A 71,890-nucleotide genomic window follows, 5' to 3' on the forward strand; every position below is an offset into this window, starting at 1 on the left:
TTCTTCTCAAGGGTGGCCTCAGGTTTTCAAGGTGTCAAAGGCAACTGAAATGAACCAGGGAGTACCCTTATATAGAGTGGAGGAGGTCACATAGCCGTTGGAAGTTTTCTGCAGAGAAACCGTGACCACCGGAAGAACCGACGGTATAGAAAATATAGGCATCGGTTCAACCGGTCTCTCTGTGTCAAAGAAGTAGCCGTTGAAGTTCTGACACAGTATCCACGCTTGCGTCATTGCACCGGTGCAAGCTCCGTAGGGGCATCGGTTCAACCGGTGCTGAAGAGGTTCGCTGATCAACTCAAACAAGCGTTCTGGAACAAAGTACATCCAATGCACCGGTGCTTTGATTCTGAACCGTCGGTTCAACCGGTGCTGAAGAGAAGTTGGAGTCCACCAAACATGCTCTCTGGAACAAAGGACTTTCATTGCACCGGTGCTTTGATTCTGAACCGTCGGTTCAACCGGTGCTGAAGAGAGGTTGAAATCCATCAAAACATGCTCTCTGGAACAAAGGGCTTTCATTGCACCGGTGCTTATCTTCTTGACCATCGGTTCAACCGGTGCTTTACTTGATGTCTGCCTTCATCCAGAGAAGATAGACCGACAGGGCATCGGTCCTTCCGCCATGCATCGGATGCTCCGATGCTAGTGCACCGGTTCAACCGGTGCTACTGATTTTCTTTGTTTTCAGCTGTTTTGACTTGGATTCGAATGTGACTTTCATTGTTTCTTCTTCCAAGAGTTGTGTTGACTAAAATTGACCATCTTTTGCTGTTTTTGAGTGAGTGTGTAATATTTCTAGGGCCAACTCAAGTTTGATCAAGCTACTAACTCATGAACCCCTCTTAATAGTGCGATCGCTACAAAACTATAAAACCTATACTAACCTAAGTGTCCTTCTCAACCTTGTGACACTTAGGACTAGAAAGATCCTTAGCCTTGACAAAATATAAGTTAAAAGCCGAGATCGCCTTTTTGAATGACCGAAATTGAGGGGCCTCTTTTGACATATGACCAAATGAGCGATAATGATTTATTAAGCTGCACAAACTCATTAGTCACAATAATGGTTGTCATTAATCACCGAAACATACCTTGAGGGCCTAGATGCTTACAGAGCTCTTGGGCGAGTCGGTTAGGGTCGAGGAGGGACGGAAGGGATAGCTCCGCGGCGAGCTAGGTGGGGGCGGCGGCCATGGCGGGGCGGAGACGCCGTTCTGGCACTGGGGCGGCGTGGCTCGGCTTTGTGAGGGGAGGAGAGTGGAGAGGAGGGTGGAGCGCCTCTTGGCGAAGCAAATGGGGAGGGGAAGAGCTCGGCAGGAGGGGGGCGTAGTAGTAGAGTGAGCTCGGCGCGTGCGCGTCCTCGCGGTGGCGATCTCGCCGCGCAGGAGTAAAGGCCGGGTTAGGGCAGCAAAGAGGAGGGTCGGGGTGCCGCAGCGTGGTGGCAGCAGCGGGCGGCGTGGCATTGAATGCCGTCCGCGGGCGTGTGCCATGGCGTGCGCGTTTGTCGCCTACGGCGGCGTCGCGGAGCGCCATCGAGCCGAGCAGAGGCGCAGCGAGGACGGTCCGGGGTGTGCGCACTCGAGTGCGTGTTGATGGCACGCCCTCGGCAAGGCAGCAGCGCGGCGGCAGCAGGCGCAGCGAGCGCGCGCGTGCACGCTCGAGTGCTCAGCGCGCTTAGGGAAGACAGGGATAGCGAGGGAGAGAGAGAGAGGGAGAGAGAAGAGAGAGAGAAAGAGAGAAGTCAACGTGTTGACTTGTGTTTTTCTCAAAATTTTCCATGGAAACTCGAAAAATTTTGAACACGAAAGTTGTTCAAAATTCAATTTCCTACAACTTTCCTTACAGGCAAAAATTTGTTTGAGCCATGATTTGAAAGTTAAAAATTTGAATTCAAGTTTAAATGAAAACCCCCTAAACCCACTGTTTTTCGGGGTTTGCTCCAAATTTCATTTTGTAACTTGAAAAACTTTGAATACGAAAGTTGCTTGTCTTGCAAAACTCTACAACTTTTGTTTTGGGCAAAAGTTCATTTGAGCGAAGGTGTGAGAGTTGACTTTTTGGTCTATTTGAACGGATCCCTGGCTTTTAAGTAATTGAAAAATTGGGGGTTTAACGTGTCATTTTATGTTAATTGCATGTTTAAATAGTGCTAAACACCGGAGATGTTACAGCCTACCCCCCTTAAAAAGAATCTCGTCCCCAGATTTAGATAAGCAAGCTAAGCGAGGAAAAAGGGGGTGTACCTCCAGTTGTATTTAGAAAACCGGGGAAATTTTGATTTAGGTAGCTTTCAGTTTCCCAGGTAGCTTCCTCTTCGGTATGGTGACTCCATTGAATTTTGTACATTTTAACTGCTTTTCTTCGAGTGACCCTTTCCTTTTGATCAAGAACCTTGATAGGATACTTGACATAAGAGAGATCTGGTTCTACCAATATTTCTGTCTGTTCAACAATCTCGGTGGGAACTCGGACACATTTCTTGAGTTGAGAGACATGCAAAACATCATGTACTACTGCAAGTCGAGGAGGAAGTCGCACTCTATAGGCTACGGGTCCACAAATCTCCATGATTTCATAAGGTCCAACATATCGGGGAGCTAATTTGCCCTTTACTCCGAATCTCTGCACACCCTTGGTTGGCGAGACTCGAAGATAGACATGATCACCCACTTCAAATTGCAAAGGGTCTCTCCTTTTATCAAAATAACTCTTTTGTCTAGATTGGGCGGCTTTTAGATTCTCTTGTATTACCCTTACTTTCTCTTATGCCTCTGTTACGAGATCGGGTCCGAAGACCACTCGTTCTCCGATTTGCGACCAGCTCAAAGGGGTACGACACCGTCGACCATATAAGGCCTCAAATGGTGACATTTTCAAACTCTCTTGGTAACTATTGTTGTACGAGAACTCCGCTAAAGCTAGACATTTGTCCCAACTCTTGTTATAATGAATGACACAAGCTCTCAACATGTCTTCCAGGATTTGGTTCACCCTCTCAGTTTGTCCATCAGTTTGTGGGTGATAAGCTGAGCTTCAAATCAATTTTGTCCCAAGAGATGCTTGCAACTGTTCCCAAAAGCGTGCAACGAACTATGTTCCACGATAAAAAATGATTGTCTTGGGTACCCCATGCAAGGAAACAATGCGGTCGAGATAGATCTCAGCATACTTTTTGGCAGTGTAAGTAGTATGTACCGGAATGAAATGTGCCGTCTTGGTGAGTCTATCCACGATAACCCAAATGGAATCGTGCTTCTGGGATGTGTTGGGAAATCCAACAATGAAGTCCATACTTATGTCTTCCCATTTCCACGATGGGATAGGCAGAGGTTGAAGCAAACCGGCTACTCTCAAGTGGCTGGCTTTTACTCTCTGACAGGTGTCACATTCTGAGACATATTTACCAATTTCCCTTTTCATCCTAGTCCACCAGAAATTTTGCCTAAGATCTTGATACATCTTGGTACTGCTCGGGTGAATAGAAAATTTGGAAAGATGTGCCTCGTCGAGAATTTGCTTCCGAAGATCATGATTTTTCGGAATAACTAAACGACTTTCAAACCATAGGACTCCGTTATGGTCTTGACGAAAACACTTATACTTCCTTTCTCCTTGAGAGAGTTTTTGTTTAATGATCCCAACACCTTTATCATGTAATTGGGTCATAATGATTTGATCGTGAAGAGCTGGTTCAACTGAGATGTGATTCAAAGTGCCTTGGGGAATCATTTCCAACTGGAGCTTCCTCATCTCATGACAGAGGGTTTCAGAATAGGATTCCACGGATAGGCAATGGCAATGAGCTTTGCGACTTAGTGCATCTGCTACAACATTAGCCTTTCCTGGGTGATAGTGCACCTCAAGATCATAATATTTGATTAATTCTAGCCACCGTCTTTGTCTCATATTTAGGTCAGCTTGAGTAAAGATATATTTGAGACTTTTGTGATCGGTGTATATATTGCAATGAGTACCCATAAGATAATGCCTCCATATCTTTAAGGCATGAATGACAGCTTCTAACTCAAGGTAGTGAGTAGGATAATTCTGCTCGTGGGGTGGAAGAGCTCGTGATGCATAAGCAATAACTCTATTGTCTTGCATGAGCACACAACCAAGACCAGTACCCGACGCGTCACAATACACGTCAAAGGACTTGGTATTATCAGGTTGAGCTAAGACAGGTGCTGTAGTCAACTGCTCCCTTAGGGTGTGGAAAGCCTTTTCACATTTTTCATCCCACACAAATTTTACTCCTTTCTTCAACAGTTCAGTCATCGGCTTAGCAATTCTGGAGAAATCCGGAATGAATCGGCGATAATATCTAGCTAAACCAAGAAAAATGCGAATTTGATGAACGGAGGTGGGAGGTTTCCAGTCCATCACCTCTTGCACTTTGCTAGGATCCACCGCTATGCCTTCGCTAGAAATAGTGTGGCCCAAGAATTTCACACTATCTAGCCACAATTCACACTTGGAAAATTTAGCATAGAGCTGATGGTCCCGAAGACGTTGGAGAACAATGCGTAGGTGCGTAGCATGGTCTTCCTCATTCTTGGAATAAATAAGAATGTCATCAATGAAAACCACGACGAACTTGTCAAGCTTAGGCATGAATACCGAGTTCATGAGGTACATGAAATAGGCAGGTGCATTTGTGAGACCAAAAGACATGACTAAATATTCATAGAGTCCATATCGCGTGGAGAAGGCAGTTTTAGGAATATCACATGGACGAATCTTGATCTGATGATAGCCAGAGCGAAGATCAATCTTTGAGAAAACTCGAGCTCCCGCTAGTTGATCAAAGAGAACATCAATGCGGGGAAGTGGATATTTGTTTTTAATTGTCACCGCATTGAGAGGTCGGTAGTCCACACACAACCTCAAACTATCATCCTTTTTCTTTACAAAGAGGGCTGGACAACCCCAAGGTGATGCACTAGGGCGAATGAAACCTTTGTCTAGAAGTTCTTGAAGTTGAATCTTTAACTCGGCCAACTCCTACCACCGGGATTTCTTCTACTTTGGATCCACTCATGGCAAATGCACAAGAATTCATGCACTCTTGAAATGGCAAATAGAGAGTAGTGTTTCCATGGGTTGGGGAATTGATTTCAACAGCTCGAGAAGGAATGCCTAAGACAACTCCATGTCGATTCATCCAATCCATTCCCAAAATCAGATCTATGCCTCCAAGTGCCAAAAGGATTAGTTCAGTTTTGATAGTTTTGCTACCCAATTTAATCAGAACGTTTCTCATGATTTGATTTGCAGCAACTTTTCCACCCGGTGTTGATATCATATAAGACCCTTTGGTGTGACAGAAATCCAAACCCACTTTTGCACCAAATTTTGCATTAATGAAGCTATGTGATGCACCAGAATCAAATAATATAACTGCAGGCTTGTTGTGGATAGAAAATGTACCCGTCATCACTGGTGCGCCCTTGGGAAGTTCTGCAAGAGTGGTGAAATTAATGCGCCCTTGCCTGACCTGAATAGTCTGCTTTCTGCCCTTGTTCTTGTTGTTCTGATTAAAGCCTTGGCCCTGGTTTTGTCGCTTGGGTTGCGGGCACTCACGGGCGAAATGAGTTGAGCTCCCACAATTGAAGCAACGATTTCCCTCACTTGGTCGAGCTGGCTGTGGAGCAGTTGGCCTTAGGCCAGTTAACTGAGGAATAGGGAAACGTGCAACGCCCTGCTGCAGGGGAGGCCTGATAACCCAACGCCCTTGTTGAGGGGCTTTCTGAGGAATCTGGGGTGCAACATTCTGCCCTATGCGATACCTCTGTGGCTGCGCACTAGAGGGTCCAGCTGGCACTTTCCTCTTTTTCTCAGCACGGTGAGCCATGATACAGTCCTCTTGAGTGAGTGCTAGATTTACCAGCTCATTGTATGTGTCGACCTTAATGGGGTTTAGACGTTCTTTGAGCTTGGTATTTAAGCCTCTACGAAAACGATCACTCTTCTTAGCATCTGTATCAGCATGATAGCCCGCGTACTGACAGAGATTGTTGAAAGCTTGGGCATATTGGAGAACTGTACGTGTCCCTTGAGTAAGAGCCAGGAACTCATTTAGCTTTCTTTCCATGAGTCCTTCTGGAATATGGTGACCCTTGAATGCAGTCTTGAATTCATCCCAAGTGACAATGTGGTCAGCTGGGAGCATGCCAAGATAGCTATCCCACCAAAGACGCCCCGAACCACGAAGCTGTTGCGCGGCAAAGCGAGCCTTGTTTTGGTCTGAGCATGGCACCAGAAGTAGTGAAAACTTGGACTCGATTGTGCGAATCCAAGCCTCCGCATCCAGTGGCTCTTCTGTCTTGTTGAACAGAGGGGTTCAGTTGCCAAGAATTCTGGGTAACCGGCAGCTTGAGGTTGATGAACATTGTGCCCACCCTGTCGCTGCTGTTGTTGTTGTTGTCCCTATACGAGTTGACGTAGTAACTCGGTTTGGGCGGCCAGATATTCCGCGAAGTTGGGTGGCGGTGGTGGCGGCTGCTGCGATCCGCTACCAGTCGCGTTCCCGAAACCCTCAGGGTTGCCACGTGTCACTCCCACCATCTGGAACGGCAAATTCTTTCATTAGTATGGTGATATATGACTTCCCCAATATACCGAAGGGTAAGCGTGGAAAAGTAGAACTGGAATGAGTATGATAACAACAGGGACAGCAACACTGTTCGTTACAAGAAAATCCATAACTTGCACTCTGTTCATCGAAATGCGCCCGAATTTTGAAAGCAGATAGATAATTTATCATACTACAACTTTGGTATTCAACTCCAAAGATAAATAGATAGTTGAGATGGTCAAAAAATGCAATTTTTGCCTCTCTGTCCAGTCTGTTTTTCAGCAGACCGTGGTACAATGTTCGGGCCATAACTATTGACATACAAGTCTAATGATGCTGAAATTTTGTGAGCACCCAGGTCATGAAATTCACAACAACTTTGGTATTCAACACACAGCCCAGAAATGCAAGGAAAAATAGATAAAAATTTAGACAAGTTTCTGCAGTGATAGATTCAACTGCAAGCAAACCATTACAACCATCCATCAAGTTCTTAGCCAAGGCCTAAGCGATTAAGGTACTTTTACATATGAGTGGCACTCATTACAAAAGCAAGGTACTCAACTCTTAGTTAGCCTATTACATCACTGTCCAAAAGTTAGGCTACCCTATAGAGGAGTATGCGCAAAGGACTACTTAAGACATCATCTAAAAGTCGTCGAGGTTGTTGACTGACGACTCGCTCCTCACTGGTGAGTGAGCTCCCGGAAGTGGTGGCAGGGGCATTCTAGACGTAGTGTCAAGTCCTGAGATACCCTGAACCTCTTGGGGCTCCTCCTCCATGGCCTCGGGCTGGGCCTGCTGATCCTCCAACATCTAAAATTTCTCAAAATTTACAGGAACATTCCTAAGGTTCTTAGACACAACTTTTCTAGTCAACCCAAGAGCTAGATCAGAGCCTAAGAAGGTCTTATCCTTAAAGTTTTCCTCTGCTGTCTGCCCCGAATTTTCAGTGACCAGAGGGCTAGTAAAATGAGTGCCGAGGATAAACTACTAAGCCTAAAATTACCAAATTTTGACAGCAGCTTGGTGAGTAAATTTGGCACAAGTTTTGTGTGGAACATATCTGCAGAAAACATCTCTAGGAAAGCCTAAAAATTCGTGCAACCCAAGTGCTCAAAGCTGACAGAAAAACAGGGTGTCCAAGTTTCTAGTGCACCCCGCTGTATACTAGTCGAAAAATTCCCAATTTTAAACGACAGCTAGTAGACCAGTTTTGGAGCAAAATTCTCCACTGGCACTTCTACAGATAAAGTCATATACTATGTCAAATAAATTCCTCTCCCAGGATATAGCAGAAAAGGACAGATTTCTAGATAAACCTTAATCGAGAGAAAAAGAACCGTGCTTATGTGCAAACCTTAACATTCCCGACTAACCCACATCTATTTTCATTGGCTTTCAAGTTATGATCAAGATGCATGCACGACCTATTCGTCCTCACAAGGAAAACAATTGCCAAATAGCTTTGGACTTACGGGGTTAGCACCGGTGGCATGGCACAATTTACGTCTCTCCCTATATATATAATTCTAACCGAGTTCTAACCGTTCTTAACTTACGTAATCGTGGTTATTGTACCTGCAGAAAATGGACAGATATATATTCATTGAACCTTTCATGCCAGCACACATGAAAGTGTCCCCATACATTACCGCTCACTATAGAAGCGGCATCCATGCGTCCAACACTGCATGGACAGTGCTCATACGCTACCGAGGCGACGTATTCACGGTTTCTTTTACTCCCAATATAATCGACCGATGGTCGGTATATTGGCAGCAGCTCAAGTAGGCCACTGCTTGAGCGCAGCGTTCGGTTCGCATCACCGACGGGAAGGTCAGACTCCCTCAGCTGACTGAGTATACTTTACTCCCAATATAGCCAACTGATAGTTGGTATATTGGCTGCACCTCAAGTAAGCCACTGCTTGAGGACAGCGTTCGGCTCGCATCACCGATGGGAAGGTCAAACTCTCTCAGTTGACTGAGGATCATTACCGTCTTACCTTAGCGTAGGTGCGTCGTTACATAATGTAAAGTACTGAATTTAAAGTACAGAAAAAATGTGCTGGAAGTCAGTCATAAATAAACCATAAGTAATTAGCCACCTAGATGTATCCCCATAATTTTCCCTAGGGCTTTACGTACTACGCACGATCCTTAACGAACCAACGCATTTTCCAAACACGATTATGTGGCCAAGTTTTAAGGAAAACTTTTGAAATCTAGTCGCACTCTCGGGTGTGCGCTTTGTTCGGCTCTGATACCAGTTGTGGCAGCACCGCCCAAATTAATCCGGCTCAAGTGCGCTAACCATCACCCTAAAGGTAATCCCGGCTAACACGCACTTCAAACGGAGTAATTCAGCATGGCTGTCGGGTAAAGTCCCGAAGAATCCACCTGAGCATCGATCGAACTCAAAGCTTACATGTAACCCACATGAAGATGAGTCCAGAGAGTACAATATTTCACAAATACATTACATTACAGAGTCTTAACTTAATTATTACAAACCAAGTTCAAAATCTCAGAAAGGTACTTGAAGTTCAAATTGAAAGTAGTTCAGAGTTCAACTGCAGCGGAAATAAAGCGAGATCTAAACGACGATACATGATGTCATGATGAAGCCCGTACATGACACCACTCGGCATTGTCATCGTTGGCCGGAGTCGAATCCCACTCCACCGACCAACCAGGGGGTAAAGTACACGGCCAAGTAAAGCTAGCTATCTGATCTTCAAACACATCACCTGAAACAAAGTTGAGCCACAAGCAAGGCTGAGTATACTAATACTCAGCAAGGCTTACCCGACTAGGATATACTTAGCCCTCTAACTAGACATGCAAGGCTTTTGGCTTGAGGGGTTTGTTTTTGCCGAAAAGCAATAAAGAGTAAGTCCTTATTTTCAGATTTTAGCTTTCAAGTTCTAGTTCGATTAACCATTCTACATTAGCATCTATCCAATAGCAAACATGGTGAAAAACAATTATTTTACATCATTCAACCATATTCCTCATAATCAATGTTTCACTTCTTACTCTATGTGGCAAAAGGGTTAAGCAGTCCCAATATCCATGAGAGGCGGACGATTCGAATCAAATTTGTTAACCTGGCCAGGCAGACCTAAACACACGCATGGGAACCGAGTCCCCACGCAACATTTCCCCTTTCTTTCCGGCTTGTGGATCAGGGTCACCCCCTTCGACTACAAGAGCCCCACGCCACGATCGACGCCGGGTCGTGACCACGCTTCCACCCGCATGTGGCCGCATGAGAAACAACGTTCAAAGAGGGTGAGGGAAAAGTCCACTCCCCGGGCCGATCAGGTACTTAAGCTTACCGATTACCATATTTCTCGGCATGTGGTTAGTACGTTCAAACGCTTAACCACCACTACCACACACCACGGCCTTATCCATTTTCACTAAACAGACGGGGTATCACAAGTACAACAACCCCGCCCGTAAACCTTATATTGCAGTGTGTAGTAAACATCCAACTCCTATAATTATCGCGAGTGACAGGAAATCACTCGACTTCTACCGAACCATTAGCATAGCCAACTAGCGACCTACACATACTAGTGTTCAAGCATAGGTACCTAGGATCATGCAACTAAGGTTCCAAACAATTCCTACAAACTTAAATGCACAAGTAGATAGGAATATAAGTAGTTGCATAAATTTAAATTAGGTAGGACATGCTCCGGGGCTTGCCTTCCTGAGCGGAGCTAGCCTTGGGCTCTTCTGAACTTTGGTTCAGGTCTTCAGCAATTTCAGTTAGATTAACTTGAGCTTCATGCTGCTCACTCTCGGACTCCGGCATCAGCTCGTACGTACCGTCGGCGAGAGTAGTCAAATCTATATGAAATGCATATGCATGAGTTGTGGTGATGGTAACAAACTTAATTTAAATCATTATAGAGTAGTAAAATATTTTCTTTACATCTCCTTGGGCAATCATTTAGAGAATATTATCTAGATTAACTATTTCTTATTAAGTGAGGGTTTTGTTATTTTTAGAAAGGTAATTTTCAAGTGCAAGCATGGAAAATTCCAAACAGCTGATGGGTATAGCTTCTGAAGATGAAATTTTTATGGAGAGTCAATTACTTAAGTACAAACCTGCCATAAAATTTTCAGCTATTTTCATTGAGCATATTCAGTTTTAAAAATACATTAAACAGCTAATGCTAGGATTAAGATTCATTTATACAGATCAAACCCTACAAGTAAATATTCTACAATTTTTACTGAGTTCTCCTCAACTTATGATAAGTCTACTGTAAAATTTGTAGATTTAACTAAGTAGTACACAAGGCATGAAAAATAGCACCATGTATAGCTGCATGGATCAAAACTAAATTTCACTGACTGTTATACCAAGATTCTAAGCCTTAAAATTTATAAAAATGGTTCCCAACTTAAGTAAAGACTGTAGTAAAAATATTAGATTTTTCCAGGCACAGGAACTATTTTTCGTGATTTAGTACATTTCTTCCTACCATAAATTATTTGGACCAATTTGACTTAACTAAAAATTGCCAAACTTTTTCTGAAGAATACATGCATCTATATAGACCAACTGAAAAAGTTTCAGCTCCTGAATCAAATCAGAACAACTTGGATAAATAAAAATATTTAACCTAGGCACAAAGCAAGACCTAAGTAAATCTATAGCTAGGCATGATAACTGACTACAAAACTTTTACACAAGGCTAATAATCTAACATGTAACACACTGACCAAAAATGGCCAACATGTAATGCATGTAACTTGAGATCTAATAAAAGCTATATTTTCCTTGTGTTTTAAATAAAGCAATAACTATTGAGCAAATGAAAAAGTGCATATAACAAAAGTTGTAGATCTCTTTCCAAAGATTCCAGAACAGTTGAGTTTACATTTTTCTGATCTTTCTACGAGTTTTAAACGAATTTATAAGTTTGATGTTTTCCAAAACAAAAGAAAAAGGAAACGAGATCTTGCATCTAGGCCCTTGGAAAGAATTGGGGGCTTGCAGATAAGCCCCTGGCCGGAGCCAGGAACAGAGGAGGCGGCGGCGTTTCCCGGCGAGGGAGCTCGCCGGCGGCGAGGGGAAGTGGGGGAAAGGCAGGAGGGAGGCGAGAGCTACTCGGAGGTGGTCTCGTCGAGGGCGGGAGCGGGGTCGTTGGCGTAGCAGCACGGCCGGCGGCGGTGGCGAGCTGCGGCGGCAGTGCTCCGGCGTGCGAGGGAGGGCAAGGGCAGGCCGGGGAGCTTCACGGCGCCATGATGAAGCTATCTTGGGGGTTTATTTGGGTCGAGGAGGGGCGGAGCAGGGAGTTCCGCGGCGGCCGGCGGCCGGCGGCGACTCTGTCCGCGACGGCGGCGCTCCGACGGCTTTGGGCGGTAGAGGTTGGGTCGTCGAGCACCGGTGGGAGGTGGGGGAGCTCGTGGGCGAGTCGGTTAGGGTCGAGGAGGGGCGGAAGGGATAGCTCCGCGGCGAACTAGGTGGGGGCGGCGGCCCTGGCGGGGCGGCGACGCCGTTCTGGCACTGGGGCAGCGCGGCTCGGCTTTGTGAGGGGAGGAGAGTGGAGAGGAGGGTGGAGCGCCTCTTGGCGAAGCAAATGGGGAGGGGAAGAGCTCGGCAGGAGGGGGCGTAGTAGTAGAGCGAGCTCGGCGCGTGCGCGGCCTCGCGGTGGCGTGCTCGCCGTGCAGGAGTAAAGGCCGGGTCAGGGCAGCAGAGAGGAGGGTCGGGGCGCCGCAGCGTGGTGGTAGCAGCGGGCGGCGTGGCATTGAAGGCCGTCCACGGGCGTGCGCGATGGCGTGCGCGTTTGTCGCCTACGGCAGCGTCGCGGAGCGCCATCGAGCCGAGCAGAGGCGCAGCGAGGACGGTCCGGGGCGTGCGCACTCGAGCGCGTGTTGATGGCGCGCCCTCGGCAAGGCAGCAGCGCGGCGGCAGCAAGCACAGCGAACGGGCGGCAGCGGCACAACGAGCGCGCGCGTGCACGCTCGAGTGCTCAGCGCGCTCAGGGAAGACAGGGAGAGCGAGGGGGAGAGAGAGGGAGAGAGAAAGAGAGAAGAGAGAGAAAGAGAGAAGTCAACGTGTTGACTTGTGTTTTTCTCAAAATTTTCTATGGAAACTCGAAAAATTTTGAACACAAAAGTTGTTCAAAATTCAATTTCCTACAACTTTCCTTATAGGCAAAAATTCGTTTGAGCCATGATTTGAAAGTTAAAAATTTGAATTCAAGTTTAAATGAAAACCCCCTAAACCCACTGTTTTTCGGGGTTTGCTCCAAATTTCATGTTGTAACTTGAAAAACTTTGAATACGAAAGTTGCTTGTCTTGCAAAACTCTAAAACTTCTGTTTTGGGCAAAAGTTCATTTGAGCGAAGGTGTGAGAGTTGACTTTTCGGTCTATTTGAACGGATCCTTGGCTTTTAAGTAATTGAAAAATTGGGGGTTTAACGTGTCATTTTAAGTAATTTCATGTTACAGTAAGCTAATTACCTAAATTGCGTCGAACTCTGATTTTGGACCTACGGTGCTGGGTAGGGATGACGGATGGTGTAGTCGTCCACGGGTTCACCAGGTGTTCGCTGTGTGGGGCTCAGCATCCGGGTGCTGGCGGGCTTGATTCAGGCTTCGGGGTAATCATGGGAACGGTTGCTCGGTGTGACCCGGTGGGGTCGCACTTGGCGTGTGAGTTAGGTCCACCTTGCTAGGTTAAATCAGATCGATTCGCCGTGACTCGCGGATATGAGAACCTTGATCTCTCTGTCACATCGTAGTAAAGAAGTGGAATGAGACTGGAATGGAAATGTTGAGTTGTATGTTACTAAAAGATAATATGACCAACCATGTATGCTCTAGAGAAATAGGCGAACCTAGTTTGTAGCTGTCAAATCAATTGGAGCTAAAATATTGAAAGTAAGGACTCAGTATTAGTAGCTTTTCCGCAAAACAACTCTAGAGTCAAAGAGCTTTGCATGTCTAGGTAATGGGCTAAGTATACCCATAGACGGGTAAGTCTTACTGAGTATTAGAGTACTCAGGGTTTTGGTTGCAACCCTTCTGAGCAGGCTGTGTTCCGGAAGTTTTTGAGGAGATCTGCGCATCTTGGAGTGGTCAGCCTCTTCCTCCGGGTTGGACTGTCGACTAGGTTCCGCCTTCTCCGTGAAGTACGAGCAGATTGGCCTCACATCAGTGGGCAAGATGTGAAGCTCGTCTTTTGTCATCGTTGGCAGTTATCGTATTATATTTTGGGTCTCTGTTTTAAACTCTATTTTACTTCCGCTGTTTTGAACTCTGAGATTTGGATTGTAAACCCTAGATTGTAAAACTTTGTTGTAAATTATTTCTGAAGCTTGTGTCAAACTCTGTTTGTAAATTAATTTGAACTCTGCTTTTGCTTGTAATCACCTGTGCTCGTCTTTTGTCGAGAGTTCCCGTGTAATCGATCATGGTTACAGCAGGCAGTCTGGGTGTACTGGTTGAGTGCTGAAGCTGTGGTTTAAGCTTAAGTTGTTAATTATTGCACTTGATCAGTATTATTTGGACTTTTCTGTGACATTAGGATTGTGGAATCCCTTAATGTGTCGAGTAGTTGTACTCGTGGGTTCTGAGTGTAGGCAGCATCGGGCCCACTCGGTCATAATAGTAGATACGATGCATTGTATCCGTAGATGCCTTAGGAGGCAACATATTCTCGAATAAAATTGATTTTGTATGTTTCTGAATCATAACCATAGTGCTGACTGGTTAGGATTGAATCCCGCGGGATTAACCAAGTGGGAATAGTACTTAAAGGTGTGAGAAGCCGTAGCTTAGTATGAATTTCCTTTTTGGAGGAAAAATTTTCTATTAGCACGCGGCTAATATGGACTTTGTTGTCCAATCGAGGGGAGAACTCATATTGAGTATTTAGGAGGTATAAGAAGTTTCTTGATAGATAAGAAGGCAGGCAGCTCTCGACAACTACTCATAGTACTAAGGGAAAACAGGGGTTCTTTTTGTATCTCAAGCAAGCGAGTAGTACCCGTCAAGTACTCGAGGCAAAAAGATTCTGTAATAGAGATTCCCATAGTAAACTGAGCTAGCGGGAAACTTGTGTCAACTTATTTTAGAGTATCAAGAATTTATCTGTACTTCTTGAGGGGTTTTCGTAGTTGACCATTTAGGATGGACCTTGTTCGGTTACCCAGATAGTATGCAGCTGTTTATGAAAATAGCCCAAACTACTCGATCGTATCGAGTAGTATGTCCTATTAATGGACTGGATTGATTTCTAGAATAGGACTATTAGGATTGAACTCCGTTGAGTTAACCAAGACGTGAATATTCTAAAAATATCCTAAACTTATTCGAGCAGGGAGAGTAAGGTGTCCTACTTGAGAACTGGAGTAACTCTAAGGCAAGTTTGTTAGGTACTAACCCCGTCGGGTTGTCCAAGACGAAGGTGCCGAAAGAGTATCCAAGACCTACTCGAGCCAGCAAGTAGGGTGTCCTTTAACCAAGGACTGGAGTAATCCGTAAGATAGAACTGCTAGGTACGAACCCCGTCGGGTTGCCCAAGACGTAAATGTCGAAGGAATATCCAAAACTTACTCGAGCAAGGCGAATAAGGTGTCCTTTAACCAAGGACTGGAGTAATCCTTAAGACAGAACTGTTAGGTACGAACCCCGTCGGGTTGCCCAAGACGTAAATGTCAGAAAGATATCCAAAACTTACTCGAGCAAGGCGAGTAAGGTGTCCTTTAACCAAGGACTGGAGTAACTCTTAGGGCAAGTCTGTTAGGTACTAACCCCGTTGGGTTGCCCAAGATGAAGGTGCCGAAAGAATATCCAAGACCTACTCGAGCAGGATGAGTAGGGTGTCCTTTAACCAAGGACTGGAGTAATCCTTAAGACAGAACTGTTAGGTACGAACCCCGTCGGATTGCCCAAGACGTAAATGTCAAAAAGATATCCAAAACTTACTCGAGCAAGGCGAGTAAGGTGTCCTTTTAACCAAGGACTGGAGTAACTCTTAGGGCAAGTCTGGAGTGTCTTTTAGGATAGAACTGTTAGGTACGAACCCCGTCGGGTTGCCCAAGAAGTAAATGTCAAAAAAGCACTCGAGTGAGAACCATAAAAACTACTCAATAGCTGCTCTAATGCTGAGCAAGACTTTTGAGGTGGGGTATTGGTCGTGTGAGCGAGAGCCAAGTAGTCGATATAGGAGAAATCAACTTTATTTGAATTTGTCGAAATTACAATAATTGTAAAGTGACAGACTCTGACTCTTAAGACCTACCCCTTGCTCTTTGGACGTGAGTAATGGTTTACATAATCTGAATAAAACTTATTCGAAGATAGTACTAGTCGATATGGGGGTCGACTAGATTTGGGGTAGAGCTAGTCGATGCAGAGGTCGACTGGATTTGTTGGTGGGGTCTCCTTAAGGAGAGGTGCCCCAAGGGCCTTGCGAAGTGATTCATACTGGAAGATCGTGTGAGAGCTCTTTGGGTGGATAAATCACTTGCGTAGCAGTATTTTGTTGATCCTGTTTCCGCTCTGAGATGATTCAGCTTGATGCTGGGTGTGTGGTTTACCCTGAGGACGGGTAGTGAAGGCTGCCGGCTTGTGCTTCTTGAAGGATGCGGAAGCCGTTGGGGGATGCGGTAGTTGGAAAAAGGGCTATATGCCTCGACTTCCTCCCAATCCTTTCTCCTTGAGATGATGATGCTGCGCGCATCGCGCCCAACGTTGATCACACTAAGGAGGTCGCAGTTGGAGTAGTCGTAGTTGTCGCCTTGCTGTTCCTGAAGGCTGTTAGCAAGGCGCTGACGCCTGAACGCCCTCTTCTGGTTGAGCTGGTGACGACGTTCATAGAGATTTCTTCTGCTGGATGCTGCTCATCCAATTGGATGGTGACGGTCACCGCTGGAGGAGGAGGAGGAGGTAGATTCTCCTTGGTAGCGACTTGGGCTTCTATGATTGTTGGAGGAGTAGTTTCCATGTTGTTGGAAAGGTACTCGTTAAAATCATCAGAATTGTAGTCGTCGAGGTTGAGACGCTCCGTGGGATCGCCCTCAGGTTCTTCGGTGATACGAACCATGAGGATTTCACGGTAGAGGTCTTGAACTTCTTGGCCTTGTTTGCTTGAGGACGGGTCTAAAGGAGTGCTCTATTGGTAGGGTAGATCCTCTAGCTGTGAGCCAGAAGCGTTGGGATCTTGTGCCTTCCTGAGGTGCACTGTCCGTCCTTGCGGCGTTGCATATATAATCATGTTAGGGAGGGAGTCCTGATCGGACTTGAGGTTCTTAGCCGAGTTGGACTCGACTTGTTTACTATACTGGATTAGGTCGTCCAGTTGTTCATCCGGGTCGGAGGAGTACTCGGATTCGGAGTCGGTTAGCCCACCGATTTTTGAGTATGTATGCTTTGGGTGAGCGAGAAGCGGTATGCCCATCTCTACACGGAGGGCGTTCTCGTTCATCCAGTGTAGCCATGATAGAGTAAGAGTTAGTCCCTCAGGCTCCTTAATCCAGAGTTTGTCATAGATTGAGTCGCTGGATTGTTCTGGAGCCTTGGCTTTTACTTTTTTAAGCTTGGCCAGTTCCCAAAGAGCGTCGGCATGCTCGGTTGGTTTGGCCATGGCGTCCATGAATAGCTCGACATTGTCTGACCACTCTTCAAGATCGTCAAATGGTTCAAAGTTCTCGAGACCGTTCATGAAGCGATCAAAGTCCTGATCGAACTTGGACTCGACTGGTTTCGGAGTCCGAGTGTGAGCAGGTTTCGGTGAAGGGCTCTGAGGTATCCTAGAGATAGACGGTCCCATCCGAACAAGCCGGGGGTTTGTCTCACCAGCTCCCCCGCAGATTCCTCCTCCCGATTTCCACTCTTTGTTTTGCAAAGTGCTTTCAGCCACCTTAATGCAGTTAGCAAGTTTTGAATTTACCCGATCGATCCCTGAGAGCATGTCGCCCGACCTCTTCTGCGGCGGGTTTAGTGCTTTAGAGTTCTGCTGTAGCGCAGATGGGCTGAGAGCGGTTTCTGCAAGTTTGATGTAGCCCTCTATCGATCGTGAAACTTGATCCACTCCGGCGAGTAGTTCTTAGTTTTTGAACTTAGGGCGTTTGATTGTCTTCAGATGAGCCTGGTATTTTCCAAGAGTTTTGGAAAAGTAAGGCTTTTTGGAATCAGAATTTGTGTCGAACTTGACCACACCGAGAGTTCGGTTTTGAGTTGTCACGTTTCCTGGGTTGTCTGAGTCGAGTTCAGGTGGAACTCTTTTCTCATCAAGATCCGCGGACTCGCGGATGCCGGTGAGTTGGGAGCGGGTTTTTGATTTAGGCGAGTTAGGCGTGACAAGGTGGCTGGAACAGCCTCCCGTTCCATCAGCCGTGCAAGCCCAGGAACCGAAAACGAAAGTCGTGCCTTCTAGCACGCTGTTGGCGTTGCTTGATCCAGCCATCAAATTCGTTGGTGAACTCGCCGAATCCCCTACCTGGCGCGCCAGCTGTCGGTTTTTACCGCCAAGCCTGCTCAGGGATACCCTTAGCAGTAGGGTTTGTAGGTAAGGATCGACTGCTCTAGAACTCGATGGTACAAGGAACACAAGAATTTAGACAGGTTCGGGCTGCGAGTTTGCGTAATACCCTACGTCCTGTGTGGTTTGTATTGCCTTAGGTGTTGATGATTGTTTGGAGGGGGTCCCTGCCTGCCCTTATATATCCGGGGAGATAGGGTTACATGGAAAGTCCTAGTCGAGTACAGTTGGAGTCCTACTACAACACAATCGGGTAGTTTCCTTTGTACTGCAACTAGTTCTACGCCTATTGGGGTAGTTACAAAAAAGGTAAGGTACATCCATGAGCTATCCTTTACTCTAGAACATTCTATGTCCATAAGCAGTCCCGCTGTCCCGGATCTGACAATATGCAATAATTCCAATGGTCTCTCGGTTGACATAACACTCTTGGTGGGATGAGCATTTGCAACTTGCTTTCCGGCTTGACATGCACTACATAATTTATTTTTTTCAAATTTCACATTCTTCAAGCCAACAACTAAATCATGCTTTATGAGTCGGTTGAGTTGTTTCATGCCAACATGACCAAGTCTTCTATGCCATAACCAACCCAAAGATGATTAAGTGAACAAGCAAGTAGACAAGTTTGCCTCTTTAGTAGCAAAATCCACAAGATATACATCCTCATGTCTAAACCCTGTAAAGATGTGATCATTTCCATCCAAACTAGTCACTACAACATCATCTTTAGTGAAGCTAATCCTATAACCAAAATCACAAAGTTGAGTGACCGATAAGATATTGAACTTGAGAGAATCAACTAACAATACTTTTAAAAAAGAATAATCACTTGAGATAGAAATTGTACCAATTACTTTGACCTTGCCTCGGCTATTGTCACCAAAGATAATATCACTATAACCAACCACATTACTACTTAAGAGAAGTGGACATCTTTGGATCTCCAATCATGTGTTGAGTGCATCCACTATCAAGCACCCAATGTCTTCCTCCGGCTTTGTAATTCACCTATAAAATAGAAATAACTCTTTTAGGTACTCAAATTTTTTTGGGTCCTTGGATGTTAGTGACCAAGGTTTTAGGCATCCAAATGGCATTTTTTTAGCACCATATATAGGTAACCCAACATATTTAGCACTAACACAACCCTTAGAATTTTTCATAAGAACATAGCTAGAATCAAAGGATACGGCTTTGTTGTTGGTGCAATTCTTCTCATTATGGTCCATCTTCTTGCACTTTTCATAATATGACCGTCCATCTTTCGTGACAAATACGGTCTTGGTTTCATAAAAGGCTTTCTTGCCTTTCTTTGGAATATATCCAAGACCTTGTCTATTCAATGTGAACTTTTGGCTTGACTAACAATGTTTGAATTTGGCTTTACTATCATAGCACTTGCTCAAATCATTGGTCAAACAAATCACCTCCTTCTTCAATTTTTCATTTTCCAATACAAGTGACTCATTAGAAGAAAATTTATCACTTGTGCTACATGAGGGGTTAGTAGAGCTAGATATACAACATGATTTGTAAGTTTCACTACTAGCTCCCATGCTCAACTTAGTCTTGTCCTTGTAATCAAGCAAGGTGTTGTGAGCATCCTTAAGCTTCTCATGAGTTTCTTTAAGATTCTCATGAGAGGTCTTTTGCTCCTCATAGGAAGCTTGGAGTGAAACATACTTCAACTCCAAGTCCTTGAACTTTTTCTTTTCCTTGAACATAAGTTCACCAGCGTCAGTGACCATGTCTACAAGATCATCATATGAAAATTCTTCAAGTTCATCATCTTGTAATACCTTTACACCACCTTTTGCCATAAGACAATGTGGTGTGTAGAAGAGTGATGGAACCTCCTTGATGGCGATCCCGGCAACTCCCTTTGAAGGCTTGTCATCATCATCATCATCATTATCGGAGCTTGCATCGGAGTCCCATTCAACAAAATAGGCTTGACAATTTTCTTCTTCTTGATGAACTTCTTCTTTTTCTTCTCATCATTTTTCTTGTCTTTTTTGTTCTTGTCATTCTTCTTGTTTGGGCAATTTATGATGATATGCCCCACTTCACCACATTGGAAGCATGTCTTGTCAACAAAAGGATTTTTTCTTAATGATTGCCCTCTCTTGCCAAAGTTCTTCTTGCTCATCATTCTATTGAACCTCTTGACAAAGAGAGCCATCTTCTTATCCAATTCTTCTTCTTGACAACCACTTTCTTCTTCATTTTTGCTATCTTGAGCTTTGAAGGCCACACTTTTCTTTTTCTCATCAATTTCTCCACCATGTGTTTCATTTTGAGATTTCTTGAACATTTCATGAGTAATCACTTCTCCCAATATTTGTGTGGGAGTGACGGTCTTCACATTTGACCTCACAAGCAAAGTCACACTGGTGCCATATCTTTTCGGAAGACTTCTAAGAAACTTGTGATTGAAATCCACATCCGGCACCCCAAATCCAAGCCCCTTGAGCTCATTCACAATATCATTTAGCCGATTGAACATCTCGGCTACACTCTCATCCTTCTTCATGGCAAATTCACTAAACTTGCCCTTGAGCACATATAGTTTAGCCTCCTTCACACTTGATGTGCCCTCATGAATTTCCATGAGCTTCTTCCATATGTCATTTGCATTTGAGAGACTCTTGACTCTATTAAACTCACTCACATCAAGAGCACTAAAGAGCACGTTAACCCCTTGATCATTTAGCACCTTATTTTCCTCATCTACTGGGGTCAAATTCTTTGGATCTAAAATTACATATCCATCATTCACAACTCTCCACAACTTTCTACTCATAGCCTTGAGATGAGCCGACATCCTAGTCTTCCAATAATCATAATTATTTCCATCAAATAAAGGTGGCTTCCCAACATGAATACCATTATTACTAGTCATTGTTCTACTCCAAGGTGATTTAATCCGTAATTAAAGGAGTACTTAGCTCTGGTACCACTTGTAGGATCAAGAACACCGACTAGAGGGGGGTGAATAGGCGGTTTAAAAACTAAAACCACAAACACTAGAGAAATTCAATTAGTAAAATAAGAGAGCCCTATGTGTTACTACTACTACCTCTAGTTTGGGCTTGCAACATATGGTGACAAGATAAGTTACGATCTCTAGGAAAGTAGATAGCTCAAAGTAAATAAACTAAACAAGATGTGCAAGAGAGATAACCGAGCTTGACACAAGATTTTATCCCGTGGTGTCGATGACTTGCCGGTCACCCCTAATCCACGTTGAGGTGGATTCCAAGAATCAACCGCTTCTCTATCAAGAACCTCTTGATCTTGAGCCACCTTGAATTAAGGAATCGCTCCACACATCGATTCCACTAGAGTTGTTCTTCACCACTCTGGTGAGGTGAGCACAAGACCTCTCACAACCGAAATCGGGGCTCCTCAACAATCTCCTTGGAGGTGCTCCACGAAATCCTCTTCTCCAAGCCGTCTAGGGAGCGGCAACTCCCAAGAGTAACAAGTCGATGGCGCATGCTTGAAGATTCCTAAGTGCCACAAAACTCAAACACTTCATGCAATGCACTAGGATGCTCTCGCGCTCTCAAGAATACAATCTCTAAGCAAGTGTGTGTGAGAGAGGGATGGCTCAGCTCTAATGTGTCAAGAAAGTGATCCAAATGGCCAAGAGCACCTCCCAATGGCCGGGCATTGGGTATATATAGACATCCCCTAAAAAACTAGCCGTTACACTCTTTTCTGCGAAATCGCGGACCGTGCACAATTCAAAAACCGGACTGTCCGCCATTATAAACCAGAGAGTCAGAGTGCAATGATTGTGTGTCAGAACTAGCCGTTACAGCCCTGACGGACCGTCCACGCCCTAGGGACGGACCGTCCGCGGTTCAAAGTTCGGAACTACCAGAGGCGAAAAAATGTCTCTGGTACGATTTGAAAAAGACCGGCAGACCGTCCGCGCCCCAAGGGCGGACCGTCCGCCGTTCAACCTTGAAGTCCAACTAGAGATGCAATGTCTCTGGTACAAATCTCTAAATTACCGGCGGACCGTCCACGCCCCAGGAGCGGACCGTCCGCGCCATTGACCTTTCTTTTCCACTAGAGACGAAACATGTCTCTGGTACAATTTTAGTTAGAGGGGTGGACCGTCCGCCCTATAAAAATCATGCCCACCAGGGACCATAACCTCTCTGGTACATTTTTCATACAGTATGGCGGACTGTCCGCCCTTAGGCAGTCAGCACAAGTTTTGAATGCTTTTTCAAATCTTTTCGAAACGTCGTTAGCCCTCATGCATGCATTTAGACATTTTGAGCAAAATGACATTAAAGACCCGTCAAGCACGAGTACACGATCCCTCTTAATAGTACGGCTATCTATCCAACAAATCCGGTCACTTTTCATCCACTAATCGTCTTGTGACCGGTAAAATGCAAAAGCCCTATTATATACTTTTGTCTTGAGCCCAAGCTTTGCATATCATCTCCAAACCATCATACGATCACAATCACATTCTTTTTCATTCGTGGATCAACCTATGCTCATTATCTCAAATGAAATTGTTAATCCACAAACCGTTATCATTAATTACCAAAACACGAATTAGGGGCACAAACAAGATGGCTCGAGCTTTTTACGAGCCGAGCTGAACTTTCTGCTTGTTTGCTTAACGAGTTGAGCCGAGCGAGCCGTTATCCCCTAGCGTGCCGTGCAGGTAACAAAACGTTATCTTTGCTTGAGAATACTGTACCGCCCAGTTGGTAATAACTTGGAAGGCCGTTGAAGCAAAAACACAAAGAGAGACACGTGTCAGCGGCCAAAACAACGGAAGAAAAGGAGGCCTGACGCTTGATTAGCACTCGTGGTTATCGTCGCAGCATCTGGCCGTTAAGCGTGACCCGCACCGGACGAAAAGGAACAGCACGGGAGAAAAGAACAGTGTCGCAGGTAATTCTCCGAGGTCATCAGGTCACGGGCCCCCGTAGGCGTTTCCCAGGTCAAACGCACGGCGCCGGCGGACGCGTGTCCGGCCAGCACCAGCGGCTCTGCTGGCGGCTCCGCGCCGTGGTCACGCCCGTCGCCGCGTCTCCGTGGCCTGATGCCTCGCCCGCTCGCCGCCGTATGGACGTTGGATGGTATGAGCATGAGCAGGACGGCGTACCCGTGCCCGCTCTCGCGTTTAGTAGGCCAACGGGGGCGGCCGGCCGTCGCGCCCGTGCTCCCGTAGTGTCCGTCCGGACTGCGCTTTTGCGTAGTGAATGCGCGTGACGCGCAACCCTTTTCCACGGCCTGGATCGCTCCGAATTCATGCGCGTCTCTTTAGGGCGGTGCGCGCATCCACGATCCAGCTCGCGCACGTGACCGGCGGCGAAATTAAATTGAAGCCGCAAGGTCCCAGGTAACACGGCCGTTTGTGCAATCCCGGCTTGGCCGTTCGCCTTTGCCCCTGTCTGGCTATCTCGGACTCAACTGCAGGCAAGGGATCCGGATGGACGGCACGCACTCCATGGATAAGGTCAGGCCGGCTCGCGTCGAAACCGCCGTCTGCATGGCGCGCTGGAAGTCAGTACACCCCGGCACCACGCCCCGCATCTCATGGTACTCTGAATCGGCGCGGCTCACATGCACCATCACACGCAGCGTGCGTGCCTTCGGCGCCGCTGCCACACGTCCGCGCGTCGCCTGCGCTGCACATGGACGGCGACACCGTCTCCGCGTCTGCATGTTACGGTCGCAGGGGCATGTTACGGCGCGGGCGGACGACGCGCTCGCGCCCTGGCCCTGGCTCAGCCGGCGCTGATAGTGGTGAGGGACAACAAACCAAACAACTCGAGACTCGATCAGCTCGATCCCCGGTCATCCGTGTGCTCGCAAACCATCGCAAATCGGAGGAGGAAGAAGACCTCTACGATGGATTGACCTCAAATCACATATGCGATGAATAGATTTCTCGAACTCTGATGGTTAGAAAGGCCCAGAGGTTTATTAAAAAAAACCCAGAGGAGAGTGGCGATCGATACAAAACACAACAATGACCGGCCGAAATTAATGAGAAACGGTTGGGCCAGAGAAACAGTTTGGTTGGATTAGTCGGTTTGGGCTGGTTTGTATTGGATTTGAGTAGAGCACCACTGGTACGATCGCGTGGGCCACCCACTCGGGCCGACCTCGCCCGGACTCGGCCCACTGGCCCATTACAACTTAACTCCGCTGCTCGATCCGATCGAACGACCAGCCTTCCTCGCCTTGCCTTCCGTTGCTCCCATGGCGATCCTCCTGGTGCTGGACACATGACACAATGACACGTTACTTCTTAATTAACCGCGAGTCCTATCATGATCAAACGTCACTACAAGCCTACTACTCCTAGTACGTCCCAGCGAGGCAGCGTAGCGCCCTTTTTTTTAAAGAAAGGCGAGGCAGCGAGAGGCGTCCTCTGCGGGGTGGCTGTTTCGAGCCACGCGCGTGATTAGAGCAATGCCAAACAATTCTCTTTATATTTTTTTTTCATTGTTAGAAATAAAAATTTTTATAGATAAATACCCTCCAACAGCTTCAATAAATGGTTATATATAACAATTCTCCATTCTGCATTTCTCGCTAACAAAAAATAGATAACAAAAATAGTTTTCTAAAATTTATACAAGATATAAAAAACTGTTGGAGAGTGAAAATATATAGAAAGTAATTTTTAAAAATAATTTTGTAAAATAATAATTTAGAGAGTGAAATTTTGAGAGACTTTTAAATATACTCAGAAAATGGTACATCGCAGAAGCCGCGCTCATCAAATATAATGACGTACATGATTTTATATGCACTGTAATCATGATGGTCGATCCCTACATGATAGTCTCGGAAGTAAAAAGTACCGTCTTAAAAAATGTAAATATTTTTTTTTCAAACCGAACATTCAAATTAGAAACCAATTTCACTATTATACTCCTAACGGCGAGATGTTCAAAATAAAACTAAACTTGCATATATTTTGAATAATATTTAGTTAGAACATTTTGATTGTAAAGGTGGAAAAGTATATAGGCGAAGCTAAAAACTGTTGTATTTTAGAAAAAAAAATTGGCTTGGTCCGCCTATTATTGACAGGCGAGTCTAAAAAAATGTTGTATATGAGTCGGACCAGCTCTCCATCCACAACTTGATTACATAAATTCCTACAAATTAACACGTGGATAACTATATGTATTCTATATTCATATTAATTTTATCCTTAACAACACAGAATATATTTACCTAGTAAAATGAAAAAGACCCAGCTAGCTTCTGCGACTGGATTACTGCTAGTAGTATCCCGGTCCCCATTGTTGAATCTACAAGCGACCGTAACCTTTCCTTGGAGCGGTCGATTTCACCCACGTGCGTGGGGCCCACACAACGTAAATCACTCCGCCTCCCCTCTTCTTTTCCCTTCACTTTTTCTTCTCTACCTGCTCCATCTGGATCTCCGCGCTCCTTACCGCAGAATACCCTCTGCTCCATGGCGGCCTCCCTTCCCTTCCTCTCTCCCGTTCCCCCTTCCCTTCCTCTGCTCCATGGCGGGAGGCGCGGCGGGGCCGGCGGGAGGCGCGGCAGGGCCGGCGGCGGGAGGCGCTACGGGCCAGTGCTCGCCGCGGCCAGATCCGGTTTTTTTTTCTTTTTTTGATGCAAATTTTTTTATAAATTTTTTTCTACCAAAACTTATTTTAGAATATACAAATTTGTTTGAATTTATTTTTCAAATATTTTTTATTAGGATGCGAATTTTTTTCTACCTCTCCAAAAATTCTTTCTGAAATATTTTTTGCCTTCCTTAAATTTTTTTCTTGAAAATTTTACTGTCTTGAATTTTTTCTATTTTTTAATCAAAAAATTACTAAAAATAGGAAAAAAGAGTGGTAGGAAAATCGACCTCCGTGCGGTTGACCGTAAACTAGTGAACCCATTCCGGCCCTCGGCTGCCTCCGAGAGAAATTTCTGTGGCTCAACCACACGGGGGCTCCTATCTATCTTGTGGAAGATAGATAAGATATTCATCTTTAAAGTCCACTAGGCCTAATTATCTGCTGCAAATATGTTCAATATTTTAGTAAAGTTAACTCAATATTTTGTAAAATACGTTCAACATTTGGCTTTCAAAATGTTGAAACTGCGAAGACAAATGTTGAAATTGGAGATATAAAATGTTGAAAATGCTGAAATAAAAATATTAAAGATTTTTTCTCCGGCGAGCGGGGTTTTTCTTCTCCGACATCAGCGTGCCCCGCGGCGCAGCAGGGCCGCAGCGCGGCACGACGCGCGGCGCGGCAGCAAGCCAGCAGCGCGAGGCAGCAGCGGCAGCGTGCGGTAGCAGCAGCATGCGCCGCGTGCCGCGAGAGCAGCAGTGCTGTAGCGTGCGGCAGCCATGCGGGGCAGCAGCAGGCATCTAGCAGGCGTGTGCGGCACTCGCGACGAGGCGAGCACGCGGCGGCGGGCGAAGCGCAGGATTCCTGCAACCACACTGAAAGCATATAGGCCCTCAAGGAATGTTTCGGTGATTAATAACAATAATTTTTGTGACTAATGAGTTTGTGCAGCTTATGAAATCTTATCGCTCATTGGATCATATGTTAAAGAGGCCCCTCAATTTCATTACTCAAAAAGTCGATCTCGGTATTCAACTCAAGTATATAACAAGACTAAGTATCTTTCTAGTCCTAAGTGTCGCAAGGTTGAGAAGGACACTTAGGTTAGTATAGGTTTTATAGTTTTGTAGAGGTCGCACTATTAAGAGGGGTTAAGGCCAAGTAACTTGAGCATGGACATGATCAATCAAAAATGGATGCACACATTGGTCACTCAGGCTATTGGAAGCTCAAACAAGTGTTACTCAACTCATATCTCAAGAAAGTTTGGATTTCACTCGACTCAAATCAAAACAGACAAAATCAAGAAAAAGTCTTATCACCAGTTTAACCGACGCTACTGCTTTTCTATACGTCGGTTAAACGCTGTCACTGAAGCATGGACACTGAGTACACCGGTTAAACCGACGATATTTGAAATTAACGTCGGTGCAGTTGTCCAGAACGTTGGTTTTCCATGGGTTTCTGAGCTTATACTCACCAGTTAAACCGACGATGGATTTGAGCTAACGTCGGTGTAGTTGTCAAGAGAATTGGTTTTTCAGTTAATCATGGGACAGCTACATTCACCGGTTAAACCGATGATACGTCGGTTAAATTGCCAGAGCAGTAACGGCTAGTTTTTTTCAAAAGGGCAGTTTACATTCATCGATTAAACCGACGATGACTTTTGGAGGGCCGTCGGATTAACTGGCGTTGCGTACTTTTCTGGCAGCTTTTCTCCAACGGCTCTATCCACGTGAGCTGCCTATATATACCCCTCCAATGGGTTATTTTATAGACTCTTGACACCAGACAACACTCATACACTCATTCTTTTGTTGAGAGCCAACTTGAGCTTCACATTCCACCCATTTGACCATTCAATCATCCAAGAAGCAAGGCTAAGGACTTGAGTAGGGAGAAGCTTGTGTGCATCCATTCTTGGTGATCAGTTCTTGCTCAAGTGAAGGTCCTAGCTTGTTACTCTTGGTGATTGGCATCACCTAGGCGATCTTGGTGATTGAGGTGCTTCTTGCGGAGCTTGCTAAGTTGATTGTGGGAACCCGAAGAAGATTGTACGTGGCTTGAGCTCCACCACGCCGGGATGGTGAACGGAGACTCTTAGTGAGCACCATCGTCTTGGTGACTTGGGAGGTGACAAGGCTCTTAGTAAGTGTCACAACGTGGATTAGGGATGTGTGCCAACACATCGACACCACGGGAAAAAATCCGGTCGTCTCTTGCCAGCTCTTTACATTCAAGCACTTACTTTCATGCAATTTATTCATGTGCTTGACCCTAGGGATCATAACTTAGCTCTGTCTTGCTTAGCTTTATATCTTGTTATATCCTTTATAGCTTGTGTAGGTTGCTTAGTTAGCCAATTGGTGAATTGAGCCTTACTAGTATTGCATAGGTTAAGGTTGCTTTATTTTGTTTTAGAAATTTGAAAAATGCCCAATTCACCCCCTCTTGATCCATCGATCCTTACACACACTCTTGTCGCGCCGCCCGCTTCTGTCGGCCTGGCCCAAACAGGAGGCAGGCCTCTCGTTGTTTCTTTTTTGGGCTGCGAGCGTGGGCTGACGACCCTCTCAGCCGGGTTTTTTTCATTTTTATATTTTAAAAAAATAAAATTTCAAAAATATATGCCGAATAGGGAAATTTTCAAAAATGGGTGCCTGTCGCCCCCTTAATGGGCGACAGAGTGCCTGTCGCCCATCCAGTTGGCGACAGGACCTAAATGTAAAAAAAAATTATATTTAGGTCCTGGCGCCCAGGGCGCATTAAATAGTGAACTTGTAAAATCGATATAAAATCGTAAAAAAATCATAAATATACAAACTCAACTGTTCTGGATTCTATGAAACAAGATCTACAACTTTTGTTACATAAAGTTTTTCATTTGATCAATGTATCTTGCTCTATTTTAAATACCAATTTAATGCACTTTTATTTAAATCTCAAGATCCATCATTTGGATGCATGTCATCTTTGGCCCGAGTGTTGCATATGGTGAGCATAGGCTTGTACAATATTGGTTGGACCAGAAAACATTTCTAGAATAAGTTTTTAAATTAGATCTTGCAATATGTCTAGTTTAAATGAGTTATTTATCCATGCTGCTATACTGAGTTTTAGAAGCCATAACTTTTACAGTACCATTATTTTATTTTCTAAGAGCTATAAAAAAGTTTGGTAAATTTTAGATAATCACAACTAGACCAAATGAATGATTTCAGATTTTTCTAGGTACAAGAACTATTTTTCTTGATTTAATGCATTTACCTTAGTCATAATTCATTTGGTCTAGTTGTGCTTATCTAAAATTTACCAAACTTTTTCTATAGCTCTTAGGAAATAAAATAAGGCTACTGTAAAAGTTATGGCTCTTAAAACTTAGTATAGCAGTATGTATAAATAACTCATTTAAACTAGATATATTGCAAGATCTAATTTAAAAACTTATGCTAGAAGTGTTTTTTGGGGCCTACCAATTTTACACAAGCCTATACTCACCACATGCAACACTCTGGCCAAAGATGACATGCATCCAAAGGATGGATCTTGAGATTTAAATAAAAGTGCATTAAACTGGTATTTAAAATAGAGCAAGATACATTGATCAAATGGAAAACTTTATGTAACAAAAGTTGTAGATATTATTTCATAGAATTCAGAACAGTTGAGTTTGTATTTTTCTAATTTTTTATGATTTTATATCAATTTTACAATTTTACTATTTAATACGCCCTGGGCGCCAGGACCTAAATGTAAATTATTTTTTACATTTAGGTCCTGTCGTCTGGATGGACGACATGCACTCTACAGGCACCCATTTTTGAAAATTTACCTATTCGGCATATATTTTTAAAATTTTATTTTTTAAAAAAATAAAAAAGAAAAAAAGGCCTCTCAGCCCGCCTCGCCCAGGCCCGCAGGCCCGCACACGCGGCGCTGACCTTTTCCAAGCCGCAAATCTTTGAGCCGGTGCCGACTGCCGACTTTGTTTGCTCGGTGCAGCGGCGGCAGTGTCCTGTCAAAAAAGACGAGCATCACAAGCGAGGCGGCGATGGCGACGGCAACGGCAACGGCCGCGGCAGAAGCGGCGCCGGATAAGCGACAGGCAACGCCGCCGGCCGGCCTCGTGGCCGATGGTGATGGACGGCCGCACGCGCCGCCACAAGCCCACTAGTAATGCCCGTTCATACGCACGCGTGACGCTGACACGCCGGCGTCGCCGTAGTAGCAGTGCCCATCATCAGCTCGGATCGAGCCATCACCGCCGCGGCCGAAAGCAAAGCCGGCGTCGCTGTTACTGGAGCCGCCCTTGCAAAACACCCCGGTGCCAAGGGGGAAAAAATGCAAGCTTGCATACGCAAGCGCGCCGGAAAGGAGAGGTAAAGCGAGGAAGATCTTTCTACATAGGTAATTGTATATATACATTCTGAATTTCTGATTCAGTGATCCATTCACACTGATCGTCCGATGAAGGTGGCTACTGCAGATGCCATGTCTCACACCAGTACAGTACAGTACAAACTGCCGCTAGTTTTTCTGCTTCCTAATCAACTATACTATACTATATATACTTCTTTTTTTTGAGATTATACCTACGTAATAAGACTTAAAAAGACTTGAGGAATTGCTGGGCAGATTAGATAGGAAGCCATAGGTGTCGGAGCAGCTTCTCATGTTCCAAAGCCCCGTCAACTCCTCTAGCCCCCTCTCTGTTGCCGAAGAGATCGATCGACGACGACTAGAAGGAGAAAAACGCAGTGCAAGAAGACAGGCAAAACAAGACTACCCTCTGACGATTCCCCCGCCGTGTCATCCGATGATCTCGTCCGGAACCGCCATGAACCTCGTCCGCTTCTGCAAAAGGGGGGAAGACCAAATTCAGAATGCGAATTCGACGAACAATAATGTAACAAACTGACGCAAATAGAAGGAATCGTTTAGTTTGAATCTGGCAAATCCGGAGCGATTGTGACGGGTCGTTGGAGCGGTTTCGCTTGAAAGGAACGCGTCGTCGTGCAACGGACCACTATTGGGCTGCCGTATACTCTCCCCTCCCTCTCTCTCCTTTTTGTACTGCTACCAGGAAAAGCAAAGCTGTGGTTCGCAATTGTCCCATCCCATGGGAACTTGGACGACGTCAGGGGATAGCGAACGTTAGAAGGACTAACAGTACTGTTCCTTGAGGCTTGATCGTCACCACAACTTGGGTAGATTAAAACTAGTCAGTTCATTACGTTATTATTGCTCCTACCAACTCCATTAGGGCCCCGTGATATACACTCCCCTCTCTCATTGTCTTGGCAAATAGTGCACGTACGTGCTGTTTTAACCAATGGCCCTCCCTCCGGTAAAAAAAAAAGTGCATGACATTTCGTAGCACCAAATTAAAACAGTTATTTCTACTGCCGCTGCTTGTCTGAACGTCCTCGATCAAGCATGCATTCTTGACTGGAGGTAGCGTATTATTATTAGTTCGGTTTATACTCTTGAATTATCAGAAAAATTCGATTTTTAACAGTTGGATGGCTCTCGTTATGCGATTTTATAGTTAAATGTTGGAAATAAAAAAAAATTTACGATAGTTTGAGGCTTCGAGGGTGTAAATTATTACAATTTCAGACAAACTTATGTACGTAAATGATTTTCCTCATGCTCATGCACGGTCTTTTATTCGGAAAATATGCAACCCCAAGACCGAAGAATATGATGGCATGCCTACGTCTGGAAACGTCAGGCGGAGCGATCATGGCAGCCCTTGGAGCCCAGGTCAAACCTCCACCAATGACACAATAAACGGTATCCTATTCCCTCCAAACAGTACGCGCACGGGGCCGTCTCGGTCACCACGGGCCGTGGTACAGCCCGCGCGGTTAGTCTAACCCGCACGGAATCTTAGGCACATGCACGGCCGATCAGCCGGACGCGTGCGCGCTCGCCCTCTCGTGACGTGGAGCCAGCAGCAAGCTACGCGCCCGGCTAGTGATGAGCTTAGGCACATGCAAGGCCGGAGCCCTGCGCCGGATTTGTTAAGGTCTCTGCAGGACCACGGGCAAGTGAGCACCTAATGCCGAAACCAATCTTTTTTTTCTCCCTCGACGAACTACTGAAACCAATCTCAATCTGCAACAAGGGGATATTTTTTTCCCCATAATACTTAACTCAGACCGACTTGACTTGACTTGACTGACCTAAACCTGCCTCGCCCTTACTTAATGTGTGGCCTTTAGCTTGTCCAGAGAGAGAGAGACGCCCTACTGCCCTAGTAGTACCAAACAGAACCCCGCTCAGATCACATGCTCGCCCTGACACGCACCGTGCGCCGTATAATTAGGCCAGATCCGATCCGGTAAACCCGTAAAAAAAACATCGCATCGAATATTTCGATACATACATGAAATACTAAATGAAATCTATTTACAAAATTTTTTGCATGGATGGGCTGTAAATCGCGAGACGAATTTAATGAGCCTACTTAAGCTATGATTTGCAACAGTGATGCTATAGTAATCATCCGCTAATTATTGATTAATCATGGATTAATTAGCATCATTAGATTCGTCTCTCGATTTACAACCTATCTGTGCAAAAAAAATTGTAAATAAACTTCATTTAGTACTTCAAATTAGTAAGATTTTTTTGCAAAAAAAATTGCAACGAAACTAAACATGGCCTTAGCCCCGTTCAGTTTGCTAAAAGATGATAAAAAAATTACTGTAGCACATTTCGTTATTACTTGACAAATAATGTCCAATCATGAACTAATTGGATTTAAAAGATTCATCTCGTACTAATCAGTTAGACTGTGTAATTAATTATTTTTTTCAACTACATTTAATGTTCCATACATATGTCCAAAAATTGGATATGACAGGTACTGTAGAAAATTTTTTGAAAAGTGAACGGGGCCTTAGTAGTACTCCGTACTAATCGCTTTTTAGAAAATAAATAAAAACCACGATGCTTGATCGCTAACGTACAGAACAGCACAGGTGTGAGATGCCGCTGCGCGCTCTCTCGTTCGCTGTCCTGCAGCTCCAGCTCCTGCTCCTGCTCCCAGTCCTATAGGCTCCTGCTCCATCATGCGCGGGGAAGGCCTCGGAAGGTTCCGTCGCGGTCGCCGCCTTGCTGCGCGACACGCGCGGCCGGGCACACCACGTGAGCTCGGGGGCGATGCGAGCAAGGCAAGGCAGGGAGAGTGGCATGGAAAGGTGGAGCGGAGCTAGGCGGCCGGGGAGCGAGCGCCACCCCCCCCCCCCCCCCGAGCCCCCAAAAGGCGGGCGCGCGCGAGGCCGCCACGCACGGATCAGAGATGCCATGATCGCCCGCCCCACGCCCACGCCCACGCGATTCAGATCAGATCACTAGCGATAGCGCTCCTCCGGAGACAAAAGTATCTAGCGCCGCACGGGCTTCTCGTATGTTCATTGGGCACTAGGGATTCGTTTGGATCAAAGTCACACGGGAGCTGAGCGAGATTCTGAGATCCCGCCGGCCGGGTTGTCGCCTCCCGGACAGGCGCTCAGCACCCAACCCACGGGAAAGCAGAGTGAGTTTGTGCCTAGCTAATACAGCTTTTTCGTGGCAATAGTATGTTTTAAGATTGTGATGTGTTTAGCCATACATGTTTGGGCCGTTTTGCTTGGCAAGGTTGTGCTTTAAGATTCGTGCAGGTGCCGATATATGGTGATCGGATGGTTTGGGCCCTCATGGTAATCAGTAATTAATCACCTTTTGCTAGCAGCAGCCTAGAGGTGAGAGACTGAGAGTTGGACATCCCTAATCAACAAAGGCTTGTTTAAGGCTAGAGTTCGGAGGAGTAGTTGCAGCATGGTGCACAGCAAGTAGATACTAGCCTACTATAGTACTTACTACTGTTACCAATTATCGTTCAAGGACTGTGGAAAAGGATGCGACGTAAACAAACGGGTGACTGATTGAGGAAAGGGAAACGGCGGGAGGGCGATGCGCGTGCGGCCGGCTCACCTCTTTCTTCAAGTCCGTGCCCGTTGTCGTCGCGTTCCTGCGGCCGGACAGCGCGGAGGAGCACGGCGGTCGCGCCAGCGCCGGCGGCGCGGCGGCGCCCTGGTCCCTGGCCACGCACAGCTGCATGATCCGCTCGGCGGCCTCCGCGGGGTCCCGGCTCTCCTTCATCAGCCGCGCCACCTCGGACTTGGGCAGCCGCATCCGCAGCCGCACGGCGCCGTCCGCGCCCACCTCCACGGACGGCGGCGGCTTCGGCGACCCCGCGGGGGCGCCGGCCGCGGCGAGGCGCGCGGCCGAGGACGGCACGACGGACGCCACGTCCGACACGGTGCGCCGGGACAGCATCAGGCTCTCGAGCCGCTCCCGGGCGCCCACGTGCAGCGCGCCCGACCACGTCTTGCGCGGCGCGCGCGGGTCGCCGTCGCCGCCGCCCGCCGCCGCGGCGCCGCGCGGGATCTGGACGAGGAAGTAGAGCTTCCCGGGCTTGAGCGGCGCGTCGCGGTCGAGCGGCCGCGCGCGCACGCCGAGCCGGCGCACCTCCTCGGACTCGAGCAGCTGGTGGCCCGGGTGGCCGCGCAGCGCGGCGCCCGCCGCGGCGGGGGTCTTGTAACGGAACGTCGCGCCGTCCACCGTCATCACCTTGGCCGCGCGCCGGCGGCCGGCGAGAGCGTTGCCCATGGCGGCGCGGCGCGGGAGCAGATGTTTTGTTTCGCTTCTTGCGGAGAGCGATGGGGGACGCGCGCGCGCGCGCGCGCGGGTCCTGCTAGCGAGGAGCTTGTGGGAGGTTGGGGTTAGCGTACGTGAGGCTGGAGGAGAGAGGGAAAGAGAGACGAGGAGGAGGAGGTTATAAAGGTTGTCGGGTGCCGCTCGGAGCCTCTCCTGTTTGGTTTGGTGCCAACAAATCTCCAGCGTGTCCTGCTTGTCACCACTCACCGCTGGGGTTGTACAAGGGAACCGTCGGCTCTCTGTGTCAGTTCGGTACGTTGGATTAAACGAGGGCCGCTCGTGTCCAATTTCGGTGTTCTGCTTGCCGAAAGGAGTACTGGATAGTAACAGAGGCCAGTAAAACTCAAAAAGCTGCTACTACTTTTTATTTGCGACAAGCCGGCTAATTGGTGTACCATATTTTTCGACAAATGCTCCGATTAATCCCGTCTGTTACTCCCTCCTCAGATGGACCAGAAGTTCTGGCACCACAAGTGTTTCAAATTATAGGTTGTTTTGATATCCGCATGTGAATAATTTGGAACGGATGAAATGTGTTTTAATGGTAGCAAAATAGATTTACTCGCATGCTGTAGATTTGATTATAACATATTACTGAAAATTGCCAATATTTTGGGTCGAGTCTACTGGCTATGTAATATAATGTGGTAGATTTTTTTAAGGGCAAAATTGGCTAACAATATTTTCTTTGTTTTTAAATATATGATGCTTATCATAAAGTAATTAAATACCTTGGATAAGTTGGCTATCGCCTACCGTTTTGATTTACCGATGTATAAAAAAAGGTAAAATGTATCGGAGAATTCTTGGTCTATTTGCTCCACAGCGGGTCCAAATGTCACCTGGACGGGTCATACCCAGTGATGCAAATTTCGTGCAAATACCGGTTCTTCCGCGCGTGGCTGTTAACTGGTAAGTGGTAAGCGTGTGGCCTCTCTATGGTCAGTCCTCTGCGTGTGTACAATCCCACTAGTCTTTAGATCCGACCATTTCTTTCTCCAGGTTTTCAGCGAGAGATACACAGAGATAGCACTCTTGACCGGTTAATCACACGAATTGAAGACTGAAGATGATGCTTACTGCTTCTGCTGCAGGTATCATGGAAAGCTTGCTTGACCATTTTAAGCTGACGTGGCGTGCCTTCATTTCCTCTTGGACTCTTGGTTGCTTGGTTAAAGGATGCTTAAGCTTAAGGGCCTCTAGGAAATCGATACCCCACAAAATTGTTTTCAGAGAATCATGAGATTGCTCTGCTACGATCCATGATTTACAGAAGTTCATTTCTATTCTGTTTAGCTAGCATTTAAAAAGTAAAGTTAGCATGTGTGCTCACACATAACTCGTCAGTTTGATCCTGCATTTAACCTGTCGATAAATTATAAAAGGAGAAACATTTGTAAAACTCACCTGCTTACATCAAACTCTGGATCCGGGCTCGCCCTTCAGTCGCTCAAGGGGTGATTTAATTGGCCCTAAGGGAGTTTACTCGACCCATTCTCCGGTCTCCCCACTGCTCAAGTGTGCGACTTTCCCCTCTTACATGATTATAAGCAGTGTTCCTGCCTTATTTTCCAAAAAAAAAAAGAAAGAAAGTTCCAAGTACATACTGCATTGAACATTGATGTGTTCTTATTTTTAGCTTGACCCAATTGAGCTCGGAATACTACTCTACAAGGCTGACCTCCCTCCCATTTGGTAAGCACCTACCGCTCGAACATGAGACCGGTCGTCGTCCGGTTTGTGGTCGAGCCAATTGGGAGTTCACGCCATGAGCATGACCATGTCAAGGTAACGTTTGATCCATGGACATGTGCGTCTCTTGATAGATTAAATCTAACCGTTTGGTAATGCTAATTCTAAGCCCTCTAATGTTCCTCACCAACCTTTTTTCCTCACTGTAGGCCCAATTTAGTAACTTTACCTAACATCTTGGAGGAATAATATGATCGCCTACTAGTAAGTTAAAGCCTTTTTTTTTTCGAGAAAGAGACGAGAGGTGGTTCCATCACCAGGTTGAATTTGTAGGCAGATATATAACTTCGTTTTTTTTTGGAAAAGAAATGGAATTGTAGGCGTGCGAATTGTTGCTAATGGTGGTCGTTGTGTGTGTACTGGCGCTCTGAATTCTGAATGATGGTGCCTTAGACCCGTGTGTGCACAAATGAAATGGCCAATTGTATTACACTATCCTTTTTTCGCTCCTTTACTTTTCTTTTTTCACTTTCAGTGCTCGGGGCCCCGATTTCACCTTTTTCTGTCACCACAAGTGACCTTCCAGAACGATTTGTTTAGTTGCCACACGAAGATCGAGATTGGGCACCTGACCACTACAACGGCCATCATCTACCGCCCTTTCCAATCAAGATACCCTGCGTGATCAACATTAGCAAATCGAAAAACCATAAAAAAAAATCACAAATAATAAACCTATGCAGCGCCGGTTGCATGGTCAAAGAAAAGTAGGGATAGATTAAGGCGAGGAAAGGGAGGTAAAGCCGGATTTGCAGCGCGGTGGTGCATGATTTCAGGGGATTTTGCCGGTGCAATGCACCACTAGCGAAGGCACCGGCGGTCTGCAACTTGGGATTGCAACAACGTTGACACCCACGCGCTGAGCGTAACGTGCATTTGCGGTATCAGTTAACTGAACAGCGACGCGCATCACCGGTGCGGTGACCGGCCGCCGTAGCATTAGGTTTGACTTCCTCAAATGGAGAGAGAGATCAGCCAGCAGTCTAATCCTGTCGAGTTTCCCCTCTCTTGCAGGGAAGCTCGAGCTGCATTTTCAGGTTTGGAATGGAAAGAAGAGGACGGCGGCTACCTTGCATTCCTTTCTGACAGTGCCTCAGTCATCTAATCTCCGAGATGGAACCGGCGTATTTGTGGCTCACAATTTTAAAAGTTTTAGCACCTCGCAGTGTCTGAGTTTATTCTCCTTCTGAAAGTTTCTGGATTTTCTTTTCGATTAAGACGGTCCATCGGATTCAGATTATTACTAGACTATTAGTGAGGTGATGCGTACAGCACGTCATGCTCGTGCACTTATCAGACACGTACGGATGTCTTGTAGGGTAGTATACATGCGAGTAACTTCCAAATCTGGACGACCAGGTTTAGATGGTTGCTTAGCCTGCTGACGAGGCAGACAGGAGCCCAGTAGTCACGGGAGCGCAAGCCCGTGATGCCCGTACGTCCATGTCCACGAGCAACAACATCATCTCGATTCTCGACCTCTACTTCCTTTCCTTTCTTGCAAAATTATATTGTCAGTATTCCTGTCGACCCGTTAAACAGGGCCCATCCATAGGGGAGATTGTTGATAATCAGACAGGGAATGGCCGAGCTAGCGCCAACTCTGTCTTGGACGCTTGCATTGCATGCACGACAACTGGTTTTTAGCGATGATTGCGAGATTAGTTTACTCGCCTGTGATGAGGTCAGGCGACTCGCTGGCGCTCGCCATTTGCTGCTAGTTTACAATCTGTTGTAGGATTATGGAATCAGGAGGGAGCAGGTTTTGTCAGGGTTTGGGAGTTGAGTAGGTGCTCAGTTTCTTTCTTTCTTTCTTTCTTTCTTTCTTTCTTTCTATTTCTCTTTCTTTCTATTTCTCTTTCTTTCGGACTCCTATGTTATACCACTAGGTGGAAAGGTTTGTTATGCTAGACCTGAACAATTTGCGAGCTGCATTTTAGCGGAGAATGGCCATGAATACACTGCTGTGCCGGGATAGGGATCCTCCACAGTAGTTACTGCTGCACTTGAGTTACTGACGTGTGGGCTGAGTCCACATGTCACTGACTCAACTCTAGAGATAAGTACTGCAGACGATCCATTTTCGCAATGTGCTAGCTCTGTGATTTTTTTTTGCACAATTTCTGTCGCCTTTTGCTGAATTGCTGATCATTTTTTTGTGTAATTTTCGTCAGTCACTTAGGTGATGGTTGTTAGACATTTGGACAAATTTCTCAGGTCGTCTTGATTATACCAACTGTACCGCATGGATTCGACTCCTTTTCGATCGAGAGAGGCATAAGGCATAAGTTTCAACGGACTCGTCATGATATAGTGTACAACAGACTCAAGGTGGTAGTAGTAGTGTGGACAGTAGGTCAAGAGACAAGAGGTACATTTGCATAATGTAATGATTGGAAGAGTTCTCTTCAAGCAAAAGCAAAACTGCATGTACGGTCAACGCGAATGGAACTAGGGACATACTGCCTTCTCCTTCTGACCACAAAATAGCTTTGTTTGAATTCAAATCTCGTGCCAGTTTTCTCAAGTTTTGGAGCTGCCTCCCTCCATTCTTTTGCTTCCGTGTTGAGCTTTTGGAATAGCCTCATAGAAAATGTGGCACTTGCTTCATCTTTAAATTTAGCCATCCCTGCTCGCGTCTAGATTCGTAGCACGGATGGAGTTATTTGGCCCATGGCTAATGTTTGACCTAACCTCTTCTTTGCAGACAGACAGCTTTACTACCAATCACCATCTTCATCAGACCTTTGGCGATCATATCCTAAAAGCTGAAGAAATCCACCGAAAATCCACTGTACGTGCGATTGATGAGGCTCCGACAGTGCCCCATACCCACACAACCAGTGGCGGAGGACAACAGTAAAGCCAGGTATGGCGGAAATATAGAAGAAAAGAAGAAAACGTAGGGGGGAAAGGAAAAACAACAAAATGATCTATAGACTATGATCTGCACCATCTTCTTTTCGTTTATGTTGTACACTATGATATGTAGACTTTAAAATTTTAGGTATGGCAGCTGCCATAGTAAGCCATAACAGGTCCTCCGCCACTGCACACAACTAGTTTTTTTTATTTAACAAATAGCGGAGCTTTTTGCACGCTTTTTTAGTTAAAATAGAAAAAAAATAGGAGGATGCCCTGAAGTTGTCCAGAGCATTGAAGCCCGGGTGCCGTGCAGCCGTGCACACGGCTGAAGCAACCGGATCCGGCACTGTTCCGCTGTCGCATCTCCGCGACGCCGATCACCTCTACGGCGAGCTTAGAAAATGGATCCAGTTCTGAACTAATTTAATCAAGTTAGGGGCAGGGCAGGTGCGTAGGCCAGTCGAAGTTGGTAATCGCAATTAATTAGTTGATGCTAATCCCCCTTTTCTGGGCCGGGATTAGTAAACGCGCAGCTTGAAGAACGAAGCTTGGCTACCGAACCATAGCCAGTATACGCTTCATGACTCCAACTCCAGCTTGTGCTTAATCGTTCGCAGTAATTGTTAACTAATCCTAGTTCCTAGCTTGCTAATCACCCCTTTCTAGCTGATCTTTGTTCTAGGTTTCCTTCTGTAATTTCTCCACATCATGTTTGGCGCGACTGCCTACCTCCGTGGCTGTTGGAGGCAGCGGCCGAGGATTGTAAGCTGCCGTTTTCAGAATGAATAGAAGCTCGCGCCTTGCTCAAAAAAAAAAAAGCTTGTTAATCACCCATGCCAGCCGGGGATCGATCGGGTCGGCCAGCCGACAGCGTCGCGTATTTTCTGCGATCTGGCAACGACCGCGCTCCAGTGCTGCGGCTCGCCTAACACAAACACACCCCTGTAATCTTGGTCTCCTGAGACATTCGGGTGAGCTGAGTCAGCTAGCAATTGCTGTTAATAACTAGTACTAGTAGGGTGTGTTTGGTTGGTGGGTCGAAATGGGTTGGGACGGGTTCGACCCACATCGACCCGTGTTTGGTTGGTGGGTTGTATGGGTTGGATTGCTCCCTGGAGAGGAATATACTCCTTAGATGCGGGTTGAGTTGATCCGTCCGATTCGAGCGGACCAACTCGACCCACTTCGACGTCGTCTTCCTCCGTGAGTCCGTGAGCGCGTGGGAGGCGTAGCCCAGCTCCGGCGCGCGCAGCCGTGGGCGTTGGCAGGAGGTGGGGCTGTGCGGCTCGCCCGTGGGCGAGGAGGAGGAGGCGCCATGGCGACCATGGGGGCCGACCTCGAGCTGGGGGCCATGGGGGCCGACCTTGATCTAGGCGGCCATGGCGGGCGAGCTCGGGCTGGGCGGCCATAGCGAGCGAGGTCGATCTAGAAGGCCATGGAGGGCGAGAGGGAGTGGACGGTGCCAGTGAAGGCGAGCGATTGCCGCGGCTGCGGCGAGAGGCGCGGGGCGGGTGCAGGAAGGGCGGGCGGAGGAGGCCGCCGGCGGTGCAGGGTGGGCAGGCGAGGCTAGCGCCGGCGCGATGGTGGTGGCAGAGCGGGCGGAGAGAGCCAGCGGGCGAGATGAGACGAGGAGAGGCGGAGGAGCGGGGACCACGGCGGCTCGCCCAGACGGAGCAGCGACGCACGGCGGAGCCAGCTATGGCGGAGCGAGGCGCAGCGGGGAGCTCGGGTCGCGTCGACCGGCTTCAGCAGAGGAGCGAGGCGCAGCGAGGAGCTTGGGTCGCGGCGGCCGGCTTCGGCGGAGGAGCGAGGTGGGGTGGGGGCGTGGCCTGCGACGGCCGGCAAGGACGGGCTCCGCGCCGAGGAAAGAGGGGCGGCGCCGGCCAAGTTCGTCGAGCTCCCAGCGGAGGAGGGAGGAGCAGCGCCGGCGGAGCTCCGCGCGGAGCAGGGAGGAGCGGCGCCGGCCGAGCTTGTCGAGCTCCGGGCGGAGCGGCGCGCAGGGGAGGGCGGAGCGACGCGCAGGGGCGGGAGGCGCGCCGGCACGCGACGGGTGGAGCGGCGCGCGGGGGCGGGAGGCGCGCCAGCACGCGACGGGTGGAGCGGCGCGCGGCGGTCGGAGCGGCGCGCGGGGGCGGGCGGAGCAGCGCCGGCGCGTGCAGGGCGGGGCGGGGCTGGGCGGAGCGGAGGTGGGAGAGCTCGAGGAAGAAGATAAGGTGCAGAGGAAAAAAAAGAAAAAAACAATAGAGGTTGACATGTGGGGTCCATATTTTACTGTTGCTAACGGAGTTAAATGGACATCCACCCCATCTCTACAAATCCCTCTAACCAAACAAAAAACTGGGTTCGACCCAACCCTCCAACCAAACACCAACTGGGTTCAACCCAACCCTAAAATCTGGGTTGGACCCAACCCGTCTCCAATCCAAACACATGCGTAGTGGACGAGAGGGAATGCTGGGCAGAAGAGAACAGTAGCAGCTGATGATTAGTTTTTTTCCTGACGAGAGTACGACATCAGAGCAAGGAGACAGGCCCTAAGTTAATGCAGAGGCAAGAGGCACTGCATGTGATGGACCGAAAGGGCGACCAGAGGGGGTGAATGAGAGTCGATTAAAATTTCTTTAATCGGAAAGCTCGGCTTAGTTCCGAAGTACACGCCCAACCCTAGAGTCCTAGGCACAGTGTGGAGTAGCTAAGAAGAAGCTGCACCAGCACAAGAAAGCTCTAGGAACAACCAAAATTCAACGCAGAAGCAAACACCGAAAAGCTACACAAGAAACAGCTAGACACAGCACGGTATAACTCACCGGTTGATCCGACGCACAGATTTGAACAGCGTCGGTTCAACCGATGAGCAGAGCCGGCAGCAGAGAGAAGCAAGCACCGGTTGATCTGACGTGGAGATTGACACGGCGTCGGTTCAACCGGTGTTAGCACACACCGGATGATCCGGCAAAATCAAATCAAAACGCCGGTGCAGTTGTCTAGAGGAACTGCAAAATGACTTAGTGAGCACCGGTTAAACCGACGCTAGTAAAACCAAAGCACCAATGCAGTTGTCCAGAGGAGCAGCAATCCAAAACCACCTGAGCACCGGTTTAACCGACGTCTAGGAAAAAGTATACGCCGGTTGAACGAGCAAAACAGCAAATTCAGTAGTAGCACCGGTTGCTCCGATGCATGTAGAGTTTAATGCACTTGTGCAACCACCGAAAACCCCAAAAACCCTAACACGTGAAAACTCCACTCACCGGTTGATCCGACGCAAAAGAATGTAATCATCGGTTCAACCGGCGATAATGAAAAATCCTGCCCGAGCAGAACAGGATTTTTCCAGCCCGCGAACTTTGAAAAACTTGACTATTGGACAATCAAATCAAGTCCGAAGGAGATCAAATTTTGGGGTGATGGAGATGATGACTTCAAGAACACATCCCCAAAAGATTTCGACGAAAGCCCTCACGGATTGAGAGAGATCGAAAGAAATCGAAGCTAAAGCGGGGTTTTCTCTAGAACGCAAAAACTTCGAATCGTAGAGACTCGTGATTCCAGGGATTGTAGCACTAGGCTAAATGGATTAGGATCACTCCAAGGAGTCACGAAGTCATCAAGAAGTAGCCCATCATCTCGTGCTCAAGAATTGACAAGGGAAAATCGAATTTCAACCAAAAAGAGTCACAAGATGAACGAAAATGAATCGAAGTCAAAACCCCGAAGGGCACAAGGAGGGAAGGGCCTCCTTTCCCATCAAATCTCAGTACAAAAATCTCAATAATCCATACCTCAAATTCCTAGAGAGGAGAGGGAGGAAGAACAAGAGAGAAGAGAGGGGGAGACGCCAGGAGATGGGGCGGCTGCCTATTCTGGAAGCAGGGCAGGAGAGAGAGAGGGTGAGGGGGGAGGGGAGGGGGTTTTTAACCCCAACAACTCTCCACCCAAAAGACTAAACTACTCCTAGAGCTGAAACTAAACTAGAAGGCCCGTAGGGGCAAAACCGGAAAGGATACATGAATTCATCCGACGGCCGAGGTTCTTTCTTCGGATTGAAGTCTTCTCCGCGATGCCGCCATGTCGATGAAGATCCGGTTCGCGGTTTTGGGGGGTCCGCGAAACCCGGGTAGGTGGCCGGTTTTGAGAAAACCACAAAAACTCCATGCGCGGGAAGATTCCCGCCTCCACGCCGTGGCCCTAGACGCTGTTCCTGCCTCGGCCTTCTGACGGCCCTAGACGCCGTCGACGCCCGTCGCCTCCGTCAATCCCGAGACCAATGCCCGTGCCTCTACGACTTGGCGTCTTCAACCGCCGTCCGCCTCCTTGGTTTTGTGGCGCAAATCAAGAAACCCGCCTTCCGTCGTCGCTTGCGTCCTTGATCCAGGAGTGGACGCCACAGCTGCCGCCCGGCCCGAGCTCCTCCACGGCAACTCTCCGTCGACACTCGACGCCTGTGTGCCTGCAATCCAAAGACCAATCACACGATCACACCGCACGGTTAACAATTCACTCATTACAAGCATGATAGAGTACTCCACATTCCTCAGCATGGCTCCTCCGATCTTATCAGGGCCAGGGGACGCGAAAGTGAAGGAGGCTGCTGCTGCACGCACCTAGCAGCATCAGCTGCAAACCAACCAGCCGCTTTTGACTAGATACGGTAGGTGATGTTTTGATCGCTTATATTCTTCTCCTCACGATCACTTAACTTAATCCTGTCTTTTGGGGGGTCCCGTGCTTATGACGAACAGTTTGTTAGTATATAAGTGGCTGCTCTGGATTGTTAGTTAATATGCGAATCCCTGTCAGAGGCAAACAATGGCGGCGCGGTTCGCTGTGTGGAAAGAGCGAAAGAAGGGCTATTTTCTAGACGAACAGAAAGGGGCAAAAGGGGGGTTGTTCTGATGAATGATCATTAGCAGTACTCTGTTTGTGCTGGCGGCGCTTCTGTCAACGGGATGACGCATCTCTGCTGCTCCCTTTTTCCTGCATGCGTTTCCAAGTCACAGGATCGCGTAGTAGGAGTACCGGCCTTCTCATCTGGTATGGATCGTTGTCGTGGAACCCGGACTAGTCAGTACACCGAGAACAGGATGCGAGCCGAGCCAACGACTACCGCAGGACTTGGAGCGAACGAGAACAATTCGAGCCGGCCAACTACTCCGAAGGTTTATCCCCGCTGCTGAGGAAGTGGCGCTGCTGTATCGTAGTCGTAGCACGTTGCCCGTAGTGAAGCTCACCAACCAGGGACCCGCTGGAATAGTTTCTGCGAGTACCGAAGGAGATCCTGAACTGCATATGACCTATGATCGTTGCTCGCTGGCGCTGCTCGCTGGACGGCCTTTTTTAACTGATTTAGGCGCTACACACTTTAAATAGTGTCCGCCTAAATAAATAATGGAAATTTAGCATATATAAGCGAAGGGACAAGCTAGAGCGAACTATATAATACGGCTAATACTAATTACTCTATCCGTTCTCAAATATATTACGTTGAGCTAGCAAGTTTATTCTAAATATACCTTATATTTAAGGAATAAGTTCAATTTACATTCTCAAACTACAATAAAAATACAATTTTTAATCTTTAACTACAAAATTGGGTAATGAGAATCATCCAACTCTCAAAACCGGATAACTTTAGCCGTTAGGGTGATTTTCAAAGCTGTTTTTGTAATTTTTTTAAAAAAGTATAAATTCTAGTTAGACCTAAAAATCAAAACTAATTTACTTTAATTTAAAAAAACGAAATTAGTACCAAAATTTTTCAAAAAAAAGTATCCTATCTGTTGGTGCTCTATTTGAATCTTATTTATTAAAAAATAATAGATAAAACTACAAGGAAGAAAATACTAGGAATATGAAAAAATTGAATCCAAATAACTGACAAGTTGAGTGCTAATAGATTGATTATATTTTAAGAAAAATATTGGCACCTGTTTCATATTTTTTATTTAAAATGAATTACTTATAATTTTTTAGTTTAATTTTAAATATTATAAATTTAAATATTTTAATTTAAAAATATTGTGCTTTCAGTGGTAGACGACATTGTCGTCGATAGCGAGGTGCATGTGGTGATTTCGTTCATAGGGGTGAGTGTGAGTGTCTGAGTTGTACTGTGTAGTCTGTGTAATCGTAAAAGATGACGAAAAATGTTGACTTGTCTCTGCAGCACTGGAAGTACACACCTTAAATCCTCTCAGAATTGATCGCCGCCAAAGTAAAAATCAATGACCGCATCCACCAATGATCAATGCGAACGAGTGGCACTGCTGACCACTGAGCTTTCAGTCCCCCGTCTGACCTGATCATTCTGACCGCGCGCAGTCAACAAACACAAAGATGGGTATTTGGGTCGGGAGGATATACTATCTTTTGTTCTGTCGAGAAAACACAGTCGATCGACGCGCGCGCGTGATGAGCGTGCTGCTAATGAGAATGTGGCAAGAGAGAGGTGTGGATGCTCGTGCTGGTACCAGTCAATTCTGAAGATTCGGTGCCGCACGGACAAGGGCACTGAATACTGTTCCAACTTGGCACCCATTCTCTTCGTAGTGTTGCTCTTTTGAAACAGAACGAAAAACGTGGGGCGTGATGGTGCCATTGTGCATGCTATCAGAAAAGAAAGCAAAATCACTAAAGACTTACGTTTGTTTTTTTCCTCCAAAAAGAAGATGTTGAAAGGAGGACTTTTGGTTTTTGATCAAATAAGGGAGAAGTACCGGAAATGTTACAAGTGCGTTTAGGAGCAACAACTATGGTCCGTTCATATAAGGAATAAAATACTCTGCGGTTTGGAGGTTCTCGGCACCGGCACGTGTAGAGCAAATTATTGCTCAGAATTGTAACCTTTTGTCTGAGACTCTGAGTAATAAAAAGCTCTGTTTTTCTCTAAAGAAAAGGAGCGACAACTTTTTTAGTAAGGGGTAAAAAAAAAGAGCAACAGTTTTTTTTTCTGAGTACGGTACAACGCAGACGCTCATAACACGCACACGTACACACACTCACCCCTATGAACACACGTACGCAAACCCTATCCTTATGAGCACCTCCTCCGAAGGACTGGACCGGCAGATCTGGAAATTCCCGAAGTCACCATTGACGCCTCGTTGTCGACGGGAACGTCGCTTACCACTTAACGCATAACGCCAGAAAATCCTGAAATAAATTCAGGAAAGTGCGAGCACCCGTGCCAAGTCGAGGATTTGAACCCGGGTGGGTAGGTTCCACCATAAGAGACCAAACCAACTGTAGATCAGTTCGCAAAAAGAAAAAGAGCAACAGCTATGGTCCGTTCGTTTAAGGAATCGAAGATGAGCCCATCTCAGGCCCTGCTCGCGCGCGCGCCACGGACAGCATAAGAGGCCTTAACAACGGTGGGCCACTGCTGGAAACTCTGCGGGACGGATGCGAAATGGTCGGAGCCCGATTATCGGACAGGACATACACTGGGCCAACAAACAAGTGAAGAGGGCCGCCAGGTAAGAAGCAAATAAGAAGCCCCCTCGAAGCAGCCCACAAAAGCGCGGCGTCTATTTATCGCGCGTGCGGGTGCGATGCGTGCTGTCGCAGAAGGCGCCGCTGCTAATGTGCTTCTTCCTCGGCGAGCGCAGCGGCCGGACTTTGGGATAGGGGCTTGGGCGGCGGCGGTTGCGAGCTACAGGAAGGGGAGGGGGTGGGCGGCGAGGGGAGGTGGCTGGTGGGGGAGCGGCCGCCGGCGAGGTCGTCGGTGGCCGGGGTGGTGGCGGACCTTATGGTCCGGGTTGCCGGGGTTTGGGGCGGCGCTGGCCACCGGCGGCCTTAGAAGAGTGGGGAGGGGGGCAGGGAAGCCCGGCGGCGGCGGCGGGTTGCTGGGCGGCGGCGGGGACGCCGCCGGCCGGGGTGGTGGGCGCTGGCGGTCGGGCCAGGTCCCGGGCGGGGGCGGGGCGCAGGGGGAGGGCGGGGATGCGGCCTCGGTTAGCGGCGGCAACGGTCGAAGGCGGCGGCGGAGGCCGCTGGAGCCCGGAGAGGCGGTCGGTGGCAGGGGCGCTCGGCCTCTGCGATTGGATGAAATCGCAGAGGGCGATGAATAGACACCCCCACAAAAGGTCCCGAGTCCACCAAGAAAAAAAAGTGTGTGCACAAAAGTGGCGTCGGGTTTGTCGATTCCTCGTGGTGGACGTCTACCTAGGCATCCAACCCAGCATTATTCTTCATGTCGTTTTTGTTTTTGCAAGGTTGATCGATGCGATTGGTGGGGATGGTCGTGTACCCCGGCCGTTTGCATCTGTATGGTTAGCTCGCTAGAGAGTACTTTTGATCTCGCATGCATGGCTGGTGGTGATAAATTGATGGTCCCTCGATCATCTTCAATGATGAGACGAGATTAGGGATGGCAACGGGTTGGATAAAGTGCGGATAGAATAAATACCTATTCGCGATAATACCCGAAACTATAAGGCATATCTGTACCCGCAAAGTCTAGCGGGTTAAATTTTATATCCGTACCCGGTGGGTGGGTACGGGTCGGGTTTCGAGTACCCATCAGGTATTTTAATAATAACATAAATAACCTATCATTTGGGCGTATATTTTGAATTTATCATCCATATAAATGAATACAAAGCATTAGTAAAAAATAGAGAACTAAATGAATCATCTTACACCATTTTCTTCTTCTTATTTTAGCATCTATTTTGTAGTTGTATGTAAGTACATGCGTTCAATTCTAGTTATGTATTTCATCTAAAAAATGTAAAAATGATCATATGCTTCGCTACAAATAATAAGCAAAATGTCAAAGTCATTTTCACATCTATTAGTTCACACAACCTCACTATATGTTTATTTAGTACATACAATTATAAGAAAATGAGACATACAATTTGTGAATGATATGAGTTCACTAGATTATTTTTTGTATTTCGGGTACCCGTTGGGTACCCGCTGGTAAAAACTTTTACCCGCTGTAAGGATCACCGGGGTGTCCGATCCTAGAGGGGGAGGGGGTGAATAGGGTCGCTAATCGTTTTTTAACCTAGGGCTCAAACTATTTGCATAAGATAAACCTAACACGTCCTATACATACTAGTTATGACTAAGGTTTATCTATGCTACTCTCTACTTACCCCTAAAAGACTTGCAACCTAGCCAATACTAATCAAACTAACTAGGAAAGTAAAGGTACGCAAGATAGAGTAAATGCGGAAACGTAATGCGGTAAGTAAAGAGGTAAGTGCAAGAGGGATGCAAACTCCCGAGTAGACACGGTCATGTAACGTGGTTCGGCACAAACGCCTACGTCCACGGGACACCGAGGCTCTTCCGATCACCGTCTTGCACTACGCCACCAAGGCGATGCCGGCAAGCAATGGCAAGTGCCCCTAAGACACCGAGTCTCGTGCACCGCCACCGTCTCTCTCGGTCACCCGGCCGTAATCCACTACGGAGCTTCTCCACCAAGGAGGGGGCCTCCTCTTCCCCCGCACAAAGTGTCGTTGCCACTCCACACCAAGACGGAGGGCCACACGACGGATCACAAGTTGCTTGCCGCAGGAAGACTTCTCTCAAGGGAGCTCTCGCAAGAACTAATCCCTATTACAAGCACTAAGCACTCTCACAAGTGTGCTTAAGCCTATATGATGTACAATGAAGTTCTATGGTGGTTGGAGATGATCTTTGGCTCTTGTATGCTTCAATAGTCTCCAGCAATCTCAAATGAGCCGTGGGGTGATATATATAGCCCAACCCTCCAAACTAGCCGTTGGGAAAAAGGCTGACGAAATCCCTTAACGCCGGTTAAACCGACGCTCTAGTTTTTGTCATCACCGGTTTAACCGGTGAGTGTATTTTCCCAGCAACTAGCCGTTACTGCTCCAACGACTATTTTGATCAATCGACCGACGCTCTCAAAGCCAACGTCGGTTCAACCGGTGTATGTAATCTTCAATCGACCGACGCTCTCAAAACTAACGTCGGTTCAACCGGTGCATGTAATCACAGAAACCCCCAAAAAATGGAGTCTCTGGACAACTGCACCGACGCTTCAAAAACCAACATCGGTTCAACCGGCGTACTCTGCTGATTTTGACTTCTCTGAGTCTGTTTCACCGGTGAGTACAATTTCCCTATCGTTGGTTTAACCGGTGATAGTAAATTGTCTCTGTTTTGATCTTTTCGACTTGAATTTCTTCACGGTCTCTTCAATTCTTGTCCCTTGGACCGAAGAGGTTTCAGGGCGCTGCCCTGAGACCCGCGAGGGGCGGCTCCCTCTCGACCCCCGTCCGCTAATCGGTTAGCTGAACCACCGTAGGGGCGGCCCTTCGGGCCTTGCTACGCCTATCTTCTCTTTGTCATCACTTGAACCTAAAAGCCTGAGAATGGTTATCTTAACAATCATATTAGTCCAAGTGTTGTGTGTGTCATCAATCGCCAAAACATTATATTGAAATATGGCATGAGAGGTCATTTTCTCTACACCCGCGCTCTACCCTTCTATGCCCATATCCGCGGGTAAAATTTTATACACATATCCTCACCCGTCGGATCGGCTAGCCGCGGGTAGGCGCACCCTTAGTTAAAATTGCCATCCCTAGACGAGATCGATGCTGTGCAGATGCGCATGCGTGTGTCTTGCGAAGTTGCGTTGGATTAGAGTGCTTCCAATGTACGTGCTGGTTTACCCTGTCGTTATGGTTGATTGGAGTGTGATTTAATTCCCCTGAAAAATAAATCGCCCTAAAAAATTATTGGAGTGCATGTGATGATCTGACAGAGGTCATAGGCCAGCATGCATTGCTGAGCTCCCACAGATTGGAACTAGGCAAAGCAATAATCGACGACGGCATGGATTGGAGGTGAATAATTCCATTAGGAGGTTCTGGATACAATTGGCTTGGATGTAAACAAGGATCGATGTAATTGTGCTCTCAATTTACACTGCTAGAAAAAGGGGCATTCGTCCCTGGTGTTAGTACCGGCTACATTTTCAGCCGGTACTAATATATGATTTTAGTACCGGTTGTATAAAACAGTACTTGAGGGAGCATTTAGTACCGGCTAAAAGTATGAAACACAGATCCTGCGACAAAATCTAGATTCCCTAGAGGCAATTTAGTACCGGTTGGAGCCTAAATTGCTTAGATTAAATTTAGTACCGGCTGGTGGCTCCAGCCGGTACATGAGTTTTCAAATTAGTACCGGATGGACAGACAATGGGTACTAGTCCACACACACTTTATCTGCTCCTCTCCCACCAGCCTATCCACCATCCTTATCTTCCCACCACACCGTCTCCTTCCTCCCACCCTCATCTCTCTCTTCCCTCTCCTCTCTCACTAGCAAAGGGGCCTCCGGCCATGGAAGGCACGAGACACCGGCCGGCGGGCGCGGGGCCGCAAGGCAAAGGGGGCGGCGCGAGGGGGCCTTCCTCGGCGGCCGCCGGCACGTGGGCGGCGCGGAGGGCGCCGGTGCCCTAGGGAGCGTGGCCGTCGGCGCGCGGGGGCTTTCCTGGCTGCCACAGAGAAGGGGGGAGGCCTCCTCGGCTGCCGGCGGAGCGCGGGTGGTGCGGAGGCCGCCGGGCCACCACGAGAGCACGGCCGCCGACGAGCGGAGGCCTTCCCCGGCCACCAGGGAGCAGGGGGCGGCGCGAGGGGGCCTTCCCCGGCGGCCACCGACGTGCGGGGGTGCAGAGGCCATCCTCGGCTGCCGCCGGCCCAGGGGGCGTCGAGGTCGCCGTTCACCTAGGGCGCGCAGGGAGCTCCACGTGATTTATGTGATTGTGAATTTTTTTATTGTTGTGAAACTCTAACTTATTCATGTAAAATCTTTGATTGTGGTTCATATATTCTTGTAAAATCAGTAACTAATTCATGAGAAATATGTAAGTAGTTCATGAGATTATCATTTTTTTTTGTTGTTCTTGTGATTCATGGGATTGTGAATGGAGTGGTGGCCGGTACAGTGTGGGAAAGAAAAGAAAAGGAAAAGAAACTGAGAAAAGAAAAGGAAAAAGCTACACGCACTAGTAGAATACCCCTCCTATAGCTTCCCTATATTTAGAGTTAGACATGCTTTATTTTGTATCTATAACTACATAGGCACGCTTTCATAAAACATGTTAGAAGCGTCTTCGTATGCACCATGTCAGGCTTCGTAGAGATGAATTCATTAAGCGTGACAATATAAGGAAAGACGTTTCATAGACACCCTAGAAGCATGTGTACACACAATGACACATTTCAATAAAGGCATATGTAAATCGTGTCTATTGGTGCTGTTACACCGTAGTAACGCTTAACTACATGTTAAGAAATGTAGACACGATCATGTAGAAGGCTAGCCAGAAGACAAATGTAAAAAATAAATAGTTGGGGCTGGGAATCGAACTAGTGACCCCTAGTTTCCGAATCAAACATCCAAACCACTACGCTAATCAAGTAATTTCAATTGTGAGTCATATACAATAACTTTTGTATCACCCCAAATAGCATATTTACAGGCCTATGAAACATTTTTTGATACGCTTAAAATCGTGTGTACCATGTACACACAATTGAAAGCATGTCTATCAATATATCAATTTCATACATTTTAAGTATCATGTCAAGAAGGTCTTTAGGTCCATATAGACAATTACTTGTTGCACTTTACAATGTATCTAGATGATAGCAATGATTAAAAGCGTGTGTAACACCGTGTTAAATTGAGATGATTTTCAAAGTGTGTCAAAAAAAACATCTTTACATATATTGTGATGTTGAAAGTGTAATAAATATCATCTCATGTTGCCGCGTTTCTAAAACCGTATCAATATACATGTGTATAACCCAGTGTAGAAACACTTTTAAGTGTCGTTACAAACAAAACGTACCTAACGCGGGGGGGGGGGGGGGGTTGTAGTAGTGAAGTGACGTGACCAGGAGTTTAGTACCGGTCGGTAACACCGACGGGTACTAAACATTCCATTTAGTACTGGTCAGAGCGACTGGTACTAGTGTGGAATTTTCTAGCAGTGTTAAACATAATCCATTCCCCTTCGCACGCTACTACATAAAGAGACTTTTATCCCGGTTCCTAAAGCCATGTAGTTCCGGATTTGGAACGCTAAAATTTTTTTGCACCTCAAACCTCTTGTCTCATGCATAGCTTTCTTGCCTCACCACAATGACTTTAGTTAAGATGATATCCTTTTCACTACTAGAAAAAGAGACATCCGTCCACCTTCTATTAATATCGGTTGCTTTAAAACTGGTACTAATATAAATTTAGTACCGATTTTACAACACAATACCCTCCGGAGCCATTTAGTACCAGTTTTTAACACCGCCCAGTACTAAATGCCACCATTTAGTACCGGTTGGTGTTATGCCCCGATACTAAGGGCAGCCACAATATATGAAAAAGGTGACCTTAAGGTAATTAATGATTGCATCTGTAAAGTTAGCTATAAACATTGTAGAAATTAGTTTTAGCTTGAGGTGCACCACAAGCCTAAGGTCGACCATAAGTAATAAATAAAACATTTTCTCTCTCCTCCCTGTGATCAGCTCGTCCTTTTGCAGTTGAATCCTAACCATACCATTGTGTGCATTGGCCCTGTTTGGATCCATGGGTTAGAGTTAGATTTGACTTTTTAGGGGCCATCTAACCCTAAGGTATCCAAACAGGAGGGTTAGATTGGGGTTAGATGCATCTAACCCACCCAAAAAACTATCCCATCAAAGGGTGCTGATTTGAGTTAAATTAGTGGGGCTCACCTTTTTCCCCTCTCTCTCCCCTCCTTGGATCCTTCTGCGCTCCACCTCCCCAGTCCGCCGCCCTCCACCCCAATCCAGGGGCGCCGCCGCTCCTTCTCGCCCGCACCCTCCCATCACTGCCGGCCACCACCCCTGAGTCTTCCGCCGGCCACCGCACCCGAGTCTACCGCCGGTCGTGCCGCCCGCCGAGTCCGCCGCCCCCGAGTCTGCCACCCTCCAGTCCGGCCCTCGACGCCGCCACTCCTCCTTGCCTGCCGCCCCATGGAGCTCCGGGGCTGCATCCTAAAGCTACAGCTGCTGCTGGAGACCAGGTGTGCCGGCACCTTCTGCGACCCGATGGCGTGGTGGGCCTCCTGCTCCCGTCGCCGGTCCGTTGCCCCAAGGAGCTCTGGGGCCGCATTCGCGGCCGCCGCGCACCGCTGGAGGCCGGCTTGAGCAGATCATGTCCGCAGCCACCGCACAACTAATTCTGAAGCCGCTCGCCGCCACGATGGACAAAGACGGCTTGGACGCCAATGACTGGGCCTGTAGAACTCCTTCGCCGGCGGCCGGGTTAATTGAGGACGTTATGTCTGAGTGAGAACTCATTTGTATGGGTAAATTAATTTTTATCATGTTTTCCTTGCTTCATTTGTGGAGATGACTTGTTTTGGTCATTTGTGAGTGAGAGGAGGTCACACAAGAGCTGATCACATCAGATCCGGATAGAAAGAGGATTTAAAGGAGTCAAATGATTGAGAAAGTGTATTTATTGTCAATCTAACCGTTGCATCCAAACACCATTTTGGTTAGAGTTAGTTCATGGTTAGTCATGAGTTAGAAACTAACTATAACCTCTAACCCAGTAAGAGTATCCAAACAGGGCCATTGCTTTAACTATAGCCCACTATTCATAGACCCCACTCCTAAGGTCACAATGCACCTGAACCATTGTTGTTGCCCTAAATAGCTCTCGGGGCCCCACCACTCATTTAGTATCGGATCATAACACCACCCGGTACTAAATGCCACCATTTAGTACCGGGTAGTGTTAAAAACCGGTACTAAATGGTCATGATCCGGTACTAAATGGTCTGTCCGGGTTACTTCAAAAGGATAGCATCTTCTATGTACTCACATGTGCTGTGTGAGTGGGATGGTAGAGGAGACTACACGTGAGGCCATAAGTCACAGGTTCGAACCCCATGACGCATGCGTATTTATCCGGACGCATTTTATTAAGTGATAGTGCACTTAATTAGTACCGGTACTGCGACCGGTACTAATATAGTCCATTTAGTACCGGCTAGCTGGTACTAAAGGCTCCAGCCGCCCGATACTAGTGCTACTTTTTGTAGCTGTGTTTGATCTAAACTGAGAATCCTTTAATGCGGGTTGGTAACACCAACTGGAACTAAAAGTTTGAACTTTTAGTCCCGGTCGGAACCACCAACTAGAATTAGCCACCGAGCTAGCTGCTGAATCCGGGACTATAGCCTTCATTAATCCCGGATCCAATAGCAGCCGGGCCGGGATCCGGGACTAACGTCAAAGATGACTTTTTTTTTGTACTAGTGGCAAAAAAAAATGCACCATGCGTGCGATCAAGCTAGTCTAACCGGCCACTTGTGTCATGGTGCGTTTACAATGCGTCGCGTACTGCGGCGTCACTGCAGCAGTCGTCGCGACCGGCGTCGAGCTGGAGAATAAACCTGCCAGCTGCCACACTGAAGACTGCAACCCCCCAGCACATTCGTACGCCGTTGTCAGGCCGGGTACAACAACACACGTACCTGACCTCTGTGGCCTGTCTGCCTTTTGACTCCTCTTTCGCGCTGTCTAGCGCCCATTCACCGGCTCCGAGTTGCTGGCCGCTCCACTCGCGCCCAAGTTGCAGAGATCTGCCGGGCCGGCCGGGGGCTCGCGATCTCGAGAGCACTCGATCGGCCACTCGGCCGATCAAATCGTATGCATGATCGTCTGCACAGGGGCGTTTATTTTGCTGCCTTCAGTTGCCTGTGCTGCCTGTACTCGGAGATTTCATGTACGCACGCACGCATCATGCATTAGTGCCGATCACTAGCTGGGGATCGACCCGTCTTGCATGCATGTGCGCTTGCAATTTGGGTTGCGTCCACCTTAATTTGTCTGGATACGAAGGGGAAGTCAATGCGTTAACGGAATGCTTTGGTCAAGAGCTAATCATCATGCATGTGGGATGGAGGTGTGATCAATGGGAGCCAAATCGATCTTGGATCGATGTCGCCTGGAATATTGCATTGGATCTTGTAGGGACGACACTAGGAACATAGTAGATCTTGGATCTTGTTGAGTCGTCTAACAACTTCATCTCCAAAGCAGCTAGAGTCTGTGTATTTTTAAAAAATGAAAAAAATTTGTTTATCTGAAAGCTTTAGTTGATTGACATAAATATGGTTAGTACTTCAAATCGACACAATATAAATAATTTCGGACATCAACACAGTATGTAGAAGATGAATTTAGACTACCAATTTGTAAAAATATTATTTAGTATAATGTCATATATATGCAGCGAGCGTGCTATAGGGTCTCATTGGTTTCCTTCTCCAACGAGAGCTAGTAATTTCGTTAAGTTTATCTACTGGGTTATCGATTTCTATTGATTACACATAAGACTGTCTCAGTTAGGTCTGATTTTTTATATATTTTTTTAGATTTCACAATTTATCTAACGTTGATCAAAGATCTATCGGCTGGTTTCTAACATCTTTATTGCAGATCCACGATAGTCAATAAGTTTAGTGATCTTCATTTTATATTAATTGTTCAAATCAAGTACAATGACATAGCCAATCTTGTCGTCTGATTCGTTTAGCTCGATTTCATCATCTCAAACTATCTCGTATCTCGGTTAGGTCTGATCTTTGGGCGATGCGGTTGAGTTAGATTCGTTGGTTTGATTCGATCGGCTATGACTCGAGTTATCAATTGACTATTTTGGCCGATCATAGTTATGAATCATTAATAAATTTCTTTATAATTAGATTCATCTGCAAGTTTTATTTAATTTATCTCCCTGACTGTTAGCGCTGTCTCGGTTAGATCTGATCCAACTAATGGTGACCAATGTATTTATTTATAATTTGATTTGTTTTTAATTCTAGCTACTGCATGAGACTCAACAAGATACTTGATGATTCCTTCGAAGTATCAGACTTCATGGCCAACATCACTTTTCATGGAACTATTCGGAACACCAGCCGATAGGTTCCATGTTAATTATCGATTAAATTTCTTTTCCTTATCAATTGCAGGTTAAATGAATGGCACACCGTGAATCTAAAAAGTAGGTGCACTAGAGATAAGCAGAGCTCCAAAGGCCTTAGCGTGTGTTGCTCCGCAAGATTCACCAAACCAAATTTTGCGGCAACAGTTCTATCAGTTAAGTGACGTGAACACTAACCCATGGGTGCTTACAATCTCCTTTTTTTACTAAAATAACATACAAATCACCTCCAAAAAACATGAAACCATTTATAGTTATACAAGAGATGGAAATCAACCTAGTTTGCATAAAAGTAGATATTGAGAATTTTAAATATTTAAACTAAAATTCACCAAATTAGGCTACTTTTGAGGATTATCTGAATTTTTATGGCACAATAATACTTCCAAAAGATGTAAGAAAATACCTTATCTTCCTATTGCTTGATGAAATAATTTATCAAATTTATCGCCCATCATAATTTGCAAAAGATAATTTTTGAAGTAAAGAAATGGCATTTTATTAAATAACTAAAATATAAGTTTTGAAATTTATTATGGATAACTATTTTATAAATTAATTAATGATGCAATTGAGGTATCTAGTATTTTTTACACATTTTTTGGAAGTACTTTTGTGCACTAAAATTAAGATAATCTTCAAAAGTAGCCTAATTTAGTGAATTTTAATTTAAATAATTAAATTGCTCAATATCTATTTTCATGCAAAATAGGTTCATTTCCGTCTCACCTGGAAAAATTTCGTAATGTTTGGAGGTGATTTGCATATCATTTCTGTTAAGAAAAGAGATTAGAAGCCTCCATGGATTAGTGAACGAACAGCAGTGTCGAAAAGGAATGATAGTTTAACTCAATGTCTAACAACATGCTGATTACCTTTTAGAACTTCACTACCATGTTGAAGCAAGTGCTACAACATCGCCTATTACCCGAAGTTACTTAGTTGCAAAGACAGTAGTTTCATCACAACGGTGGTCCGATGCTACTATAGGTTAGTAGGGTAGTGAAGCTACAGGACGTATGATAAAATATCGACGATCGTAGAATCGGGCAGGCAGTATGATTTACTCGCCGCCAAGAAGCAAATTTGCTCCCGGCTGAATTCTCTAGCTAGAGCCGTTCAGGACTTTGATGCCCTTCTTGAATTCTTTTGCTCCCCTTTTTGGTCTTGTTGTGTTCCTCTTTTCTTTTGGACCTCGAGTGTTAGATTTTGGAGAATCTTTTCAAAACCAGCTGTCTCGCTTTCCTCATGGGTTGAAGCAGATTATTAGGAAGCTTTCTAAGCTGTGGAGCATTTACATTCATGGCTGAGAAGAATTAAACCGGCTTTGAGAGAGACGGTCACTGAACAATCTACATCCGTGCATGTACTCGTTGTTCCTGTGTCTGTGGGCGCGACAAAAGATCCTGTGCAACAACCAGAACTGAACAGTGGAACCCTCTATCTTTCTTTCCATGCCAAGACAAACCTAAGTTGCATCACACAAAGCTGGGTTCTTTGGCCATCTAGTCAGGCGGCATGATGGGCCACAACAGCCATCGATCAGTAGTAGTTACCAGGAGTTTCAAGTGCTCGCCATATTCTCGATGATTGATTCTACAATTGGCATGCACGACCGTGTGGTGCTCCTGGCGGATTCGGAAAAGACAATCCCGGCTGATGGATTTTATGCGATGCAGCGCATAGCTAGCAGTGCATAGGTAGATTGTGTTCCTCGGATCAAAGATAGGGGCAACCACACCTTTTTGTTTGCTTAGACCTTCTTAAGAGAGAAATCATAGGAACCCCATGAATGTACCCATTTATGTTAGGTTCCAAGCAGTGTCAGTCTAAATGATAAAAACTAAACAGTTAGTCACCTACCGTTTAGCTCTTTATTCGGACTAAACAACTATTTAAATGGGTTAAACAGTCAGTAAACAGGATAAATGGCTGAACACTGCTAGCCACTATGTAGGGTTTTCACGGTGGGTAAATAGGCTAAATTAAATAGTCGTGTGGGTGAACAGTGGTTCCAAGTAGTTCTTTTCCATGTTAGGGTGAAACTATATTTCAAGACTAAGAATGTGAACGGGACAAATAGTGTTAAACAGGGTTAGTAATTAATACTTACACAATAGATATATGGTTTTATTTATCTTTTAATACTGTTTACTGCAAGATAAGATAATTTCCATATGTGTTGGACCCTTTTAAACTACTTAAATTATTTTTTCCAGCATTAATTTATGATATACCGATAGGTTTTGTGTTCTTTATTAATTTTTCCAAATGGTGGCCAATAGATTTCTAGATAGTTTTTATCTTTTATAAGAAGTTTTTCTCAAAAACACTAACAATGCTTCGGATGTTTTGAATTTTTCACCAAAGATACTACTGACGTTTGCCACTTAAATATAAATCATCAAGTAAAATTAGGTCTGTAGTGTTATCCCTTGTGTCACTAGTATGCTTATTTTTTTCGAGGAACATTGTCACCTATATGTCCATATACAAATTATGAAAAAAAACTAGGTGTATAGCCCGCGCATTTGCGCGGCTAGTATTGAAAATTAAAAAATTTGCATGTCGTTGTATCCTTACTTAAAGATTACACTATTTTTTACCATATATCACCCAATTCATTATCGTAAATTATGTCTTATGGTTGGTTAAAACAATTCAAATATGATCTATCTATAATAATAATTTGATTTGTTGAGCTTTAATAATATTATGCATATAATTATTCTTAGTTTCGTTTTAGTTAGTTTGATTGTTGTTAGCTTTAGTTTTTATTGTTAGCTTTAGATTTTATCAATAGTATATGTTTATAACTGATACATAGCTAAATGGTATTTTATATTTAATTTTACATAATGGTATTGGTGGGTGACTTTTAATTAGACACAGGGGTATTTTAGGCTAATTTCTATTATAATGGCAGTGGTGGATAATTTTTATTTTTTATATTTCTCTCCGATTAACGTGGGAATTTCTAGGCTTTGAGAGCGAACGCGGAGCCTCCGTCTGTTGGCCAAATAATAAGATAATAGATGAAGTTTCATGCTCTTATAAAACTTGTTCGGGATCACCGGAGGTTCGTGAGTTATGAAGCTTCAATAAACAGAACGTAAACAGAAATGAAAGAGATGGTTTTGGGGATCCATTATATTAATTAATGTTCTGGAAGATAAACTCTGGCCAAAACCATGTCCTCCCTGCCTACTAGCTTGAAAGCTCAACTGGTTAGGCTCGCCCTAGGTGGAATGTTTTGTCGATTCTCATAGTAACTGTTTTTCTTTTTGTTATTGTGAAATGCGTAGATTCATTCCAAATAGATTTTTATGAAACAGGCTTTTATCACTTTCAATGGCTAAACCTCTCTCTCTCTCCAACCCCACCTTATATACGACATGATATTCTCACAGGATGCGATGATGTTTTCTAGTTGTTTCATTTAACGTAGCTATGCTTCTTTATGAAGCTCAAGCTGGACAGAATGTTTTATTATCCTTCTGTTCCTAAATGAAAAACGTTTTAGTTTCGTCCTGGGTGAAACTTCTCTAACTTTGATCTTTTTTTTAAATGCCTCCACATCTACAATTAAATTCACTTTCATCGAATTAACTATAAAGTATGTCGTTACAGTACATTTTATTTGGTTATGTAGTTTGTAGTATATTTTTCTCCACGAACTGGATCAAAAATTTAAAATTTTGGCTTGGTACAAAATTGAAACGTCGAAACATAAGAAGTGTTTAACACTACTACTATTACTCAATACATCATCAGACATTCACTTATAGATTAAGACAAAGGTAGCCATAGTTGTGCCCACAATTGCGTGGTCCAAACAGATCCGGCTAGTTTTACCGCACCCACATTTTTCCTGAAACGGTCGATCGCCCATGTTAAGGTAGCTGATAATAAAATCGGTCGTCGATGCCTACATAGGCAAAAGTTGCAATGATTCTGCATTACCCAAAAAGTTGACATTATAAAGCCCTTGCATGCACCATCCACACTTTGTTCCTAGCTCCTTCACGGCTAAATTAGGCGAGATATATATAATTGTATGTGCAACTTGGCACTTGGTGCCAAATCACAGGCCGCGCCCGCCCGTCGCATCACCTAAAGCAACTGCCTTGTAAACTGATCAACAGCAACTAACGATGCCTTTATTACATAGTTGCTGGCATAAATGTTCTGCTCATCGTATTATATGTAGTGCTAAAGCCTTTCCATGGTGAAACACATGTGGTTAGTTCACTCTCAGGATGCGCGATTATTACATTATTGTCAACCATTGTCTTATTTAAACCAAGGCGCTAACACAACTTAAATTTAAAAAAGTCATGTTCTATATAGTGAAAAATAAAAACAGCTTTATGAAATCACCATGTCAATATCCAACAATTTTTTCCAGTCCTAGAGGGAGTAGAGCATCTCCAGCAATCTCTCAATAACCCTCCTAATCTTAACAACTGTTACTTATTATGTTTTTAATTACTCCGCATGTTCAAGCAGTCCCTCAGTTGATCTATCAATCACAGTAGTCTTCTTAGATGCGCAAAAAAAAAAAAAACTCGCTACCTCCCTTAAAACAAAAGGAGCCCCTCCCCCTTTCCAAATACCGTACCCCTTCCCAATCCCTTCCTACTGCAGGGGTTCAATGTCATTGCAGAGATGAGTTGGGTTGAGACATTGAAGACTGTTGCATCATGTCTCTAGATAATTCTAAAAACAAAATGATATTTGGGCTCTCCCAATACCATCTTATTAAGAGTCATTTATTGAGGAACAGCTGGAGATGTTCTAATAAGATATAAGAGATTATATATACTAAAGATCGCCCACTTTGCACTACAAACTAAAGGCTCGGTCCAACACTCCAATGTAATGCTCCACAGCTAGCCGAGACACAGTAGTGTGTAATTAAGAACTACTAGCCGGGTCCGGGGGTGGTTAATTTAACTAACCCGTGGTTAGCATGCAGCCGGTAAGATAAGGTTCTCCCTCTCGCTTGCTTAGTGCTTGGGCTTTTGTCGACAGTTAGATAGATATATATGCCATCCCATTCCCAGCCGATATGTTAATTAAATGGCGCACACACTAGGGTGCCGGTATAATGCATCGATGCCCTTCCTTTTAAGCCGCAGTAGCACTAGCTCCTCCTGATCGTTGCCTTGCCCATCGATCACAGGTGTGTGGTGTGGCACGTGCACGCGTACGTGCGGGGGGTACTCTCTCGCTGCTCCGATCCCAAGCTAGTAATGGATCGGCGCCCGCACACACGTGCTGTCGCGCGCTTGGCGACGGATCCGACTTTTGGGGACCATGTTTAGCCCTTGACCTTATGGCCATCCAAGAGGTTGTTTATAGTAAGGCCATTCAGATTAAGGAAGTATTCCCTCCATTTTTAAATTATTGGTTGCTGCCTCGGAAAAAAAAATTGGTTGTTGTAACTTTTCTAGATATTTAGGATTTGATATGCACTTATGTAGATGTTATGCCTAGATACATATATATGAAAAGATGATTCACCCAGAAAGTTAAAACGATCTACAATTTGGAACGTAGAGAGTATTAAGTACCGATAAATCTAGTGGTATACGTATTGTCTGTATCGATGATATATAATGTGTTTTGGTTCTCGTAAATTTCACTAGTCAAAGAATAACGTGGTAGTAGTGCCCTTATAACTAGAAAGTAATGCCCTTATAACTAGTGATGCCCTTATAACTATAAAGTAAGAGAGACCCGGCCCCTGCGTTGTCTCCTTATGGGCGACTCGGGCGGCGCCCTCCTCCCCCTCCCCCCCTCTCCCCGCCCATCCCGGCCTCCCCTCCACCTCGCCGCCGCCGGAGTAGGGCACAGAAGCCCGTGTGCCTGCTAGCACTACTAGAAAATCGGCTTAAGGCACCGGTTGCAAGGAGCCTTTGGTACCGGTTTTTTGAACCGGTACCCCCAAAGTGGTACCAAAGGCTGAGCCTTTGGTACCGGGTAAAACAACCGGTGCCTAAGCCTTCAAAATTCACGCAAAATATTCTCTTTGGTTGGGACTTGAACTCGCGACCTCTAGCCTCGCACGTTGCTCCTTTACCATCTCAGCTACACAGTTGTTCTGATTGAGTAGGAGATATTTTCCTTTTAAAGTAACCAATGGATGAGCCTAAGGTACCAGTTGGTAACACCAACCGGTACCTAAGGCTCATCTATAGGTACCAGTTAGTGGTACCACCCGGTACTAATATAAAAATTACCACCCGGTACCTATGGAGAGCCTTAGGTACCGGTTGATAATACCAACCGGTACCTAAGGCTCATTCATAAATTTCATCCACCCCAAAAGTATCGTATGGAGATGAACCGGTACCTATGCTAGCATAGGTACCGGTTCATCTCCATACCGGTACTTTTGGGGTGGATCTAAGGCTTGTTTTCTAGTAGTGTAGGAAGGCGGCGGCGCAGCGTCTCCCATCAGCCTAGGGAGCTCCTACCCCCCCACCCCCCCGGTCAACAATGCCCCAGTGCTGAGCTTGGTGGCAACGACAGCAGCCCGAGGCAGTGGCGGCGGTGTCCTGGGGACCGGATTCGGCGTTCCCGGGGCCGGATCTATGCGGTGCGGCTACCTGCGGGACTTCTCATGACGCGTGCATGGGGTTTGCACCGTCGTGGGCATGGCGGGGTCGGGACATGGTGCGGCAACTTACAGGACGTCGTGCGGCTGCTCCTTAGCCGGTGTGGCTGCCTGCGGGGCGTGGACGGGGGCCACGTTGGCGGCGCGGTGGCGCGGAGTACTAAAGATGTCGGTTGGCGCTGGCGGCTAGGCGCTGGGGCCAGGCACGCGCCTTAAAGCGAAAGCGGCTGGTACTGGTGTCGGCAGTGGTGGTCGGTGACAGCCTCGAAGTGCAGTGGTGTTACGTGAGCGGTGGAGTCAGGTCCGAACCTTTATGCTGCCTGGCCGGAGGGGGTGGCGGATGACGCAGCTGTGCGGCTGCCACGTGTAGCCAGCGCGTTGATGCCCCTCTTTTGAGGCTTCCATGGGGAGGCGGGACAATGGCGTTGAAGGTGATGAATGATGAGGGGTTCGACTTCTTGGAGCGACATTCGCGCTAGTGGGTTCTTGGGCGAAATCTTTGGCAACGGCGACGCCGTTAGGTGCCGCTTTCCCCCTAGCGTTGACTCCTAGAGTGAAAATCTGGTCTATTATGGACGTGTGATGGTGGCGTCATCGACGTCGCTCCCTTTCTGAATGCGTCACATTTGGATTTTGTCGTGGAGTCGTTGTCTCCTTGGGTGGATGATCTCACTTCTTGGCATCTGGTCGACGTGTGGGGGCGGGTTTTGCAACGTGAAGTCGGAGCTACTGTGTTGGAGACATGGCTTGGCAACGATGACATGCGGCGACCCTCCCCCTCCGTCGTAGTCTGGGACACTGCTGGGGTCTACATCTGTTGGGGGCGACACGGTTCGTGATCGGAAGTCGGAGCTGCTCTTCACGGGGTGCTTGAGCAAGGGAACGATAACCGGTTTGTGGCCGCTTGCTTTGGGATCGTCAGTGTATGGTTCTTAGGTGGCCTGCCATGGGAAGTCGAAGCTTCTTGCAGCTTTGCTTCGATGCTCGGCAATGATAACCTATGGCAATGTGTCATGCTTGTGCTCAATCGTGTCGCTTGGGTTGGTTAGCCCCTTAGAAGTCTTTTTATAAGTCCTCATCGGGCTAACATTTCTTGTGCATAATTTCTTTCGTATTAATTGAACTGCAGAGCGCCTACTTTATTTTTATTTTTTAAAAAAAGAAAGTAACAAATGAAGTGTACAATCGCATAGCAAGAATGTCAATATTTCTAGGCACAAGTTGCAACCACGCTAAATTTGAAAGTATCCTGTCTTCTCTGACGGTTCATTGATCAGCGGCAGATGGGCAGTGTGCGCCCCTGGGATGGTCAGCTCACATGCTCTCCTTCCGCCGCCAGTAATCCAGCGCTTTGATCAGCCGTTGCTTGTTTAGTTTGCATCCTCTCAAGTGTTGTACAGCCGGGTTGTTTTTGTTATCTTATTAAGCTGGCATCTCTGATTGAACCTGTGCTAAATAAGTGCTTAGTTTGTCCCATTCACTCTGCCATGCTTCTTATCACCTGCTAATACTGTCAAAATTTACTATTCCTGCTCCCTTCAGTCCCCTGTAATATCTAACCTGCATGATCTAGAAAAGAACCAGAGCACTCGATGATGCCAACCCATGTGCTAGTTCTTGTAATCAGTCAATGTTATTATGTCACTAATCTGCATACATATAAGTCCTCTAACTCAGTACGGAAAGCTCCGTCCTACACACATATGGCACGCTGCATCAGGTCATACTTCCTTGATCAACAACTGATACGCTGGCCCACATGTCAGCGACAAGGCCGGGGACCAACCGGAGATCACAAAATTGTAACCACTCTCTACACAGCCGCAGGACGCCAGGAGCTAGCCGGAGAAGGCGCGCACGGCCGGCGCACCAAAAGGAACGAAAGGAATGTGGGGGGCCTTCTCGATCGCTCACGGCCGCAGCGGGCGGAGGTGGACGGGCACGCCGTGCTTGGGGCGGAGGGTGAGCACGTTCACCGGCGCGTGGCGGTAGTCGTCGGAGATGGCGAGGCGGAAGTGCTGCAGCAGCATGGCGAGCACGACCTTGGCCTCCACGAGCGCGTACGCCTGGCCGACGCAGTTGCGCGGGCCCGACGCGAACGGCAGGAACGCCGGGCGACGGCCGGCGGCGAAGCGCTCCGGCTTGAACTCGTGCGCGTCGGGCCCCCAGATGGACTCGTCGTGGTGGATGGCCAGCACCGGGATCCACACCGACAGGCCGGCGGGCAGGTGGAGGCCGCCGGCGAGCCGGATGTCCTCGAACACCATCCGCGGCAGCAGCGTCGCCGGCGGGTACAGCCGCAGCGTCTCGTGGATGATCATCTGCAGCTGCAGCAGTAAATGCAGGACGTCGGCAATGGCGATCGAACAGAACAGTCGGGACGGACGTTGCCGGGCGGACGGACGTACCACGGTGAGCTTGGAGAGGTCGTCGTAGGACGGCGGGGCGTCGCCGCAGACGCGGGCGACCTCGGCGCGGGCCCTGTCCTGCCACTCCGGGTGCGTGGCGAGCAGCATGAGCGCCCAGGTGAGCAGCAGCGCCGACGTGTCGTGCCCCGCGAAGAAGAAGGTCTTGCACTCGTCGATCACCAGCTGCAGGTCGTAGCTGAACTGCTGCTGCTGCCGCCGGCTCGCCGCGCCGCCGCCGCCGCCCGCCGCGCCGTCCTTCTTGCTCTCCATCTCCGCCAGCAGCATGGCCAGGAGCCCCCGGCCGTAGGCCGACGTGGTGCGGCCCTCGTCGGCGATCTCCCGGCTCCGCCCTATGGACTCCGTCAGCACGGCCTCCAGCTCGCCGTTCAGCCGCCTGATCTCCCTCCTGTACTTGCTCGGGAGGTACCTGCACGACGTCCAGACAATTCCAGACGCGCACGTACGTCAGTCAACACCAAAGCAAGCTATTACTGTGTGCATGTCCAAAACAAACAAACAAAAATGTGCTGACAGGCGTACGGCAATGGGAGATGGAATCGTTTGCCTCGGCCTCGAGTCCGTGTGCATGCCAGTGTCCAAAACTTTTTTTTTTTTGAAGAGGCCAGGGTCCAAAACTAGCCGGACAGCGACGGAACGCCACACTACAGAATCAATTAACTAATCGATCGCCTAGGCGTGATTAGCAGCAGGAGCGAACCGGATTAGCTTAGTTTAATCCATGGAGTAGCATAAGGTTAGTTCAAGCCGGAGGGCCGGCCTGCGTACGCTGCGCAGATGCAGGCGGAGGACCGGGACAGGGGTAGCGACGAAAGGCCAGGTATGGGAGCGAGCGTGTGCGCTGTGCTTGCGTAGGTGCACGGGTTACGAGACAAAGAGCTGAGCGGCCGGCGGCGATCAGGAGGTCTCGAGGACTCACTGGCTGCCGGGGATCCAGAGGTGGCGGCTGGATCGCGCGGTGAGGCGCTGCAGGTCCTCGAGGAGGTGGAAGATGCGCTTCCCCGTCTCGTAGCTCGTGTCGAATTCCGTGCGGGAGATGATGTCGCCGGTCAGGCGGGTCATGTACGCGGTGATGTCCACCTCGCGCCGCCGCGCGCCGCCGGGGGGCGGCGCCGTCGCGGCCTCGCGCAGCGCCCGGATCGTCTGCTTCGTGCACTCCACCATGTGACCCACGCGCCCCTGCAGCACGGCCACTTCACGTCAGCAACCGCCGACAGATCCGGAAGAAAGGAAGAAGCAACACACAATGCGAGCGGCGGCGGTGGCGGCGGCGGCGCACCTTGAGCTTGTCGGCCATGAACGCCGGCGCGACGACGTGGCGCTGGTGCGACCAGCGCGCGCCGTTGGCCATGAGGAGGCCCCGGCCGATGAAGTGCCTGGTCCCCTGCCGCTGGAGCCACGACTTCCCCGTGGCGCTCGCCGCGTACTTTGACGAGAGGAACTCCTTGATCATCGCCGCGTCCGTCAGGCACAGCCGCGGCTCGCTGCCGTACCAGTAGACGAACAACTTCCCTGCACGCGGCCAAGCAAGAACATTCCACCCGTCGTCAGCACGCGCGGTCAGCGGCGGGCGCAATGCGGCGCCCGGGCGTGGCGTGGGCGCCTCTCTCACCGTATGTCCTGGACCAGAGCACGTAGTGCGGCATGAGGCGGCCGACGATGTCGTGGCTCAGGGCCGGCATGTCGCCGGCGGTGGCCCGCGCCACCAGCGCCGACACGTCGCGGAGGTTGCCGATGAGCGGGCGCGGCGGCGGCCCGCGCACGCCCTGCCGGGCCATGACCCGCCGGATCCTCATTGGCGTCAGGAGGTAGCAGGACAGGGCCACCCACGCCGCCCTCAGGAGCAACGCCAGGACAGGGGAGGCGATCACCAGCAGCGTCACAAACGCCATTGCAGGCACACGGCGAGAGACCAAGGTATGGGGGAGGGCCTTGAATTGTGGCCAGCTAACGACGGCGGCCTGCGATGTGTAGTGTAGGATGTCGATCGGCGTCCGGGCTATATATAAGCACAATCTTTATGGTGCTGGCCTGGAGCTGGAGGGGCAGATTTGGCTATGTGATATTCCATTTATTACAGATGATAAATGTTTCTTATTCTTTTTGGATTGGATTTGGAAGCATTCAATTTGCTTCCATATTTTAGAAAATTTGGGCTAACGTTGTGGCTTCTCCAATTTGGTTGCGGTGTTTTAGCGTGCTAATTTTGGTGAGGCTTGATGAGATAAATTTGGCATAAAATCAAACATCACGTAACTTTTTTTTGAAAGAAAAATTTATTATTCGACGTGACGCAATTTGGAGTCACTTAATCTCATTTGTAAAATTAATGGGTTTTTTTGGGGCTCAATGGGTAACCCTTAGAAAACATGCTTGTAAAAAAAGAATAATGTTATAAATACAGAGGGAGCAATTTTCTGAATCTTTATTAAATCTACTCTTAAATCTTCCATATTTGGGTGGTGTCACTTGGTTGCCTCAGAGCATCTCTAGCAATAGCCCCCAAATCACAGCCCTCATATAGTTTTTGGGGGCTGGTCTCCATCTCATACCCTCCAAATAATACATCCAACTCCAGCAGAAGCCCTCATATTTGAGCCCTCATCTAAGTCTAGAGGGGCTGGTGAGTGGGGCCCACGGATGGAGGGCTCCCTAGAGACCCCCAGGGCTAGGGGGTGGAGGGGGGAGATTTGGAGGCCTCCCAAGTTTAGGGATTCAAGTAGAGGGCCTGCTGGAGTTGTTTTTCTTGATTTCACCCTTCAAATTTGGGGTAGGGGGTTTGATAGAGGGCCTGCTGGAGTTGCTCTCATGTGACCTCATCGAATAAGATGGTGGTAAATCATATATGTTTGTTTCTTTTATCTATCACTAACAATTAATGCATAAATCTGAGAGGATTCTCTTTTTAAAAATAAAAATGATGTGCTGAATTTTGGGGATGTACTGAAATACAGGATAGCCAAGTATACTCATTAATTTAGCACCAACTGATGTGTGCAAAATATCTTTTGCCACTATGAAAAAGTAGCAGCGCATCCCTTATAAAAGTCATTTGTATATTGCCTGGCATGAAGATTTCTTAACTGGTAACATCTGTAGGCGCCATAGCCACACTTTACTTCAAGACAGTCAGAGACCAGGTGCCAAGATCCTAGAGATTCAAGTGCCACTACCACTCTAGTCATACAAAATTATACACTCACTGAGTAGTAGGCCTAATGTATGACATGATACAATTAATCTACATGGCCACGCTAATCTCTTTAGATGAGCGTTAAACCTGTAAAAGGGACATTTCCTGCATGTATTGCCTCCTGCATTGCAGAAGGGACAAGTAGTATATGGTATTAGATGGGCAAAGCGACCTCCATGGGCAAGTTCCAAAATCAAGCACTAAGGACAGAACATTGCCTGTGATTGCACCAAATGTTCTAATTGTAAGGCCTAGACAGCAGCCTGCAGGATTGCAGGCTTAGTTTAGAGTATCATTAGTGTGTCTATGGACTGGTCAATCCCTTAAACAATCTCATTCAGGGAGTGCCTTTATTCTGTATTCTCCATCTCCTGCACTTTCACCCACAGATGATTCTGAAGCAAAGGCTTCTGATAAGAGGCATAGATTATTGCAGCGCAGCAAAAGCTTCACAAAAGCCAGAAAGATGCAGGGATGGGAACAGACGGGAGAGCAATTTTGTTTCGCGGCAAGTGCCTAGTTCTCTGCACCGGTTGCAACTTGGAGAAATTAAAATTCATCTGGTGTTAAGCTTTTGGGCAAGAATACAAAAGGTGTAGCCCCTCATATGCCCATTGTTTAGTGAATCCGCTAACATATATATGTAGAAAGATCAGTACGAACAGAATACAGCGTGGATGAGCTGTAGCCGATTGACGCTAGTCCTTTTTATTTTTGTCTGAATGAACTAGAGATGGAAGAAGTCGGTGCACCGGCAAAATGCTGATGCCAATTACAACTTGATTACCTTCAGATCAGGACCGATTATACTTGCACATATGCAATGGTCAGACCTCAGGAGATAGTAGAGCATTTGTGTCGAGTCATGTGAACATTTCAGACTTCGGGAGGGTTTTGTAGTACTTACTGAACCATCTGAAAGTTTCTGAAATTCAGGAGGATGAGCTTTTTTGCTTTCTTTCCTTCTTTCTTTGTGACAAGTTCAGGAGGATGGGTTGGCAGTGCCAGAAGAAGAAATGCTGCTTTTCTGTTGCATCCGAATTTTGTCGTAGGATATCATATCCAAACTTGTGCGCGACAAAAAGGAAAGATCATCATCCCTCATGAAGCTGTCACAATAATTGGAACGCGGGAGTTTCCATTCCTGGGCGTGCATGACTTGCCGCCGGCCGCCGCCTGGGTCAGGCCGGGGGCTCTGCCTGAGCTTCGCTGTATCTGCTGCAGCTGCACCTGGAAGCTGATGGCTCTGAAAGGTCGCAGGCGATTACTGCTTGGTGAGACGCGGTTCTCCTCAGACGGTCAGACCAAATTGACAGTTCGACGGATCTGTCAGGTTGACGCAGGTCGCTCTTACAGCACCGTGCCGTGCGCACACGTGCAGGGAGTACAGGTACACCATTGACGGCAGAACGAAACTGATGAGCATCTCGCTCTGCAAGGCAGGATTCGCGCGGTGATGATGAAACATGCATGACTCATGCGCGACATCACGGCGAGAAAGTTCAGGAACCCAACTTGGTCAGAACGAAGCTGCAGGGAGTAATCGGCGCATCCTCCCTCCGGCTTCCCCTGTCCCGGTCGCCTGCGTCGCCGTCGGTGCGTCGGCGTTTCCATGGTCAGCATTGCTCGCTCCAGATCACTGCTCGGCTCGGGGGGAAAACGCCTTGTGATGCAATGCTTCTCGATGTCATATACGCGGCACGGCCTTGCTGTTTTCAAGCTGTGGGTTCTTATACGCTACGCTCGTTTCTTGTCATCGGTGCGTGTTTCCAATGGTACCAAACTTAGAATTTACTCCTGTTCTCATGGAATCCTTGTTTTGAACAGTGCAGTATTTTTCCCTTGCACTTTGTTTGCGACAACACCGGTCGTTTTCTTTTATTCCCGTGCCCTTCTTGCTTTGAAGAATATTTGCCTAGTCCACGCCGGTCTGTCATTTTGAATACCTACAGTTGTGGAACAGACTGACTCCATGTCTCCATCCAGCTGCAGAATGACATCCTGCCCAAAGCCTGATTTAGATGCAAATTCAAAATTCCAAAACTATTGTATCGAATTTGTGTGGTACATGTATGAAGTATTAAATCTAGATAAAATAAAAAACTAATTGCATAGTTTGCTTATAAATTATGAGACGAATCTAATGAGCCTAGTTAGGTCATGATTAGACACTAAATTGCTACAATAATTTCTACAATAAATGTGTGCTAATGACGGATTAATTAGTTTTAATAAATTCATCTCGTAATTTACAGATGAGTTTTTTTAATTAGTTTTATGATTAATCTATATTTAATACTTCAAATGTGAAAAAAAATTCTTTCAAAAACTTTACACTGTGCATCTAAATAAGGCCCAAATTATTGTAGCATTGGACATCCACCGGAGAATACATGGCAAAGATGACGTACAAAACGCTACATCAAGGATCCATCCCTCTGCATGGCCACAAGTTAATCTGGAAACTTGGGCGCAGTTGAAAGTGAAGCTTTTCTGCCTTGCATTCAAACGAAGACACTGGACTGCTGACCGTCAGCACAGGCACGGCATCGCCTATACGGTGGCGAATTGTTATCTGTGTGACCAGGAACCAGAAACAAGTAAGGACCTCTTCATCTTCTGTTCCTTCACCAAGCAATTGTGGTTGATCATTCTTTAGGGTTGGATAACAAGCCGCCTTGGCTAGGCTCGTTAAGATAATGAGCTGACTCGCCTCCGCTCGTTATCTTAATGAGCAGAAAAGGGGTTCCTCAACTCGGCTCGGTCCAGCTCGTGAGCACGTCAATATGAGCTTCTCGTGCTCCTCCTCCATGGCAGCTCCTGGCGGAGCCTCCCATGGCCGGAGGGGAGCGACAAGGGAGTCTGCAGGGGGAGGGGAGGTGGTGGGCGGCGAGCCAGGGACCTAGTGTCGGCGCTTGATGCCCCAGCGGCCCGGCAAGGTGACCTGGAGGGAGAAAATGGGAGTCGGGAGGCCGAAGGAGAACGACCACGTGGGAGGCTAAAGGGGGGCCGTGGACCTTGCAGTGGCCCGCCTCCACCTCCCTGCCCCCGGCCCCTACCCCCGAATGATCGATGCGGCGGTGAGCCGGCGATCATCATTGATGGTGCGACTAGAGGAGGGGGGGTGAGGGGTGACGGGAATTGGAACGCTCCGGAGTGAACTATTCAAGTGGGCAAGTGGCTCTATGATTCAGCCGGTAAATGGGGCCTTTTTTATTTTTATATTTTAAAAAACAAAATTTCAAAAATATATGTCGAATAGGGAAATTTTCAAAAATGAGTGACTGTCGCCCCCTAATGGTCGACAGGGTGCCTGTCGCCCATCCAGTGGGCGACAGGACCTAAATGTAAAAAAAAATTACATTTAGGTCCTGGCGCCCAGGGCACATTAAATAGTAAACTTGTAAAATCGATATAAAATCGTAGAAAAATCGAAAAAATACAAATTTAATTGTTCTAAATTCTATGAAATAATATCTACAACTTTTGTTACATAAAGTTTTTCATTTGATCAATGTATCTAAATCAAGAAAAATAGTTCTTGTACCTAGAAAAATCTGAAATAATTCATTTGGTCTAGTTGTGCTTATCTAAAATTTACCAAACTTTTTTTATAACTCTTAGGAAATAAAATAATG

At 46.9% G+C, this 71,890-nt stretch overlaps 2 protein-coding genes across 2 annotated transcripts; both read right to left on the reverse strand.

Annotated features, from left to right (window-relative positions):
• Nucleotides 1–30,082: 30,082 nt before the first annotated feature.
• On the reverse strand, nt 30,083–34,493 carry LOC120660619 (uncharacterized protein At1g66480-like). The gene is made up of 2 exons (XM_039939215.1): nt 33,692–34,493; nt 30,083–30,562 (listed from the first exon to the last, which is right to left on the reverse strand). Exons 1-2 carry the CDS (start codon nt 34,367–34,369, stop codon nt 30,518–30,520), a joined length of 723 nt encoding a protein of 240 aa, XP_039795149.1. The 5' UTR covers nt 34,370–34,493; the 3' UTR covers nt 30,083–30,517.
• Nucleotides 34,494–64,247: 29,754 nt separating this feature from the next.
• LOC120658847 (cytokinin hydroxylase-like) lies at nt 64,248–66,951 on the reverse strand. The gene is made up of 5 exons (XM_039937000.1): nt 66,672–66,951; nt 66,339–66,571; nt 65,979–66,238; nt 65,042–65,468; nt 64,248–64,960 (listed from the first exon to the last, which is right to left on the reverse strand). The coding sequence occupies exons 1-5, from the start codon at nt 66,949–66,951 to the stop codon at nt 64,544–64,546; spliced, it is 1,617 nt and encodes a 538-aa protein (XP_039792934.1). The 3' UTR covers nt 64,248–64,543.
• Between the last annotated feature and the right edge of the window lie 4,939 nt (nt 66,952–71,890).

The sequence above is a fragment of the Panicum virgatum genome, chromosome 2N (assembly GCF_016808335.1).
Source record: "Panicum virgatum strain AP13 chromosome 2N, P.virgatum_v5, whole genome shotgun sequence".
In the NCBI taxonomy this organism is placed as follows: Eukaryota; Viridiplantae; Streptophyta; class Magnoliopsida; order Poales; family Poaceae; genus Panicum; species Panicum virgatum.

Excerpts from the sequence above, each read along its gene's own strand:
- LOC120660619 (XM_039939215.1), bottom strand. The coding sequence starts at position 34,369 with ATGGGCAACGCTCTCGCCGGCCGCCGGCGCGCGGCCAAGGTGATGACG. Across the intron at positions 30,563-33,691 it reads GCACGGACTTGAAGAAAGAG|AAGCGGACGAGGTTCATGGC; the intron begins GTGAGCCGGCCG and ends CCCCTTTTGCAG.
- LOC120658847 (XM_039937000.1), bottom strand. The coding sequence starts at position 66,951 with ATGGCGTTTGTGACGCTGCTGGTGATCGCCTCCCCTGTCCTGGCGTTG. Across the intron at positions 66,572-66,671 it reads GCTCTGGTCCAGGACATACG|GGAAGTTGTTCGTCTACTGG; the intron begins GTGAGAGAGGCG and ends GGCCGCGTGCAG. Across the intron at positions 66,239-66,338 it reads TCATGGCCGACAAGCTCAAG|GGGCGCGTGGGTCACATGGT; the intron begins GTGCGCCGCCGC and ends GCCGTGCTGCAG.